Source organism: Nicotiana tabacum, chromosome 4 (assembly GCF_000715075.1).
Source record: "Nicotiana tabacum cultivar K326 chromosome 4, ASM71507v2, whole genome shotgun sequence".
Taxonomy (NCBI): domain Eukaryota; kingdom Viridiplantae; phylum Streptophyta; class Magnoliopsida; order Solanales; family Solanaceae; genus Nicotiana; species Nicotiana tabacum.
Window position 1 is genome coordinate 1,126,527 of NC_134083.1, and position 71,475 is coordinate 1,198,001.

General features: G+C 35.7%; 4 protein-coding genes across 7 annotated transcripts; 3 read left to right on the forward strand and 1 right to left on the reverse strand.

Moving 5' to 3' along the window:
• The first annotated feature begins 15,630 nt into the window (after window positions 1-15,630).
• On the forward strand, window positions 15,631-29,538 carry LOC107823482 (mannosyl-oligosaccharide 1,2-alpha-mannosidase MNS1). Of its 2 annotated transcripts, XR_012708423.1 has the most exons (15): window positions 15,631-16,106; window positions 16,261-16,308; window positions 17,617-17,811; window positions 19,883-19,995; window positions 20,392-20,457; window positions 20,572-20,743; window positions 21,231-21,320; window positions 21,458-21,582; window positions 21,836-21,901; window positions 23,570-23,678; window positions 23,768-23,866; window positions 24,762-24,842; window positions 24,942-25,112; window positions 26,100-26,420; window positions 28,392-29,538. XR_012708423.1 is itself a non-coding variant. In XM_075251210.1 (14 exons), exons 1-14 carry the CDS (start codon window positions 15,954-15,956, stop codon window positions 26,349-26,351), a joined length of 1,740 nt encoding a protein of 579 aa, XP_075107311.1. In that variant the 5' UTR covers window positions 15,631-15,953; the 3' UTR covers window positions 26,352-26,847. The 2 variants fall into 2 exon arrangements, 1 of the variants encoding a protein (XP_075107311.1); XM_075251210.1 differs by lacking the exon at window positions 28,392-29,538 and having other exon boundaries at window positions 26,100-26,847.
• Window positions 29,196-32,726, forward strand: LOC107823483 (metal tolerance protein C4). Its single transcript, XM_075252604.1, has 14 exons — window positions 29,196-29,287; window positions 29,638-29,798; window positions 29,891-29,942; window positions 30,334-30,466; window positions 30,550-30,605; window positions 31,018-31,132; window positions 31,229-31,286; window positions 31,384-31,502; window positions 31,609-31,728; window positions 31,812-31,913; window positions 32,017-32,089; window positions 32,169-32,236; window positions 32,326-32,386; window positions 32,512-32,726. The coding sequence occupies exons 1-14, from the start codon at window positions 29,196-29,198 to the stop codon at window positions 32,628-32,630; spliced, it is 1,329 nt and encodes a 442-aa protein (XP_075108705.1). The 3' UTR covers window positions 32,631-32,726.
• A 5,228-nt stretch (window positions 32,727-37,954) lies between these two features.
• Window positions 37,955-54,055, forward strand: LOC107823481 (calcium-transporting ATPase 9, plasma membrane-type). 3 transcript variants are annotated; one of them, XM_016650122.2, is made up of 34 exons: window positions 37,955-38,363; window positions 38,549-38,757; window positions 39,177-39,293; window positions 39,373-39,412; window positions 40,244-40,359; window positions 40,462-40,593; window positions 40,678-40,767; window positions 42,159-42,228; window positions 43,258-43,328; window positions 43,428-43,511; window positions 43,594-43,671; window positions 43,750-43,821; window positions 44,257-44,340; window positions 44,429-44,511; window positions 44,595-44,703; window positions 45,595-45,650; window positions 45,735-45,777; window positions 45,889-45,972; window positions 46,080-46,217; window positions 46,616-46,681; window positions 46,763-46,864; window positions 47,632-47,742; window positions 47,942-48,109; window positions 48,516-48,575; window positions 48,993-49,157; window positions 49,261-49,377; window positions 50,333-50,431; window positions 51,525-51,662; window positions 51,885-51,985; window positions 52,705-52,750; window positions 52,874-53,008; window positions 53,222-53,329; window positions 53,425-53,516; window positions 53,603-54,055. In XM_016650122.2, exons 2-34 carry the CDS (start codon window positions 38,599-38,601, stop codon window positions 53,706-53,708), a joined length of 3,240 nt encoding a protein of 1,079 aa, XP_016505608.2. In that variant the 5' UTR covers window positions 37,955-38,363; window positions 38,549-38,598; the 3' UTR covers window positions 53,709-54,055. The 3 variants fall into 3 exon arrangements, with proteins under 3 accessions (XP_016505608.2, XP_075107310.1, XP_016505609.2); XM_016650123.2 differs by having other exon boundaries at window positions 37,993-38,363; window positions 38,546-38,757; XM_075251209.1 differs by lacking the exons at window positions 53,425-53,516; window positions 53,603-54,055 and having other exon boundaries at window positions 37,957-38,363; window positions 53,175-53,314.
• A 624-nt stretch (window positions 54,056-54,679) lies between these two features.
• LOC107823480 (protein MANNAN SYNTHESIS-RELATED 1-like) lies at window positions 54,680-57,730 on the reverse strand. Its single transcript, XM_016650121.2, has 7 exons — window positions 57,588-57,730; window positions 56,949-57,243; window positions 56,460-56,559; window positions 56,279-56,349; window positions 56,089-56,174; window positions 55,361-55,931; window positions 54,680-55,251 (listed from the first exon to the last, which is right to left on the reverse strand). Exons 2-7 carry the CDS (start codon window positions 57,051-57,053, stop codon window positions 54,973-54,975), a joined length of 1,212 nt encoding a protein of 403 aa, XP_016505607.1. The 5' UTR covers window positions 57,054-57,243; window positions 57,588-57,730; the 3' UTR covers window positions 54,680-54,972.
• Window positions 57,731-71,475: the final 13,745 nt, after the last annotated feature.

Consider the following 71,475-nt stretch of genomic DNA (forward strand, 5'->3'; position numbering starts at 1 on the left):
GTTGCGTGCTTGCTCGTTTCGTTGCACCATATGGATCATGCCAAAAGGAAAGAAGGGATAGCCTTAACATACCTTAACTCCATTGAGTCCTTAATACCTTCAAAGCAACCCTTCAAACAACTCAACTCAATCTACCATAGCATAAGGAGATTCAAAATCAGTGTTGAGTACAGGCTAAGTCCGCAATATAAATTAGTAGCTTGTTTACGTAAATTTGGGAAGCATCTCCCCTGTAACAAGAGCCTACTCCAATACCATATACCAACAACAATGACCAGAGCAATCCATCAATACATGATTATCAATAACAAGACACCATATAACAAGAACAAGTCACAACTACTTCACGACGAGCGGCAAGCTCCAATTGGAATCTGTATACCCTATATCACCACTTATAGACTTCTTACTTTATATTAATAGTATCATTAACATGATAATGAAGTTATTCATCAATGATTACATCCTTATACCATATATTTATAACAAAGAAAATAATCCACAACTCCAATTATCCTCAATTAGCAACTTTATTCGCTAGTTCATGTATAGTCCATCCATTTAACTTAATCAATGTCAAGAAAAACTTAAACACACACAAGAACACAATATACATACCTTCTACAGTAGCTTCAAGTCGAAATCCAAGTTACATTTAGCTTATAACATCCCTCAATGTCAATACAACACCATAGAAGTCACTTAAGCTAATCTTCACTTGCAATCTCAAGTTTCATATGTTTCTTTCATCAATTCACTTGATCAACATATATACATGCATAACAACAGAAACCATATCATAATAAAGTTATTTTCACCATTTTACAGCCATAACAACATATATATATATATATATATATATATATATATATATATATATATATATATATATATATATATATATATATATAAAACAACCCAACAAAAGATAACAACATCTCTTCCCCTTTCAAGTGTTATCTTATAATCTTCATCCAAATAACTTAACCAACACATAGATGACATTAATCCCAAGAAATAGGGTGTTATACATACCTTAAATAATCTGAAAAACCTCGAACCAAAGCTTCCCTTAGCTTACAAGCACCCTTAATGACATCACAACACCATAAAGACTTTCTTCTTTACTTAGGCTAACTTTGATGTTTGATTATGGTGTATTTCTTTGGAATTTGTTTGGATCCTTTGGGGAACTGTTTGGGAGGGTTTGGAGAGTGTGAGGCTGGAAGGAGGACGAAAACTGAGCAAAGATCATCCCAAAAATGAGATAAGAATAAGTGAAGGCCGGGTCCCGACCATATGGGTCCCATAGGGGCTTCCTACGCAGTCTCGCAAAAACACAAATATCTCTCTACACTGATGTTGTATTGACGAAAGGGTTTCGGGGTTAGAAACTAGATACATGGGGATTTAATTCCATATAAAGCTACCTATAACTCTCAATATATTGGGAGAAAACTACCTCGCAACCTGACCTATAAACCTGCCAGTTTCTCCGAAGTGCGGTGACGTGACTTGGCGACCCTACTTTAAAAATCTATATTTCTCTACCCCGATATCGTATGAATAAATGGTTTAGACCGTTGGAAACTAGGTTCAAATACCTTCATTTTGGTATGATATATGTCCCAAAATGACATCATAAAGCTTACGAATTAATTTCTCAAAATGGCTCATTACAAGGCAAATCTTAGCTTGATTTTTTCCCGCAACTTAAATCCGATTTTTCCCAAAATTTATATTTCATATCCAAACATCATATATAGTCATATCATTACTTTAAAATTATTTAAATCATGATTAACAAGTCTCATATTCATCTTAACTTACTTAAAACTTCGATAAACCTTTCTTATCCTTGTAGAAGGATTTCGTCCTTTTTGAGCTTACATTAGATAATCCTATAATGATAGTGACGTCTGAAGTACGGGGTGTAACAACATGTCCCCTTAGAAATATTTGTCCCTGAATGATAGCTCTTAAAGGCTTGCGAAAATGGGATGTAACGTCATTAAATCACTTTATATATTTTCAAAGAGGATCTCATTTTCAAGCTTACATCAATTGACTTACGACGTACTTTCACGTACAAAAACATGGGGTGCAACATCATTCCACCCTTTGGAATATTCGTCCTCAAATGTTGACTGATGCGCATATCATTCTCATAACCTATGGCTCTTATGTTTACTTTAATATTGTCTTTTGCCATCTAGGCAACTGTTCTATGAATAAATCCAAAGGTCAGGGCATTCCCCCCTTTAGGCCTCTTTCTCACGCCACGACTCGTGGTCAGAATTCTTCCAATCTCGTAACTATTGCTACCTTCTATCATGTAGTTTGTACGACTTTGTCCTTGTATGTGCGCCTATGCGACTCTTCTCTCATTTCTTCCAGCTTTTAGCCAATCTCTAGATCTCACTTTCTGAAAATATACAGGACTACGACAAGCTGTCCCTCTGGGCATCTATAGGTATACTGAAGTTCTTCGCTTGGTACTTTGTTGAATGTACCACTATTGCTATATTTTGTTTCCTAGCCTTGGTTATCTGTCCTTATGGCATTAGTGCATCTAGGTAAGTCATACCGTACTATAACACTTACTTCGGTTTATTATTACCGATGTCTGCTACCTAACTCCCGGTTACTCTCTCACTTCTTATCCCATATGTATAAATCTAAGTCCTTTAATGCTTCCTTATTACTGTTCATCTAAAGAATGGCATCATATTTTATCAATCTATTGTTGATTTACCTTAATGTTAATCTATATCTACCACTGATAACTTGAGACCTCTTACGTAATACATTGTCACTAGGGCTCACGTCTCATCGGGGAACATCTGAAGTGATTTTACTGATCCACCTAGGGGTGATACTATACTTCAATAACAGCATTTCATAGCATCCCGGTGTGATTCATCTTATATAGGTATTCTAATCCCATGCATTTCATGAAAATCTTATATGGGTATTCTAATCCCATACAATTCATGAAATCCCTTTTCTTAAAATCATTACTCATTCAAAAGCCTAAACGTCATCCTCTTATCTATCACTATTACACCCTTATTCTACTACCAGGGCAATATTTCATCTCTTCTAATTGCTCTTAGTCTTAGACTCCTCCGAGTCAATTCAAGCTATACTGAGCTTTCTATAACTTACGGAAACCATCAGCTCTCTTATTTTGATGGGCTTAATCCCAGGCATTACCTATTCTTGTCACCTTCTCACTCATCTTTACTTATCCTTACTCCTATCTACCTAAACCCTTGTCGCTCTACGATACTTTAGACTCCGACCTACACATATCTATTCATACTACTCGCAGCTTTCATTTAACTTGCTAGCACCATAGATTTACTTTTGTGCCTTCTCAGTTACCTTTAAATATAAGCAATTACTTTTCCTGGTCGTTCTGTCACTTGTTGCATGAATACTTGGCTTTTCTTATTGCCCACGAATACTGGAAATTCCGTTAACTCATATGATCTCAAATATCACCTTTTGATTTTTTTTCTTCCCGTTCATTAGCCACGATAGGTGCCACTTTCTTATGGAGTACATAGAATGTTGCAGTGAGATCGTTATTACAAGACCATTTCTTCTTTATGTCATTATGCTTAAATTGAAGCCTTCTTCCTTATTTCCTCAGCTAGTCTTTCGTTGTAGTATTTAAGGGAGACCCTTTGACTCCTGTAAAGATGCGAGCTTATTACATCGTATACCCAAAAGAATTTTTTATGTTCTTACTCGCCTATAATTATCCTTAGTTACTTACCTCTGCACCCTTGTGCTTGTAGGGTTGCTTTTGAACTAAAATTTTTGATTGTCTTCTCAGTTGCACCATCTTTTATTTTCGTAACACTTATATGGTACCTTTAACAACCCCAACTCCTATCTGAATATTTCTTAAGGATCACAATGTCATTATATTTGCGAGATTGAATTCCCTATGTTGGGTTTTACTATGTTTATCTTGCACAATCTACTGATTTTTTTGTATCTTCTTATCTAGCCATAACTAGACTCTTCGTGAATCAACTACTAACTACTCGTTGGTCTATTCTCATTTCTATATTCTACGTAATCTCCCTTGGGATATGTCTTTTGTTTGAACTTATCTCTCACATTGGCTCCTTATGTATCAAGTGTTTATTCATACTTATTTATTAATAACATCGGGCGCGTAACCCTTACTGCTTCTCCCCGACGTCATGCTTGCATAATGTTCTGGAGTCATATCATATCTGCAGGGTCTGAACAAATGCAATCTCATTCTTTTCACCTTTTTACCGCATTCTTCCTTTACTATTCCATAATTACCTCTTCATCTTTGGCGTTTTTTTCCCCCACATCTTTACTGACATCTTACCCGCTTTGTGGTAACCCTTATGTACCAAGGATAACTAAAGTTCTTATGCACAAGGGTGACACCTAGTGTAACTGATACACTTAGTCCATTAAGCTTAACTTTGCTCACAGTGCTCGCTTTAAGAAGCGTCTTCCTGAATGACCTTTAAAGGTTATTCTTCTTTTGTCCATTCTATTATTACCGGAACGTGATCTCTAAAATTCTCATGATGCCGGCTATTGTCAAATCATTTGATCCCTAATTCATATTCATTTTATCTTGTTCACCAGCTCATACTAATTTCTATTACTCCGGGGTCTAACGTTTCCTTCTGGTAATCACGTTGGAGTCGCCAACTTATTTCTCGAAAGAAGGATATGGCTTTATGGCTTATACTCTTCTATTGTTTTAAGGCATGTCTCCTCTTGTCTTTTCCTTTACTTGACTATAGACTCTGTCATCGTGTCATATTTTGATTTACCGTTATCACCCATATATCACATCTTACTCATGATGCTTCATTTACTCTCTTCTTATTCTCCGGATAATATTTTTGTCTATCACTTTATTCTGAAAACTTCAACAAAACGTTCTTTCACTTTTAGCTCCCCTTGCTTCATCTCACTGGCTTTTCAGAATGCCTAACGTTCTCCCTTTTTTTTTGTTTACTCGGGGCTGGAGTCATACTAAGGTAAATATTTATCCCTTCTAGGATTTCACTGCCTATCTTCTGAAATTTCTGAACATTCTAGTATTCATATCTGACTGTACTATTCTAGAGTTCACCATCTGGGTGTCTCACAAGGAGATCTATTACCAAATTTGCACTATCTTCGAAAATGTTAGCTAATGATAACAATCCATCCACCATTTTTGGGTTATTCTAACCCCAACCGGATCATGATATCCTATCCTTCTCTTAAACTATATCTGCTGGCTCCCATATGGCATAATTAAGATGAGTGTGGCCAATTGTATATAACTTTATTATTGTTGAAAGTAACTCATAATGCTTGTATTTCTCTGTCTGAATTGCAAATACTGATAATCTTCATTAACTAGGTACCTCGTGCCCTTCTTCATCTTGCTTCTTTTACTTGCCGAAACTTGTATCTACCTTCTGATTCTCTTATTTCTTTTTACCATATGGGTGAATAGATATTCTTGCCTTAGGGCTCCTTATCAAGAAGCTTACACATCTTAGTACACACATGATCTGCTGAAAACCTCATATTTACTCATCATAAGCATGATGCAAAAGCAAGTTTCTCTGATTCAACTCTTCCACAACCACATTCAATCTCTTACCAATTGTCTTTCTAGATGTAGGTATCGTTGTATTGCCAATAAAATAAAATTTACGAGTTTGAATTCTTACAACTGAGCTCTACCACACGATCTAGAGTAAGAATAAAGAGTGACAGTCCTAAATGCCCTGTAGCCTCCTACTTATAAGTGTGGTGCACAACACACCCATAAACAAGACTCTACTAGACACGACTTGTAGACTCCCTAGGACAGAACTGCTCTGATACCACTTTTGTCACGACCCAAACTGTAGGGCCGTGATAGGCACCCAGTGCATAACTCAACCGAGTACCAACGTAATGTATCCTTCTTATCATACCATCATGGTTAAATAAACCGGAAAGGCCGTCATGAGATAACTAGAATTAAACATAAGAGAATACTAGACATGTGATGACCCAACATTATATAGAAGCTTATGCATGCGATATACGGGCCTATAAGGCCGACATAATCATTTGTATACTCAAAACATAGGCCGAGAAGGCCATACAAGTATCCATATACATGACATCTGTCTACAAGCCTCTACGAGTACATAAATGTCATAAAGTTCGAGATATGGCCCCGCCATACCAATCAATACATGTCCAAATCATACTGACCAGATGGCAACTACGGATCAAGTGGAGTGTACCAACACCTTCCGCAGAGCTGATAGCCTACTAGGAGGACTCTCAACCTGTCTATCGGGACATGCGGGCATGAAATGCAATGTCCCCAGGCAAAAGGGATGTAAGTACAAATAAAATATCGAGTATGTAAGGCATGATAGTAGTATATAAAATACATGAAAGAAACATGGAGTAAAGAACTCAACCTGTAATTCTGAATAGCTCTGTGAATCATGAAAAATTTATAATGTCATGCATGTGCGTATAAATGCCATAGCCATACCATGCATAGGTATATGCGTACATAACAGCATCAAGCCTCTGAGGGCATCCCATCATATCATCTCAGCCACTGTGGGCGAAATCATCAACGTATACCAGCTGATCATGTGGTGATGGGTATATAACGCCATAACCTTTTTCCAAATCCCATATACATATAATATACACGTATATAATGCCATATGGGCATGGGTCAATGTACATGTATAAATGAATGCAATGCACAATGAAGTAAGTTAGTAAGATCTCTCGGAATATCATAAGATCAATATGCCTTGGTTAATATCATGAAATAAACTTTATCAACTTACGTATTTTCTAAGATCCATGAACAAACGATGGAATAATAGGACACACGGGGAATCAAGAACATAGACACCCATATTACTTCTAAGAATAGAATCATTTGTGAAAGTTGCGTGGTTGCTCGTTTCGTTGCATCATATGGATCATGCCAAAAGAAAAGAAGGGATAGCCTTAACATACCTTAACTCCATTGAGTCCTTAATACCTTCAAAGCAATTCTTCAAATAACTTAACTCAATCTACCATAACATAAGGAGATTCAAAATCAGTGTTGAGTAAAGGCTAAGTCCGCAACTTTGGGCAGTATCTCCCCTGTAACAAGAGCTTCCTCCAATACCATATACCAACAACAATGACTAGAGCAATCCATCAATACATAATTATCAATAACAAGACACCATATAACAAGAACAAGTCACAACTACTTCACGACGAGCGGCAAGCTCCAATTAGAATTCGTATACCCCATATCACCCCTTGTAGACTTCTTACTTTAAATTAATAGTATCATTAACATGATAATGAAGTCATTCATCAATGATTCCAGCCTTATACCATATATTTATAACAAAGAAAATAATCCACAACTCCAATTATCCTCAATTAACAACTTTATTCACTAGTTCATGGCTAGTCCATCCATTTAACTTAATCAATGTCAAGATAACCTTAAACACATACAAGAACACAATATACATACCTCCTACAGTAGCTTCAAGTTGAAATCCAAGTTACATTTTGCTTATAACATCCCTCAATGTCACTACAACACCATAGAAGTGACTTAAGCTAATCTTCACTTGCAATCTCAAGTTTCATATGTTTCTTTCATCAATTCACTTGATCAACATATATACATGCATAACAACAGAAACCATATCATAATAAAGTTATTTTCACCATTTTACAGCCATAACAACATATATATAGCCTTAAAACAACCCAATAAAAGATAACAACATCTCTTCCCCTTTCAAGTGTTATCTTGTAATCTTCATCTAAATAACTTAATCAACACATAGATAAGATTAATCTCAAGAAATAGGGTGTTATACTTCCCTTAGCTTACAAGTACCCTTAATCATATCACAACACCATAGAGACTCTCTTCTTCACTTAGGCTAACTTTGATGTTTGATTATGATGTATTTCTTTGGAATTTGTTTAGAGTCTTTGGGGAACTGTTTGGGAGGGTTTGGAGAGTGTGAGGCTGTAAGGAGCATGAAAACTGAGCAAAGCTCATCCCAAAAATGAGATAAGAATAAGTGAAGGTCGCCCCCGACCAAGTGGGTCCCATAGGGGCTTCCTACGCAGTCTCGGGAAAACGCAAATATCTCTCTACACCGATGTCGTATTGACGAACGGTTTGCGGAGTTAGAAACAAGATACATGGGGATTTAATTCAATATAAAGATCTCCCTGTAACTCTCAATATATTGGGAGAAAACTGCCTCACAACCTAGCCTATAAACTTGCCAGTTTTTCCGAAGTGCGGCGACGTGACTTGGTGACTCTATTTAAAAATCCATATTTCTCTATCCCGATATCGTATGAATAAATGGTTTGGACCGTTGGAAACTAGGTTCAAATACCTTCATTTTGGTATGATATATGTCCCAAAATGACATCATAAAGCTTACGAATTAATTTCTTAAAACGGCTCGTTACAAGGCAAATCTTAGCTCGATTTTTTTCTGCAACTTAAATTCGATTTTTTCCAAACTTTATATTTCATATCCAAACATCATATATAGTCAAATAATAATTTTAAACTCATTTAAATCATGATTAACAAGTCTCATATTCATTTTAACTTACTTAAGACTTCGGTAAACCTTTCTTATCCTTGTAGAAGGATTTCGTCCTTTTTGAACTTATATTAGATAATCCTATAATGACAGTGACATATGAAGTACGGGATGTAACAATATGTCCCCTTAGAAATATTTATCCCCGAATGATAACTCTTAAAGGCTTGCGAAAATGGGACGCAACATCATTAAATCACTTTATATACTTTCAAAGAGGATCTCATTTTCAAGCTTACATCAATTGACTTACGATGTACTTTCACGTACAAAAATATGGGGTGTAACAAAATCACAACATTACATGAATCAAGTCTAGAAAATACGGTCTATAATAGTCTGAGACCAAATACAGTAAACATCGCAATCTTCTCATCTCTCTTTCTATGAAAAAATAAGATGAAGGGAATTTTCTCTCCCTCTTATCGTGATAAATAAGAAAGAGAAAATAAGATAGATTAGTTAAAACTAGAATGGTGACGAGCATAAAACACAACACAAAATTGATGTTTGCTAGTCAAAAATAGTATAGTTTAATTATCGTCTTCACAGGGATTGGATTTAAATAATGCTCAAGTAATTTCTAGCTTAACGCTATTCAGGATGATTAAATTTTTGGTTGGGATGACTTATAACTAAAATTAACTATGAAAACTAAACAGGTAACAATTGATCACAGAAAGACAAGAGTTGAGCAACACCGAAATAGTCAATGGGAGAAATAAGGGTCGTGACAGGATAGGTGCAAGATAGCTATTTGGGATCCAACTCTAGTTCAATTCACTCTAATGTTCTAATGATTCTCACGAATTCAATCGATGCTTAATTCAAATGTGTAGTCAAGACACCTCTCTCGATTAAATCTTATCTCTACAATGTGAACTAATATAAAGTACTGTGAAAATATGCAAGCACGCGTTAATGGATTAGTCTTTAGGAAAACGTCTCTCGAATATTCTCCTATCTTGATTTAATCAACAATTCAACAAGCTCTTTCGATTAGTTAAAAGAATCACTGAATTAAACCAAACAAAATAATACAAAGATAATCACCAAAATATTCCTCTTTCGATTAAATAAACTGGTGAACAAAGTTGCAAACAATTCAAAGCTCCATAAACGAATTCAAGCAAAGAACTAGAGTTAAAATTTATAAATATCAATCAAAATACCATAACCATCAAACCCTAAGGAAACTACTCCATATTCATGGAGAAAATCATCACAAATAAAGTTGAATAATAAGAAAACATGAATTCAATCCAAACTCGGGTGTTGAGTTGAGGAAAGAATGATGAATCCTTGTGCTTTGAGTCTCCAATGTTCTTCCATTCTTGTGCTTTGATGTATTTATACCATGTAGGAATGAGTCCGGACGAAACTATCCTTTTCAAGCCGAAGTGGGACAATACTCTAAGAAAATTACACATGCGTGGCGCGTCTCGCGTAGCCCCATGCGCCGCGCAAGTGAGAAAGTTCAGAGAGCAGGTTTGTTTTCACTCTGCAGGAATTTTGCACTAGCACCTTGTGCCCCGCGGCGCGTGTGATGACCCAAAATGTCATCTTTAAATTTAATGATTAATTCTGTGTTCTAAGACCTCGAAAAAAGTACTATTTATCATTACTCGACTTGCGTGTGCAGTCCGAAAAAATTTTTTGGAAAGTTTTTAGGTAAAAAATGAATTAAAATGTGAATTAGAGCTTTAAAACTCAACTGAGTTGACTTTGGTCAACATTTTGAGCAAATAGACTCGGATAAGTGTTTTGATAATTTTGGTAGGTCCGTATCGTGATTTGGGACTTAGGCGTATGCCAGGAATCAAATTCCGAGGTCCCTAGCCCGAGATATGGAATTTTGATAAAAAATTAAAAGTTTAAGTTCAAATAAGATATCAAATTATGTGCAAACGACCCCGGAATAGAATTTTGAAGATTATAACAGCTCCGTATGGTGATTTTGGACTTAGAAGCGTGATCAGAATTTTATTTGGAAGTCCGTAGTAGAATTAGGCTTGAAATGCCGAAAGTTGAATTTTTGGAAAGTTTGACCGAGAGGTTGACTTTTTGATATCGGGGTCGAAATCCGATTCTGAAAATTTTCATAGCTCAGTTATGTCATTTATGAATTGTGTGCAAAATTTGAAGTCATTCCGAATTGATTTGATGTGTTTCGATACAAGATATAGAATGTGAAAGTTCAAAGTTCATTGATTTTAAATTGAGGTGCGATTCGTCGTTTTGATGTTGTTTGATATAGTTTGAAGCCTCGACTAAGTTCGTATGGTATTTTGGGACATGTTGGAATAATTGGTTAAGGTCCCGAGGGTCTCGGGTGGATTTCGGAAGGTAAACGGAATGGATTTCGGACAAAGTGCTGGAAATTTCTGTTTGCAGAAATTTCTGTTGCAGAAATTCCGTGCGTGGAGCCAAGTTTGGAAGCTTATATCTCGCAATGCATAAGGAATCAGAAAATGCGCAAAACATGAAAGTTGTAGTCGGTGGATTCTAGTTTCCAAAAAGTTAAACCATTTATCATTTGGACATTTGTACATAAAGTTATGATCAATTGAAGTAAGACTGGTAGAGCTGTTTTTGGTGGACTTTTAGTGACGAAAAATGGAGTTTTAGTGACAGATTGGCAGAAACTTAAGGACCAAAAATGGTTATTTCATTCATTTCGTTTTGAATTTTTGGAGCACGGTTCTTGGGCGATTTTTGAGCGATTTTCAAGGAAAAATATTGGGGTAAGTGTTCCTTATCCTATATTGATTATATTTCATGATTCCATACTCATTTACATCATGAATCCGTGAATTTATGGAAGAAAAATCAAGATTTTTGTAAAATCTTCCAAAAACAAAAATTTAAGATTTGGAGGTCGAGTTGTTATCGGATTTTGGTAAAATTGGTATGGGTGGACTCGTAATTGAATGGGTTATCGGATTTTATAAGTTTCGCCGGATTCCGAGATGTGGGCCCCACGGGAAAATTTTGAGCTAATTTCGGCTTTTAATGAAAATGTAATATTTTCTTATGAAAGTGATTACTATAATTTTTGTTGACTATATCGAATTAATTATGACTAGATACGAGTCGATCGGAGTCGGAAATTCAAGAAAAAAGCATAATACTTGATTAAATTGGAGCAAGTCGAGGTAAGTGACTTGTCTAACCTTGTGTGGGGGAAATTTTCCCTAGGATTGGTATTGATGTGATTATTGAAATGTATTGAAAGTCGTGTGCACGAGGTGACGAGTGTGTACACGGGTTAAATTGAGAAAGATTATATTTTTAAATTGTGTAGATCACTGTTGCGCATTTATTAAATTATTTTATCTTGTTATATTCTCCATCATTGATGTGAGATATATACTTCAAATTTGTTTGATCTTTTCTTACTAATTGTTTTACCTGTTTAGTTGAAACTTGGTTTCTTTTATTCTGTGCATTATTTGAAGGTTGATTTTTTTTAAATTAAATATTATTAATATGAAGTATTTGATATTTTTAAACTTGATATTGAAGCAACGTAGTAAAGATTTTGAAATATTATTTTCCTAAATTATTTACTCCTGAATATTTTTATACTCGTTGTGAGGGAGCCGTGAGCTCTTTATTGTGAAAGAATATTATTGATGAATTATTTTGACATGAGCTGTGAGCTCTTTATTGTGGAAAATTATTATTGATGATTTATTTTGGCATGAGCCGTGAGCTCTTTATTGTGGCAAACTATTATTGATGATTTATTTTGGCATGAGCCGTGAGCTCTTTATTGTGGAAAAATATTGTTGTTGAATTATTTTGGCAAGTTAAATTATTTGAGCACTTGAGGTGTAAATTATGATATATTGTGATATTGATACGCATGCGGTGGTATAAGGTCTGGGTGTTGAAACGCATGCGGTGAGATAAGGGTGGCTTGATACGCGTGGCTAGTAGGGAAACTACTAGAAGTCATGCGGTGTGATAAGGGTGGCTAAAACGCGGGATGCTATTTTCGGAAAAATATTTTCTTTAAATAAATTGTGAAGGCTCCTGCGGTGATATAAGGAAATGAGATATTGTGAATGTATTTATGATTTGGGACTACGAGGCGGTACCTCGGGAGTGCCCTTGTTGATATTGATTTATTGCCGTAGTTGCCTTTGATTATTATTGTGATTTTCATAAAGTTGAAGGAAATTCTGTTTTTGATTTCCACGAGATATTATTTGCAATTATTTGGTGTCATTACATGTGACATACTATTTGATTCATTTTCAATGTCATTTTATTTTACTACATTGATAAACATTTTATCATGCCATTATTATATTCCAGTAGGGCCTCACCTGACCTCGTCACTACTCTACCGAGGTTAGGCTTGGCACTTACTGGGTACCGCTGCGGTGTACTCATACTACGCTTCTGCACATCTTTTTGTGCAGATCCAGGTACATTTTACCAGCCTAGACGTCAGTGAGTTACTTGCGCATGGAGACTTCGAGGTATATCTGCCAGCGTCCGCAGACTCCGGAGTCCCCTTCTATCATTTTATGTTGCTTCCTTATATTTTATTTAGACTTTGACATATAGAGACATTGAGAATAAATTCTTAAAAACTTGTGACTTATTTCTACCGGGTTTTGGAAGTTGAAATTGTTTGAATTGTAGTTTATTTATTTCAGATATTTATTATTATTCCGCATTGATAGGCTTACCTAGTCTTAGAGACTAGGTGCCATCACGACATCCTACGGAGGAAATTTGGGGTCGTGACAATAAATTAAAAATTTATTGGAATTGAAGTTCCCCCCCTCAATTTTTAACATTAAGACTTGGCCCTCGAGCCCCGAACACGATACCGACTTAATTTTTTTGGGTTTCTACTCAAACTTCAAAGCTCTAAATCATCCATTTTAGCTTCAAACTTGCTTCTTCACTCGAAATCACATCCTACACAACATAACATACGTAATAAGTACAAAGTATTAACAATTATGCTCAAATACAATCAAAGTGTAGTAATTAGAGTGCGAAATATAGTTAAAAACGTGAGATCCTAGCCTTCCATCAAATGGCAAAAGTGTGCAGATTTAACGCAAACCATGCTTAGGTCCACGAAAACTTGTTCCCCTCAAAACTACGTATTAAGCGTTTGAACACATACTCCCAATTTATTGTTTAAGAAAAAAATTGAGACTTATGATTTAAAACAAAAAATAAATATTTGTTATGCTATTATTCATGTGGACTCATTTATATTTTTCTGCTATTTGAATTTGTTGATTATGTTTAATTTGTTAGTTCGCCTAGCCAGCAGTTTCTTGAGTTGTCTTGAAGCATAAGCAACAACCTTGTCATGTTGCATTAGGATACGCCCAAGTCCAACTCTTGAAATATCACAATACACCATAAACTCATCCGCACCCTCTTATGATATCTTCAAAGCCTTTTTTCTTGGACTGTTATATCATGACGTGATTTCGATTTATGTTTAGTTACTGCTGATACGGGCAAACTCATGTTTTACTATGATTTTGTTAATACATGGAACTTTGAGGGACCTTTCAAAGGCAACACTCCAACTGGGGCAGAATCAATCAATTAATGGAGGGGTTGAGGTAATTCACTCATAACTGTTGTAAGACCAATTTTTTGCACTTTTTTGATATTTGTGTTATGCCAAAATGAAAATCTTGAGGCTCAAGAGATGGTTTCTGCTGGCGCAGAAAATAGTGATGTTTCATCATGATGAATTTGTGCTAGTCCAAAGAGAAAATTTTGTTTAGTAGTTTGATTTGGAACAACATAAGGACCATTCTTTCATTGAGGGTCTGCTTCAGCACTTCACTTAACCTGCCCTCGAGTTCTTATCCTTAGCATCTCGCAGTTTGAACTCTCAACCAGATGGGTTTGGTTTTGTTAGCAAAAGAGAAAGCTAATATACCTTTAGTTAACCACCATCCGTCAACAAAAATGGTCCATTCACAACAAATTTAAGAAAAATATGGCCTTTATGCTTTTCTCTTTTTCTCCGATGGAGTTGGGGGCGGGAGTGCTGAAAGCCGGTCATATATGAAATATCAGCTTATGTTTCAAGGTTTTTATATCAAACACAATGATATGGATGTAGAATAATCAACTTTCTTGTGGACTGACTATATCAATATAGACCATAAGTGGACTAAGATATTTTTTCTTTTTGCGTCATTTGGAAGTCTCAAATTATGGATAAACAATACAATTTTTGTATTTTGGACATTATGAAGTATGACATAACATACATCTGAGTATGAATCACCTTACTATTGAAAAGAAGTGCGTTAACTTGAGGATTAAATAATAATACATAGAACGTCGACTGGTTCAATGAGTATCTTTGTGCATGACGTAACAAACACATACTATATCAATATCAAATGCCTTACTTTTTAAATATTATTCCATCGATAAAAATAATTTGAGGATTAAGTAATACACATAGACGAGCTACTGGTCTTTGGGCGGTAATTTCCCGATCAATTTACTGATTTATTTATCCTTCAGCTTCTTCCAACGTCTTATTAAATGAAATTTAAGGTGCATTTGCAAAGCTACATTAATACTAGGCTTTAATTACATGAATTGGTCTGTTTTTCTAGTTAATTGATTAATTGGTCAATATTGAATTGATTGCAATTGAAGGATATCATTATTTTCTCCAACTCTTTAGGGGTACAAAAATTGCAGGTAATTATGTATAATAGTTAAATTCAAAATACGACTTTTAAATTTATGTTTATATTTGTTCTCTAATATAAATTCCTTCTTAAACTTACTCCCATTTTAATGCTCTCCTATTTCTATGTATCCATATAAATATTTGTCATAAGAAAATATTTTCTAAAAAAATGTATGATTAAAAGAATTTTTTTAGTAAAGGAAAAGATATTTACCGTGGATTGACCAAATATATTCGAAGAAAAAGATAGAAATGGATGGGAGAAGACAAAGCTTGGTATGTTAGTCCTAGGTAAGGTGGGATGCCTAATCTTAAATGGAAGACAAGTCAATGTTACACCGACCGCGCATGATTGATAAGAGTACTATTATTACCGCGTTTTCACTCTTTACCAAGGCTGAACGGGTCTTTACCTAATTAACGTCCTGTAGATTTAGGCGAGGTTTCCTTTTGGGAAGTCCAGTAGTCTTGGTCTTCTTGGTCGTTCCTCTTCCCCGATCTATTCAATCTGCATCGGAAGATCGATCTGCACTTCGATTTACTCTGTTTGGTATATTCATAAATTGGGTGGAATGGCGAGGAGTAGATCGTCTTCCACTACTTTCAGGTACATTAATCCGGCTTACTATCTGAAACGGCCAAAGCGTCTGGCTTTGCTCTTCATCGTTTTTGTTTTCGCCACCTTCTTCTTTTGGGATCGACAAACTTTAGTCCGTGATCATCAGGTTCTTCTTCTCTTTCATTTTCCAATTTTTTTCACCGTCCTTTTTCTCTGATTATTTTCTTTGTGGAATTCATGTTTAATTTTGGATTAAAGTTTTTAAGTTGCGTTCTTTAATTACAAAACAACTATATTCTTTATGTTTTTTTTTTTTGCAGGAAGAGATCTCTAAGTTGAATGATGAAGTGATGAAATTGCGAAATCTGGTTAGTGGTTATCTGAATTATCTATAGCTGTGGAATTTTTTATTTTAATAATCAGCCTACTGTCTTTAATTCTTTTGTGGCTGCCATTCCTCTTCTTGCTTTGTCGGGGGACTGTATGCTAGAGCGTCTTTTAATGTGTGCCAGACTGCCAGTACAAAGTTGTAATTACTCGAGCTACCTCCTGTTCTTCCTTCTTCAAATTAGATGAGGTTGAGAATCTGATTAACTACTTGTAGTGGGGGAAAAAGATAAACTTACTAATTCATGTTAGATTTAACATCTGTGTGTTAATATGGGAAAAATATTAATGTCTAGAGGGATTTATATGGCCAGCTTGGTTATGAAGCCTGAATTTGGTTCGCTTAGCGAAGAGCTACCATGTACCACCTTTACACCTACTTAATACCTCAATCTGCTTAAGTAAGGCTAGTACTGCCCAACACTGAATTCGGTTTGCCTAGTGAAGAGTTCTCTGTCTTTCACTGAGCTTAATACCTCAATCTGCTTCAGTTAGCTCAGGGCTAGTACTGCAGTGTTGGGCCCTATAAATGGGCTTGGAGTTTAAAAAATATTTGTGGCATTAAAGCTTAGGACCATCTTACCATGTTTAGATATTATAGGAAATGAAAAAGCAGAAAAAGTCGAGCTACGACCCGGCAAACAGAAAAGGAACCCAACTAAATTAGTCTTAAGAAGGTGATACATCTGGCTCAGCTCAAACCAGGATGTAAAGATTAGCCGATGGACTGACCAAACAAGAGATGGTGGATGGAGTAAGAGTCGAGATGTCGCAATTTACCTATAGTGCACCATAGGTCAGCACCTTTTGTGTTATTCCCTTAGCATTAAAGGGAGAGGTAACAGTAGGTAGCAAAAAGTCCTCGCTGAGGCATGTAGAATGCTTCCTCATTGGGGTTAAGGAGAACTGGAGGAGTGTTCAAGTAGACTTGAGAGTACCAACACCCAATGGCTTAAAATGATGGGACAGAATACTCTATACACACACACACACACACACACACACATATATATATATATCTATGTGTAATGAAACTTCATGAAAATATCTATGTGCTATGTACTTCTTTCTTTGTCCGTCTTGTTTGTCTAAAAGTTTGGTGGTTTGGTTTATATTTTCTGGAAAAAGAAGCACAAAGAATGGATATAGCTAGTTATGACTTATGCCAGTATTATTTTCATGTGTGCTTGCTTCGCAGTTTACCCATCTTCTGTTGTTTGCAGTATAGCATTCAAGCTTTTTATTTTAAATACTCAACTTGTTTGCATTTATTTTGGATACTGTTTTAGCTGGAAGATTTGAAGAATGGTCGAGTCATGCCAGGTGAAAAGATGAAATCTAGTGGCAAAGGTGGTCATGCAGCAAAAAATATGGATTCACCAGATAATATCCTTGATGCTCAGCGAAGGGAGAAAGTGAAAGATGCTATGCTTCATGCTTGGAGTTCTTATGAAAAATATGCATGGGGTCATGATGAATTACAGGTTTGGATGTTACTTTGAATAAGTTCTTTTTTGTGTTGTTAATGTTGCCTTTTTTGTTGTATCTTGTGATTTCGCATGTTTTGTTGCCTTTTTCCTTTTTGTGTGTTAAGGGGAAATGGGGTATAATAGATGATTAGTTAATTACTTAATTAAATGAGTTAGTTGTAAATTTAAAAAACTATTTAAAAATTAAATGAGTTAGTTGTCAATTGACGTTCTCCATTACCTTTTCTTTCTTTGTTATTTAATTTTCCTAAGTGCTATACCTTTTGTTGACTAGATAAGCATGTGACACTCTAGTTTTTCAGTTACAATATTCTGTAGGTTAGTTTGCAGCAGCAATGACAAAAACTACGCCTCAAAAATATAAATCATCTTGATATAGTTTGCTCTATTTGGGCCCATTTCATGTCAACCTTCAATAGTTTGGGGTTTTCTAACAGTAGAGATTCTCTACAATTCCTAGTAACATACACTTCTTCTTTTGAGAAAAGTAACACAAATTCAAACTTTTTGTTTATTATGTTTTTACTCATTCCATCCCATTTCATGTTCCAGTGGTTGACTGGGTATTAAAGTTAAGAAATAAGGAAGACTTTTTACACGTAATACAAATATATACAACATACCAAAATGACCTTTACTATTAACATCTAAATGAAAGGAGGTAACTTACCTTACCTTCCTGATAAAAAAAGGTTACCTTATCCTCCCAAAGAAAAGGTTGTAAGAGTTCCATATATCACTTACTATTTCTATCTCCTAATAAAAAAAGTTTTTATATTAAGTGGGTTCCTAAGAGGTTATGTCAGTAAGCGTAAAACGTTATTGCGAGGAGTAAATTGTTTGCAATTACAAAAATGTCTCACTCTTCTCTGGATAGACTAAAAAGGAAGTAATGCCACATAAAATGGGACAGGAGGAGTATATGTTCTTTTCTTCATATATCCTGACCAAGTATATTGATTTAGCATGTTTTGATGCTCTGGATATTGCAAATGACTATGAAATAGCAATTAAATGGCTAAGAATTGGCCTTTTAATTTGTTCTTTTCTAGGGTATGTTTTGACATGATTCCCTAGATATTTCTGAATTATTGTGAGTGTCCTGGTAGTGAGGATGACAATTTCATCTTGCAAAGTTAATGCGCTTGGGCTTTAAAATACCGACACCTTTATGCTACCTAAACGGAAGAACTTCAATGTTCTGATTTTGCTTAACATTTGGTTGATTTAAAATTAAAACAAAAGTACATCTGCGACAAGTTTCCAGAGAAGCTTTGATGTCAACTTAAAATTAGAGGAAGTTTGGGGTTTAGGCTGTGGAGTTGTATTTCTCAAAACTGGTCTGCTTTATGCTGAACAGTGTTATCGATAAAAGTCGTCTAGCTCAGAAGTTCATGAAAATATGGACTTGGACATGGATAAACATTTTTTTGTGCCCACCTTTGCTGCTACTTGTGTTAAGAACAATATGTATATGGAAAGACACTTTTCTTACTTTTCCTTGAAGATTAAGATGCAACTGTCTTTGTAATTTACATAATCAGCGCTTTCTTTGGTGATATGATGTAACAATTTTTTTTACCTATAGAAGGATATGTTTTTTGATAGGTAGCAGGATATAGTATCCCTTCATATGCAATCTTATTCTACTCTCTTTCTTCTTTTTCTGTCTAAACACACAATTCTAGAAAATATTGACACAAAAGTTCATACCTTGCAGCTTCAGTAATGTTCCTATCATACCCTTGAGGCCGACTTGAATGATTGTATTTATGGAAAATAAAAGGTATATGTAGGATAGGGTAACTAATTCTTGTTGATTTGTAGACATTGGCTTTTGATCATGTACTATAGTTTCTTGACAATCAGAAAGGAAATGACTTCATGAAATCTGTTGGACATATCCTTTTTATTTCGTTTAAAATTGAATATTTTTAGAAGTTGATATACTTGCCTTGATTCTGCAGTTGGTTTCTGCTTTGTGCTTGTCGTACGATTTACATTACTTCTTTACTGCACTTGTGCAAAATTATTTAATAATTATGCTGAAAATGTCCAATCTCAGCCGCAGTCAAAGAATGGTGTTGACAGTTTTGGTGGTCTTGGAGCAACCTTAATAGATTCTCTTGACACACTATATATCATGGGCCTGGATGAGCAGTTTCAGAGAGCTAGAGAGTGAGTTTATTCTCTTCCTCTTCTAGAATCATATGTATTACTTATGGTACTTGTTTTGTCCGCAGACAAGAGAAAAATGTTAAACTAAATATAGTGAAAATTATCAAAAGCAAGACACACTGTGTGTTTTCACTAATTTAAAGTTAAAATGCAACTGCAAGATTGCTGTTTCATTCATTTATGGATTTGATGCCTTGCATCTGACCGTTGCCAGACGTTGAAGTGTTAATTTTATCACTTCCAGCTTCCTTCTCGTTATTAAGCATATTTTCTCTAATCTATTGGATAGTTTTTGCAAATGATGCAGTATGTTAGGTATTCAAACTTTCCACATGTAATTGTTTTCAATGAATTATTCCACGTGGCTAATAGTGGCTAACACTTTACTGATGGCAGATGGGTTGTGAACTCCTTGGATTTCAACAAGAACTATGATGCAAGTGTTTTTGAGACAACCATAAGGTTGCTTTATAAGGTTTAATATGAGTTTTTTATGAGTTTTCGTTATCCTTTCTCAGCTTCAATGATATAGCACCATGATTCTTGTATGATTAATTATGTTTTTCAACAACTCAGGGTTGTAGGTGGGCTTCTTAGTACGTATGATCTATCTGGTGATAAGCTTTTCCTTGATAAGGCTCAAGACATTGCTGACAGATTGTTGCCCGCATGGAATACAGAATCTGGAATCCCTTACAACACTATCAACTTGGCTCATGGGAATCCACATAACCCTGGGTGGACAGGGGTAAGTTTGAACTCTAATAAATTGCAGTTAATCCCCCCCTGTTGATACTACTCCAATATCTTCTGGCAAAGAGGATGGAGGGATCAGTTATCCCAGAAGGGTGGATGTGATTAATACTGTATGTGACAAGTTATTAGATTTGGTTCCTGATTCGTTCCCTGAAGATTGTGGAGGGAGCCCGACATAGGAGAAAGTATATATCTATTGGGAGGTTTCTGAAGAAGAATCCTCTCTTTAAGTTTCCTTATAATATATTCAAAGAACATTTAGTTTGCTTCTCTTTGTTCTTTTGCTCTTTTCCCTGCATTCACCTCCCCCCTTTCTTTTCAAAGAACTTGTATTCTTACCCATTTAACAAACATATTGACTGATCTAATAGTGATCTTTCTCCTGGAACTTGTCAATAATGCTTATAGTTTCTATAGATTGTATTTTTCCAGAGGTGGTTTGTGCATTTTTTTGAAATTGTTGTGCTCTTTGCTCTCAGGGTGATAGTATCCTGGCAGATTCTGGTACTGAGCAGCTTGAGTTTATTGCTCTTTCGCAGAGGACAGGAGACCCAAAATATCAACAAAAGGTATGCCTGAGAAAATTTCTTAAAATACAAACTACGTTCATATTCTCATAAAACTACAACTTGAAACTATGATATGAAAATTGGTATTGTGTAAAATTGATTAAGCTACAGACTTGGGTCAATCTGTCTTATTTCAGGTGGAGAATGTTATCTTGGAACTTAACAAAACTTTTCCAGAGGATGGTTTGCTTCCAATATACATTAATCCACATAAAGGCACAACATCATACTCAACTATAACATTTGGGGCAATGGGCGACAGGTAAATGACCATCGTTTGTCCATTCTTGCTTCCCCGGACCCCGCGCATATCGGGAGCTTAGTGCACCGGGCTGCCCTTTTTTTTTTGTCCATTCTAGAATGATGCCTGTGAAAACCTGATTGAGTAGGAGTATTTATCCCCAAAAGAAAAAAAGAGGGGGAGAGCCTTTATCCTATGCATTTGTGAATTGGCATTTAGAGCTTCCATGTTTTCTTTTCATATGAAAAGTTAGTAAAAGATTTTTTTGTTTCAGCTTTTATGAATATTTACTCAAGGTCTGGATACAAGGAAACAGAACTGCTGCTGTGAGTCATTATAGGTAAGCAGCTTAAGTTCACTTCTGTCTGTTTCGCTTCAGATATTGTTGTCCTTTTAAAGCTTCAATTCAGTCCATCCGGTGTTTCACTTGATGGTTCATGTAGGTCTAAGTGCATATTTTAATGCTTAAACACTTCCTCAGCCTGAAATCAAATCTGATCATGTGTTGCGGGAATGCATAGAAATATTCGTTGACAATGTTTACATATTTGGAGCATTTTAGAATTTCAAGTAAGAAATCCTAGAACAAGGAAAAAAATTTTGCACTGAGGATAAAAAACTGATGGAAATGAGATATGGTGTCACTGTGAATACATAAAATCAGAGCTATATACTTACAACAACAGCAAATACGCCTCAATCGAAACTAGTTGAGAATTTTTGATGATATTTCAGTCAGGCCTGAATAAACTTAATTATGTTTTAACTCGCTCCTCACGTGCGGGCTTGATTCTTTTTGGTCTTTTTAGTGGTGAGCCAAACAGTTAGGAGATGTGAGAGGTTGGCCTTGGTGGGTACGAGGAGAGGTAGAGGCAGACAAAAGAAGTATTGGGGAGAGGCCTTGGTGGGTATAAGGAGAGGTAGAGGCAGGCCAAAGAAGTATTGGGGAGAGGTGATTAGGCAGGACATGACGCAACTTAAGCTTACCGAGGACATGACCCTTGATAGGAGGGTGTGGCGGTCGAGAATTAGGGTAGAAGGTTAGTAGGTAGTCGAGCATTTTCCTTTTTCTTTCCCATGCCGATATTATTAGTGTTAGTATGATATCTTTTTATTCTTAGATTGCTATTGCTACCTATTGTTTGATTGCTATCTTTCACTTCAATTTTCTTAATATCTTGATGTTGTTACTGTTTATTGCCACTGCTTCTTTTCATCGTTTCTTTAGCCAAGGGTTTATCGAAAAGAGTCCCTCTGCCCTCTCAGGGTAGAGGTAAGGTCTGCATACACACTACCCTACCCAAACCCCACTTGTGTAAATTCACTGGGTTTGTTATTGTTGCATTTATTCCATCACTTTACGAGGTTCTGTGGAAGCACATTGGATAATGCACATTGGATATACATTTTCTTTAAGGATGGTGTTGTCCAGGCCAGCTTGCATGGTTGCTGCTTTACATTTAATTTTTTGATAAATCTTTCTATGGCATATTTATACTATTCTCACATATATTTTTTACTTGTTCTAAGCTTCAAAAACTTTTTATTAATTGTCTCGCCAGACACATTAGGAGTAGTCAAAGTGGGGTAGCTGGAGTATTAAACTCATTTATGCTCCTAAGACTCTTTCTCTAATTAGAAGCTTTAACTAAATTTTACAGTGGTATTTGACGAGAGTTTGAACTTGAAATTTCAGATCTAAGAACTGTGAGTACTAGTGGAATTTGTTATAAGTGGTTGGTCTTTCCCTTGAATACTTTTCCTTTTCTGGTGCTAGAATGCAGGAAGATGAAATTGGTTATAGTGGAAAGGTTGTGGTATAAGTGCTTAGCTAGAACAAAAATGGATCTGTGATGTGGAAAAGAAAAAAATATGTTTGATGCATAAAGCCTTTCTGAGACTTGAAAAAATATGAAGTGATTTTGTTTAACCTTTTTATGTTTCTTTTACAAAATTTTGCATTCCTCTGTGTTCCTCAATATAATTCTTCCACTAATTTTGCAAGCAGGAAAATGTGGGAGACATCAATGAAAGGTCTTTTAAGCTTGGTTCGGAGAACGACTCCTTCGTCTTTTGCATATATTTGCGAGAAGATGGGAAGTTCTTTAAATGACAAGGTGATGTATAGGCATTTACACATATTTGGGGAGTCTGAGATGTGTTAATTCTTGACTTTGTTTTATTTACCCTTTTGGATTTTCTGCAGATGGATGAACTTGCATGCTTTGCTCCTGGGATGTTAGCTTTAGGATCATCTGGTTATAGCCCTAATGAGGCTCAGAAGTTCTTATCACTGGCTGAGGAGGTATTTTTAACTTGCAGAGCATCATTGCGGAATGTGATTTTAGGTTCCTATTTGCGAAATGATCTCCATATGCCCTAATTCGTATGTGTGCCACTATGTTGATTGAAAGTGATAATAAGAAAGAGGTATATCTACAGTCATATGGAGGAAAATTGCGTCAAAAGACCTATACTTCTCGGAGTTAAATGTGGATGTAGCTAAAAACAATACACAAGAAAGGATCCATATAAGCAATACCAACTAATTGGGATTAAAGATCCATAGAGTTCTCATGTTTGCTGTTACTCCTTTTTATTTTGGTTGAAGTTTTGTGTAATTGTTTAACTATAAGTGTGAGATTTAGAGAACATCTAGTTTTAGTGAACCCCTGATAGTATTACTGAACCCTTATTTATTATTGGAATGAAATGGTTTTAAGTAGAGCATAATGGATACAGAGAATTCATATAATCAACTCTTTACTAGTTTAGGTTTGATGTTTAGTTAATTGATTAATTGATTTGAGAAGTGGTCTCTGTCGAAAAAAGTTTTAGGTTTTATTTCAACTTTTGAGCATTAGCGATGGTGGGCTGTGGGCAATGCTCTCCTACCACCAGATGTTCGCTTTCGTTGGCTGTTATAGTTAGCTGGGGGTGCTGAAAGGTGAAGTGTGGGATAAGAAACAAGTGTTAGTGACTCATGAATGTGTTAGGGGGCTGAGTGTTGGTCTTTAGATTGTGCTTGCCTCTATGATTTGACTTGCCTTTCATCTATAGGTTTCCCTTTCACATGATGGGAAGGCCCAGAGGATCAGTGGTTCATTCCATAGGAGCTTTTAGTGACTGCAGTGCTGTTTCTTGTTGCCAGAAAGTTCTAGTATTGCTTTTTTGCTGAATATCTTAACCTTCTCTTGCAGCTTGCTTGGACTTGCTATAACTTTTACCAGTCAACACCTACAAAACTGGCAGGAGAGAACTATTTTTTTAATGCCGGCCAAGTCAGTTTTTTTCATTTTAGTTCATGGTGATGTTTGTTTTTGTTGTTTGCTTATGGTGATAACTTATTTGAATTGTTCATCCTATTTAATGCTCTTCAGGACATGAGTGTGGGCACATCATGGAATATATTAAGGCCAGAGACAGTTGAGTCGCTGTTTTACCTCTGGCGTTTAACAGGAAACAAGACATACCAAGAGTGGGGTTGGAACATATTTCAAGCATTTGAAAAGAATTCAAGGATAGAATCTGGATATGTTGGACTTAAAGATGTAAGGACAAACTCAATTCTTTCAACTTTGGATAGTACCTACACCTCCATTATCTTCTTTCTTTAAATGCCTTCAAATGCTGCATCTTTAATAATATTTCCCGTGTTCTTTGTTAAAAAACTCATGAAATACACTCTTTTTTGGATTTTGATATTGATAATTGGGATATACATACATGAATGTTATTTTTATGCTATTGTTTGATGGAAAACCTGGTGCTCCTACTTGGTGTTTTCTCTCTCCTTCACCTTGTAAACACCAGCTCGCTTCTAAACTTCAGTTTTCTTTTTTGGGTTTTACAGCACTCTAATTACAGGTAGGTTTCTCCAATTTGATTTATTGAGCAACCTTCTATAATTAGTGAAGTATGAAAGTATGTAACGTTTGAAAAGGTGTACCTCTGTCAGCCCATCCGTCCATTACATAATTGTACACAAAGAGCAACATTGGCTAGTGAGCCCCCCCTTTTTTTAATTGCTGCCCCTGATCTTTATCTTCTCCTACTAGAAGCTCAACTTCAGAGCTACCCTTTTTTGTTCTATGGATGCTCTCAATATTTCTATTGCATCTTCTCCTATTTGAAGCTAAATTTGTCCTGGGACAGCAAAAACTTGACTCCGTTCCTCGTAGCCCAATGTTTCTTTCCAGTTATAAAGCAAATTGTGAAGATAAAAATGAAGTGGAGGGATTTTGAAATACAAGGTGTCGAGTTTCAGAGAATGTATAATTAAGTTGTTGTGACTAACTTTAGCATACATAATTGCCAACTTTTATCACGTCGACTGGTCTTCATGGGCAGCTGTCAAAAGTTTGTCGGGAACCTCTAGAACTCAGGGTTTTGTGCTTGTAATTTGTCGGTATGACTGCTTTTTCGTGTTCAATAGGGACATATATCACTAAATTTGGTTGTGAAGGGAAGGTTTTAATTTCATATTCAGTATCATTGTTGACCTCTCTTTTAACGCTTTTTTTTTTGGGTTTTCCCAGGTCAACACTGGTGTCAAAGACAATATGATGCAAAGCTTCTTTCTTGCGGAGACTCTTAAATATCTCTATCTTCTTTTTTCACCCTCATCAGTAATATCCCTAGATGAGTGGGTTTTTAACACAGAAGCCCACCCCATAAAAATTGTTACCCGGAATGATCATGCTATGAGTTCTGGAGGTTCAGGTGGACGGCAAGAATCAGATAGGCAATCACGAACCAGGAAAGAAGGTCGATTTCGCATTAATCATTAATCAAGCTGTTGATAAACTATAATGGGATTCAATGACCAAGTGGAGTGCCTCATGAAACTTGCATCTGAGGTAAAAGAAGGATCTGCACTCTGTTAACTCCAGATTGGCTGGGTGTATTGCTATATTCTGTAGCTTATTAAATGCACCACATGGAGCAGTAGTTTTATGTAGCTTAGCTTAGCTACTTTAAGATTCGCTTCTTAAACTGGCGTGTATTATAGGAGATTGCAATTTTTGCCGGCAGCTCCACATTTTTGGGCTTGATGAGCAAATTGCTAGTCGCACCTAATTTTTCCCTTAGAAAGCAAAAACTCATTTCAATGGGCACAAAATATGACATTTGTGTTCCTGAGTTTTTTTCTTTGACGTTGGGGCTGGGTTTGTGTTGTACTACCCCTGAGAATTGACGTGTGTAAAGTTATATGTATCTGAATTTGTGAATTTGCGATCTCTGTGACACTATGTGTTTCAGTTATATCTGATACTCATTTTTATATACCTGTATTTGATTGGACACGGAGTTTGCGGCTTTAAACATGTTAAAAGCATGTCATTAAAAGTAAAATAAGAAGTTTCAGTTAATTGTTGAGTTTTTGGCAAAAATCATCGTTCAACTATGGCTCAAAACTAGGGTATATCCTTGTGTAATAATAGTGAACAAAAAATATCCCTGAACTATTCAAAAAATGGCAAGAATCATCCTTCTTAACAGCCGCAACCAAAACATGTGCCAAGCACGTGACTTCCCCCCCCCCCTCCAAATCCCCCTTCACTCCTGATTCTATCCCTCCCGAAGCTATCCCGCTCTTCCATATTCAGTGAAACAAAGGCTTCAAAAGCTATACTATTCTACGTTTAACTTCATAAAATAACTAGAGCAACAAGATAAGTTATTTTCTTGAACAAGAATTGAAGCTAGGGCTATTCTCCACCCACATGGTGGCTAGCGGGTTCAACTGAACCCGCTTCATCAAAAAATAATACTGTATATATGTATAAATTAGGATTAAAGTTGTGTAAATTTTGTATAAATATTTTATTTGAACCCACTTGACAATTACTATTTTACGACCAAAGTTATGTATCTTCCCACACATCACAAACAAGATAAAAGCAACAATAGCCATCGAAAAAGTTTTGGCTTTTCCCATTCTATGGAGTAATATTTTTTCTATTTCTCAAACTAAACATCTTCCTCATTCTTAAAAGCAACAGATCATGTGGGTTGAAGCATAAGAAACAATAGGAAAGTGTTGGCTCAAAGTTTAAACGGCCAATCATCCACACCAACTATGGTATTATTGATATTACACATCTTTAAGCATTCGATAATATCATATACAATAGCTTTCACATTAACTTATACTTATATTACTGAATTTACAAAATTCTAGAAAGTCTTTTGTTTAATATAGAAGTTGAATATTTTAATATTTATTACATTGAAAAAAAATAAGTTTTAGAAGCCTAAGCTTCGGTGAAGGATGAAGACGAGATGATCAGGAAGGATAAAATAGTGAGATTTTGTGGGGGCTGGGGGTTGAAGTCACGTGCTTGACACATGTTTTGGTTGCAGCTGTTAGTTTCTTAATGGAAATTAATGGAAGGATGATTCTTGCCTTTTTTTGGATAGCTAAGGGATGTTTTATATTCACTATTATTACAGAAGGATGTATTCTAGTTTTGAGCCATAGTTGAGGGATGATTTTAGCCAAAAACTCTTAATTGTCTTTGAAATATATAAATGTGCTATTCATGGACTAAAACGGAAAATGGAATAGAGGGAGTACGTCTTTTTCGTTACATAGAAGTACTGGAGATTTCACTGGTTAGGCTCAGCAAGTCGTTTAGAAAAAAATTATATACCATACTTTATTTGGTTAATTTATTTATGTTTAATGATTAGTCCTTTTAGAACAATTTCATTTCTCTTAATTTGACTTTGGTATCGGTTTGTTGTTGGTACAACTTTGCTTTTAACAAGAAAACATACGATTTTCAATTATCTTAGTATGTTAAAAGTTGTTGTCATGTGATCAGGAGGTTACAGGTTCGAGCCGTTTAAATAGCCTCTTACAGAAATGCAGGGTAAGACTGCGTACGATAAACTCTTGTGGTCCGGCCCTTCCCTAGACCGCATAGCGGGAGCTTAATGTACCAGGCTGCTTTTTTAGTATGTTTAAAGCATTTAAATTAGTAAGGTATTGCATCAAATATCATTTTTATTTTATACTCCTGCTTTTATATAGTATCATTTAATTTACTATTAAGTGAATGATATGAACATAAGATTGGTGGCACAAGTGGCAAGAAAGTCTCTGTTATTAGTATATGTTTCACGAGTGCTGGCTTCCAATTGCCTGCAACTACTTAAATGTTCGTTTGATATTAGTAGTTCATCTGTTATGGTACTATCAGTAACAGTGTTTTAGGAGCCACGGAGTTTCAAACATTTTGCAAATGTTGTTATGATAAAAATAAAATGTGATGTATAATATTGTCAAAATAATTTCTAAATGCATATATGACAAAAAATTGAGGAGTCAATGTTCCAATTGACTTTGAAAATTAGAGATTTTGATCTTTGTATCACATGAAAACAGAAACAAGAATTAACAAAGAAAAAAACCCAGCCATATTAGAGACGAAAAGATGAAGAAGCGAGAAAATGAAGGAAGAAAGAGAATTTGAGTGTTGTGTTGATACTGCAAGCTAAGGGTGTCAACACTTTAAAAACTGACTGAACCGAAACGAACATTATTAAACTGATGATCATATATATATATATATACTAGCAATCCAACAAATAGAGAGCCTTAATTAGGACAAGGCACCCGTCCGAAAATGGCGCATGCCATTATATGTGCGGCGATGGATCACACTGTATTTTGTAGTAAAAAGGCGGGCGAGAGAATAGTTCGCAGTGCGCTCACCGCGTGAATAGTACGTAATTGGCCTTGCTTATACTTGAGCTTCTACATGCCCTTTGATAATGGATAGTCTATCCGTACGTGTCCTTTTACCTCTTTTGATCAAATATTGGCTCTATCTCTGATACAGTAATTGCAGTAACACTTGTTCTGTCATGGCTACTCACCCTCGTTTTCTTTCTTTCCTTCGCCATCGTTATCGATGCTTTTCCGCGGGCTCCTTCTACACACTTCTCTCCCAACATTATTATTATTATTATTATTATTATTATCTACACACTTCTCTCCCACCATTATTATTATTCTGACATAAAGAACGAAGATCCTGAACCTCATTTTAATGCTTGTAAACACAGGCTATTTCACGGCAATGCACTTTCTTCCATTGGAGGCCGGGGACCAGCTTCCTCGTCTTCACGTGGTATATTCCAGCAGGTCAATTCTTCATCAAACATCAATATTCTTCTGTCGTCCGTTTCCAGAAAAAGTAGTAGCTGTCACCTCCTTTTCTGTCGTGGTGAGTTTCTTCCCGTCAATATAATGCTGTAATTCATCCCATTTATTGTATTGGCATCTTTACTAGCTAATATAAAGGACATTAATTTGCAGGTTTCTTCACTAGATCTAAGAAGATAAAGACCGTTGATTTTGATGATCATGGGTAAGTAACGCCTGTAGTTTATACTATAATTTCCTCTTCGTATCCTTTGCTTTTTGTATCGCTTATATTAGTCGTACATCCCCAATATTATTCCAATTTGTAAAGTTTGACCTCCATTTTCGTTAATTAATTCCAAAAAGTTAAGCATATATGCTCCATGCGAGTTAATATGGGCTAAGTTAGAAAGATCGAAAACTATTTGAATAGTTCCGGTAGTGTTCACTTCCTATGGTGTTTACCAGAATCGCATATCATATAAAATTTAATGGTTGAAAAGTTAGTTTGAAAGAAAAAACTATCATATTCACGAGAATGTTCTAGATAAGATCTAATGAAGTCCTAGTGTCTATATTTATATTCCTTCATTTGCATTCCTAATATTTGTTTGTAGTCAGCGAGCTGTCGCAACAGCTTTAAGGTGCAATTTTCTTGTTCTTTCCCTAAAGCTTGGGGTCTGGTTAGCCACCTCCAGTCACGTCATGCTGGCTGAAGCTCTGCATTCAGTTGCGGATATTGCAAATCAGGTATTAATTGTACACTTGGTATAATTCATTGATCAAACCAGGAACATTGAGTTTGTTAATTACTGTAATTTCTATGCCTGTAGGTGCTTCTTGCATATGGTTTAAATAGCTCTAAACGTGCGCCAGATTCAACCCATCCGTAAGTGTCACCACCTTGACATCGTATTATGCACCATCATTTCTACATTTCTCTTGTTGATTGATGTAGGCTATGTAGCACACTTAATTCTTCTTGTAACTGCAGTATATATCCATGCAATGGAAAAAGAAGTTCTATATATATCATCATTAATTGGTGAATATTCCAATGATCAATACCATGCATACTGCATTTCGCATCATCTTATTTTTTTGGTTACTAGGGCTTCATAACAACAATATTAACAGATTAGGAGAAATTTAATCATGTTTGTTACCTCCTAATGGATGAAGGTCCCTTTTCAAAGGTTTACACCATATATTTTATGGTGGAAAAACTTTGCAAGTTATCTCATTAATTTATCAAACATAGGAATTTGTGAACCTATTGATGAATCTTTTCTTTTCTTCAGATATGGTTACTTTAGGGAACGTTTTGTCTGGTCGTTGATATCTGCAGTTGGCATCTTTTGCCTTGGTTCTGGTACTACAATTGTTAACGGATTTCAAAACCTGTGGACTTCTCAAGTAATTTATCATTGAAATAAAGCAGTTCATTGTCTGTAGAACACTTTGTTGTCACTTCAACAAAAATTAACATTTTTCTCAATGTATTTGCTTCAGCCCCCTGAACATCTAGAATACGCAGCTGTGGTGATTGGTGGATCGTTAATTTTAGAGGGTACATTAATATAAATAGCGCATGCATGTAGCTGAATTAGATGTTCATTCTTTTCATAGTTGTTATTTGTCTCAATTTGAGTTTGCGGTCTATTTAGGTGTTTCGCTTGTAGTGGCAATACAATCTGTGAGAAACGGCGCTGCTGCAGAAGGAATGAAAGTGAGAGAGTATATTTGGCGTGGTCATGATCCTACAGCTGTGGCTGTTATGACTGAGGTAAAAGACATGTTTTTTATTGGACATAATTAATTCCTAGCTACTCGTATGTGTCAAGTTGTAGTTAGTGATGCGTGATTTGGTGTCTTCAGACTTCAATTTGTAGGATGGTGCTTCAGTTGCAGGCCTCGTCATTGTGGGTGCATCCTTGGTTGCAGTGAATGTCACAGGAAATCCAATTTATGATCCAATTGGTTCCATTGTTGTGGACAACCTTCTTGGAATGGTATGTGAGCCGGCGGCCTATACACTTATTTGGCACTTCTTTTGGGTATACTAAAGAAAAACTCTGGCTTATTTGAAATGCAGGTTGCTGTATTCTTGATTCAGAGAAATCGCCATGCTTTAATTGGTAGAGCAATTGATGACAAAGACATGAAAAAGGTTCTTCAGTTTTTGGAAAATGATCCAGTACGTCTGTCTTTTCTGGAAAATATCACTCTTCTTGATTTCCTAATTAATCTGGTTGCTTAATTAACTAAAGTATCTGAAATTAATATTCTTGCCACTGCAGGTTGTTGATTCTGTTTATGATTGCAAAAGTGAGGTGATTGGACCTGGGTTCTTTACGTTTAAGGCTGAGATAGGTGATTAATTGAATCTGGTGCTTCCTTAATTCATCAGCTTCTTTCTTAGAACATCAATCTCTATAAATTTATATTGCAGATTTCAATGGTGTGGTGCTGGTACAAAATTATCTCGACAGAGCCGGGCGCCACGAGTGGGCTAAACAGGTTATTAATTTATTAACCATGGATTAATGCAAGATATCCCCTTTGTAATGATAATATTAGTATCTTTACAGTTTGTGATATATGTATAGCTTCGAGAGGCTTCAAAGCAGAAGGATGATGCAGCGATATTGCAAGTCATGTCACATTATGGTATAAACATTTCCGAAGGCTTTATTGTGATTTCCAGAGTTCCTTTTCTTTTTCTTGTTGACTTTGGTAAGAATTTTAGACACCATATATATGTTAACAAACTCATGGAATTTATATGTTGGCAGGTGAAGAAGTTGTGACAGCACTAGGGAGTGAAGTTGATTGGCTAGAACAGGAAATCCAGGAAATAGTTCCCGGTATTAAGCATGTAGACATTGAGGCACATAGTTCACTTAACCCTTGAGCATGTTATCAAATGTGTGTAATGACCCAACCAGTCATTTTCACTTTTAGAACCCCGTTCCCTAAAATAAAACTTTTCGTATGTGCTTTTAATGATTTATGACTTGCGAGGATGGTTGGTTCGGGATTTGGAAGTGTTTGGGTTGAAATCGGAACACTTGGTTCCTTATGTTGGCTTTAAAATGCCAAGTTTAACTTCGGTCAACATTTTTGAGAAAACGACCTCGGAATAGAATTTTGACGATTCTAACAGCTCCGTAAGGTGATTTTGGACTTAGGTGCGTGATCAAAATTTTATTTGGAAGTCCGTAGTGAAATTAGGCTTGAAATGGCTAAAACAAGAATTTAAGTTTGGAAGTTTGACCGGGGAGTTGACTTTTTGATATCGGGGTCGGAATCCAGTTCCAAAAATTTACATAGCTCCGTTACGTCATTTGTGACTTGTGTGCAAAATTTGAGGTCAATCGGACTTGATTTGATAGGTTCCGGTACCGAATGTAGAAGTTGGAAATCTTAAGTTTTATTAAGCTTGAATTGGAGGATGATTCGTGATTTTAGCGTTGTTTGGTGTGATTTGAGGTTCTGATTAAGTTCGTATGATGTTTTAGGACTTGTTGGTATAATTGGTTGAGGTCCTGAGGGGCTCGGGTGAGTTTCGGACGGCTAACGAATCATTTTTGGCTTTTGGAACATTGCTGATAGCTGCTGGAAATTTTCTTCTGATTTCCTTATACGCGATCGCGTGAATGGGGTTGCGATCGCGTAGGCTTAATTTGGGCAGCTGGGAATTTGTTCTCTGCGATCGTGTGGACACGTCCGCGATCACGTAGGTTGGGCCAGTGTGTGCATCGCGATCGCGTGTCATTGTTTGCGATTGCGTAGGGGAAACTTGAGAGGAAGCTGGGCCACGCGTTTGTGCTACGCGATCGCGTGAAGAGGAATGCGATCGCGTAGAGTCGGAACCTTGTGCATCGCGATCGCGTGGGACTTGATGCGATCGCGTAGAGTTATTTTCTGGGCAGAAAAATTTGTGCTACGCGATCGCGTGAGGAAGTTCGCGATCGCGTAGAAGAAATTACTGGGCAGAGAGTTTAAGATTTTCCATTTTTAACGATTTGGAGCTCGAATTTATGCGATTTTTGAGAGATTTTCAGAGAAAACAACGAGGTAAGTGTTCTTAACTCAATATTGGTTAAATTACCCGAATCCATCACTATTTTTATCATTTAATTGGTGAATTGAGTTGGAAAGGTTTGAAAATCCTCTTGGATAGATTTGAGGATTTGAGGGCCGAATTGTTATCAGAATTTAGTGATTTTGGTATGGGTAGACTCATGGCTGAGTGGGCATTCATATTTCATAATTTTCGCCGGATTCCGAGATGTGGGCCCCACAGACAAAGTTTTAATTAATTTCGGAATTTTTATTAAAAATGTAGTATTTTCTTATAGAATTGATTCCTATAATTTTTAGTGATTGTATCGAATTATTTTGGCTAGATTCGAGCCAGACAGAGTTGGATAATCGTGGAAAAGGCCTTCTAGTGGATTAAATTGGAGCAAGACGAGGTAAGTCTCTTGTCTAATCTTGTGAGGGGAAAATTACCTCATAGGTGATTAAAATTAAATAATTATTGCTAATTGTAGGGGCTACGTACGCACGAGGTGACGAGAGTCCGTGCGTAGCTACTATTAATGCTAAAGTCCGGGTAGTTTAGGACTCAAAGCATGAATTACTTATGAATTGTTAGATAAAATTATTAAAGGATGGAAATCTCTTATATATATATATATATATATATATATATATATATATATATTATGGAATTGTTAGATAAAAAAATATTAAAGGATGGAAACCTCATATACTTGATTTTTCTGTTTAAATTAATTAATTTGTTAAGAGAAATTGTTCTTCCTCTTGAATTTATCTTATAATAAATATACTCTCATTCCGGAGGTACATAAGAAAATGTCCTCCTTTCTTGTGGAGCGGGCCGAACGCCTCGGCATGATAGATGCATCTATGGATCGTGCCGCACGTCCCTCGACAGTGTACACGAAACTCTGGATCGGGCCGTACGACCTCGGCAGAAATCGTGCTTAATAATAATAATTACATGATACTTGATAGTTATTCAGCTTGCGAAGCTAATTGATAAATTGGAGGATCTTTGGAATTTAAAGAATTATTATTTCTGCTTGCTAAGGAATTATTGGTTATTCGTGTAAATGAGATTAATTGATAAATTGAAAATTATTTGAATTGAAGGAATTTAGTTAATATATTGAGAATTGTTGCAATCGAAGGAATTTGATTATTTCTGTTGGTTAAATAGATTATTGTAAATTCTATGAATCATGCTGATTTAGATATTCTAGTTTTACTTTTATCATTATTATTGACCCATAGTGAGTGTCAAAGTCGGCCATCTCGTCTCTACCACTTCGAGATTAGACTTGATACTTACTGGGTACACGTTGTATACGTACTCATACTACACTTGCTGCACTTTTTGTGCATGACCTGAGGCAAGTACTAGTGGGGGGCTATCGTCTTACACCCACGTTATCCAGGGGCATAGTGGTGAGCTGCCTTTCTGTGCCGTTCTGCAGCTACTATTGTCTCTCCTTGTATTTTTCATTCTGTCTATTTTTATTTCAGACAGTATTAGAGGTTTTGTATAATCTACTAGATGCTCGTACACTTGTGACACCAGGTCTTGGCACACACATTGGTAGAATTTGGTGTCTTATATTTTTTTTTTGGATTTAAATTTTTATCGATATATGTTTAATTTATTAGTTGGCTTGCCTAGCTATAGTGTTGGGCGCCATCATGACCTATATGTGAAATTGGGTCGTGACATTCTCGGTGGTGTACTTATGTAGTAACTTTTGTTTATTTAAAAAGAATATCAAACTTTCTATTACGAGAAATGTCATGTAGTGTGTATATATATATATATATATATTGGGAAATTAAGATCTAACTGTAATGACTAATAAACTAAGCATGCTATTTTTACCAAGATGCTGTGAGATACACATGAATTGGTTCAGTACGCGCATAAAATTGTTGAATAATTAATAGACAAGTTCGATGATTAAATTATTTATAGACCAGGTTCCTTAAAAGGCACTTACATGTAACTGTATATTATAAGGATTGATTAACCTGAAAAAAATGAAAGTAACTTAAATTACACTGTAAAGTGATTTTTCATTGTCAATTAAGTGTGTATCAAAACTCAAAACATGTGTCTGAAATGTGTATTATTCAAATTGGGGTACCACAAAATTTCCTGTTAGGAAAGACCCAGAAATTACCATGTTTTGAGGTGCAGGGCAATGCATGAGACATTCATGGTGTAATATCTTACGCCATCGAATATGTACACATTTTGTAGTTAGAAAGAGAGTGAGTGACTCCGGAGATTTCGAGATGAATCTATTGTTTTAAGTCAGTGAGTGTAAAATTACACTATTTTAGTTGTTGTAAACATTCTTAATCTATGTTTATTCTAGTCCCCGTCACTTGCACATTTTATTATAGTCGTTATCTTGGATTTTATTCCATATACATCTGCCCTCGCGTGAGAAAAACAAATATAGGAGACATGCAGACAATATGACTTTCATCCAATTAGTAATTTTTATATCATTATTATATTGAGGACATTTTTAAGGAAGAGACAATACTTCAAATATCCATTGGATACATGAAGATTTATTATTTATTATAAGGAATAGATATTTATGAACGACCCGGAATATTATCCATAATTACGGAGAAAGAGGTCAAGAACAAAGTATATGTAAAGCATATGTTAACCACTGGAAATTAATCCCTAAGTTTATGATTTCCTATGTTTTTTTCCCTTTTGGGTTGTATATTAGCAAATGAAGTTATATCTTGGCAGGTGAAGAAGTTGTGATAGCACTAATGAGTGAAGTTGATGAGCTAGCACTACAGGAAATAAGGTTTTTAGTGACAACATTATGCGACGATCTCTTAAGTCGCCACAAAAGCTAATTTGTTTATTATTAGCTTTTGTGCCCACTAACCTCGCCACAAAAACTAAATAAAGTCACAAATAGATTTAGAGCCTGTTTGGAAAACCACCTATGAATTGGATTTGGGTGTAATTACACAGTTTGACATGTTTGTTTGGCCAAGTAATTAATTGGTGAGCATGAAATTGGGTATAATTGGAGGGGTGTAATTACACTCTCCAATTCTCAAGGGGAGGTGAGAATTGGTGATAATTACACTATGTAATTACAAGATTGCTTTTTAGTTTCTTTCCTTTTGTTTTTATTTTAATTTATTTTCTTTTCTTTCTATTTTTTTTAATTTTTTAATTTTATTTTTACCTTTTATTTTTTTTTGAAATTTTAAAATATATTTTTCTTTGTTCATTATTTATCTTTTATTTCTCTATCTTTACTTCTTGTGATTCCATGTAATTGCTTATGTTTTATTTATTATTTATTTTATTATTCTATTTTTTAAAACTACACTTCCTAATATTAGAAATAATGAGTCATTAACAAACTTGACATATAATGAGTGATGCAATTAAAGTGAAATTTCGTTGTTGAATGTGGTTATAAACTTATTATGTTTCCTAATTCTTAAGTTGCAATGGAACTTACTATTATTATGTTGGAATTTGACATACGTTAAACATTTTGTTTTTTTTGGATTTTAAAATTGTGTTATATTCATGGTTTCAATTTACTTGTTTTAATAGTATTGGCTCAAATTGCATGTTGTTCATTTTTTAGTTAGAATTGATAGATTAATTTTGTCAAATATTTGAATAATGTTATGACATTATATTTATAAGTATTAATTTATTTTATCAAACATGAATTCCATGATGTTCTTACAAAACGTATGTTTTTAGTTTTTGTAAGTATCTAAACTAAATATTATTAATTTGAAAAATATAGAAAAATTATTTTCACAATATTAGTTATAAATATATGATTACTAATTAATGTATATTCACGAAAAAATATACATCCTAAATACCAAATATAATATCATTTATACTTATAAAAATTTATAGGCATATATTAACTTTTAAGTATTGAAAATTAATTTATTTTAAAATTTAATATAACTGTGTAATTATATTTGTGCAATCAAATAATAAATTTTATAATTACACTATGACAAATTCAATTACCTTGTGGCTTTCCAAACAGACCCTTAAATAGGTCGCCACAACTAGCAAGACCTATATGACTTTTAGTGGCGACTATAGTGGTCGTCACTCCAACCAGCGACCAATAGGGATTTTAGTGGCGACACACTGCTACATATAGTTACCTGTAGTGGCGACACACTGCTACATATAGTTACCTGTAGTGGCGACTAAGGATCGCCCGTCAAAACAGCGACCAATACTTACTTTTAGTGGCGACAAAATAGTCGCAACAGAACATGGTATGATAGCCGAAAGAATGTAACTTAAAACGACATTTGAAACGGACGATATTTGTTCTACAGTGTGAGTCATGGGAGTTGTTGCATGGGTGGACACTGACCAATGAAGGTTGGAGAAAAACTCTATCAAATTTAGTGAAGTCCTAACGGTATTGCGCGTTTTTGAGCAGAACCCCAAATCAATATTGGTGGAGTAGAAGCGGTTTGCCGATATCATGAACAACCCACGGAAACCCATCAACGGCATATCGCGTTTTTGGGCAAAATCCGAATCAAGGTTCCGTTCCTGGTTTACCGATATAATTGCTCCACCTCTCCCTCGCTTCATCCAACATTATGTTACAGGATACCTACCCATTTTTGGCTTAGTATTTTTTGCTACCTGCCATTCCTTCGATTTACTAGTTTTATATATGCTGCTTTCTCTGCATTCCGATTCTCTTGTCAATTTGTTTATAGCAGGGAGTGGTGGCTTCGTTGAAGAGGCGCTGCCATCTCTCTAATTGTTGGTGATGACGACTGGTCCAAGTGATACTATGCAACTCAACAATCACACCGACCTGGAGGTTGGCTCCTCTCATCTCAATGCCGACGGAGCAGACGATTTCTCTGATCCTTTCGACATTGCCAACACCAAGAATGCGTCTTTTCAGGCTCTTAAACGCTGGAGGGTAGGTCTTTCTAGTGCCTATTCCCTTTTCACTAATATTTATATTCCTGCTATTTCCATGTCAATTATCTTCTTTGATCATCCTATTAAATGTTCAGCTGCTTGATTGACTATATTGAGGTTCTACTCTGTCTATGTTGGACTTCTGTAGGATGTGGTTTCTATTCTTAATGATTAAATTCTGAGTATACCTATGTTAGTGAACTCTTAGGAGCCTTACAAAACAGTATGTCTTAGCTTTTTGCTCAGTAATTTTCATGGTGACTAAGGTATTCTTTTGTTTCAGAATTAGCGACTTTTACGTTTTAAGGAAGTAATCTGTGCTCACACATTAGTATCTCATTCTTCCTGTCTAGAACTTAAGAAATAATATATCAACCTCGCCCTTTATCTTTCTGATTAACCTTTGATCACTGACAGGAAGCGGCACTTGTGCTTAATGCTTCACGGCGGTTTAGGTATACTCTCGACTTGAGAAAAGCTGAAGAGAAAGAACAAAGAAGAAGGATGATCAGAGCACATGCTCAAGTCATAAGAGTAATGATGAAATCCATTTCTACTGTGTCCTGTTGATTCCTTCAATGAATATCTGACTATCGTTTGTTTGCTTTTGTAGGCTGCACTACTTTTTAAGCTTGCTGGACAAAGAGCTATTGGTATTTACTCTGCAAATCCTTTCTACTAATGCTTTATCTTGAATGTCTATGAGAGTAGTGGCTTCCCTTGCATAACACTGGTAAAAATATGTATTCACTGGCATTTGGTTCATTGAAGGTTTTAAATGGAGATTGGAGTTTAGATTTCCAGAAATGCATGCATGACATGAGAAAATATGAACAAGAAGAATATTGATTGATTAATCTATCAGCAACCGTAGTTGTTTTATTTCTTAACTCATTGCTCGGGAACTCTCTGCTCCCTATATATAAATGAAGTGAAATGATCAATCTATTGAGATCATCTACTTGTAAAATTCTTTTTTTTTTCCTAGGTGAATATTCTGTCACATTTGACCTGCTTGGTGCACCGGTGAAGTTAGTGCTTTCATTTTGTCTCACGGTTACGAGATTTGTCTGTCAAGGGATCTATCTTATTGTCACAGAGTTTGCACTCTGTTTTCCCTACTCTTGACCGTTAATTATAAATTCTTGCGTGGCCACGTTCTATTGCAGCTATCATTCACTCTTCTCATGGTGAAGTAAAGAAGAAACAAATGAAAATTTTGCTCCTGTAGATTCTATTGTTTCTCACCTTTGTCCTTTGAAGCACATACAAGGTAGCCAAGCTGCCTAGGCTAGTTTTGAGGTAGACAGATGAAGTGCTTGCAAACGTTTCAAGATCTTAAACATCAAATGAATTTAAGGCCTATAGTTAACTGCAAGCCTCTGTCTTTAACTGTTGGTAGCTTAGATACTAACTTTCCGTATCAGCAACTAACCTTAAAATCTGCCGTTTGCTTTGTTTTTGGTATTTTTATTTTTTGCTAGTGTTGGGTACTGAAGTTTCTCCTCCAGCTCCCACTGGTGACTATGGAATTTCACTTGAACAGCTAGCTTCAGTGACTAGGGATCATAATCTTTCTGCATTACAACAATATGGAGGAGTAAGTTAACTTCAGTTAGTCATAGTGTATCTAATATAAAACCATGCTATTAGAAGGGGTTCATCTCTGTAGGCGTACTGATATTGATGTTGACATTTTCAGGCCAAAGGTTTATCAGAGAAGTTAAAAACAGATCTGGATTCAGGGATTGCGGATGATGATGTTGAATTGTCAAAAAGAAAAAATATGTTTGGGGCAAATACGTATCCCATGAAAAAGGGTCGTAGTTTCTTGGTATTAATTCTATCTGAATTAATCTTTATTGAATTGATTTCTGTAAGGAGAAGTGAGATGTAACCATTATCTTTTTTTCTCTAGCGGTTCGTTTGGGAGGCTTGGCAAGATCTGACCCTCATCATCTTAATTGTATCTGCTGTACTATCGCTGGCACTTGGAATACACACAAAGGTATTTTACTCTTTATATTGAAAGTTTCAGTCATTGCCAAAATAGGTTCATCTTTTTTTTTTTGAGATGGTAACATATTGTATAGTATTATAATAAAATCAGCACATAGGTTGTACTGAAACCATATTTCCAAGTGAGTAGCCAAAAGAAAAAAACTTGGTCCACAGGCCTAACAAGATTCTAGGACATCTAGGATTGAAACAGTATCTTCTGCGTAGATCTGTTTACACCAAAAGCAAAAAAGTAAAACACAATTAAGCTTGATCTTCTGCACATAGTTTCTTCTATCCTCAAAACATCTGGAATTCCTTTCTTTCCAGATTGTCCACCAAATACATGCTGAGATAGTTCTCCATCTATCTCTGTGTCTCTTGCTCCAGTTCCAGCTTCATCCCAACTGAAAAGAACTTCAGTAATCTTACTAGGCATTGTCCAAGCTATGTCCCTGAGATTAATAAAGATCTTCCATAACTGGTCAGTTATCTTGCAATGTAAAAATAAATGGCTAACTGTCTCAACATATGTAAACCTATGAATCTTTCCAATTGCTTGTAGAAGTCAGTCATTCTGGCCACCTCCCAATCATTCAAACTTCTTCTAAAAACAAGTGTCCACCCTTGGGGGACCACATTTCAGCTACTGTGTTGTGTTGATGTTGTGCCACAACATACATATCAGGGTAGAGGTCCTTTAAGCATCCATCTCCTAACCAGTTATCTTTCCAGAAGAAGGTTTTATTGCCAAAATAGGTTCATCTTTTGATGTTAAAAGCTCCACATTCTATTTGTTTTTGTTCTACCCTTTATCTGTTTTAGGGAAATTCCAAATCTCTGAAAATTTCATACTTGTCCACTTAATTTGTATGTTTATAGGCATTTTTCTACTGCATAACACTCCGGTAGTACTTCTCCATTTCAATCATCCAGTTTTAATCCTGTAAGAAACATCTTCATCTATCATTCCATACTCTTGAAAAGACGAGCCTAAATATCTAAAGTGTTTGCATTTTGGCACTGCAATCCCATCTAGTCTCACCCAACTTCGCTCTTCTCATGCTGACTAAACTTACCGTGCATATACTCGGTCTTACTTCTAGTTATTTGTAAAATCCTTTCTCTCTAAGGTGCTTCTCCATAGCTCAAGCTTTCGGTTGACACCTTCACCAGTTTCGTCAATTAGCACAATATCATTAGGAAATAACATACACCATGGGACCTCATCTTGTATTGCGTTGGTTAGCTCATCCATAACTAGGACAAATAAGTAGGGGCTCAATGCAAAACCCTGATATTAAACCTATTGTTAGGGGAATCAGAACACAAACAAGTTTAGAATAGAAAATTATCAGAAGATTTTGTTACTCATAATTTTATGCATGATTATTTATACAGGGCCTGAAAGAAGGATGGTATGATGGTGGAAGCATAGCTTTTGCTGTTCTTCTTGTTATTCTTGTAACAGGTAATTCTTTTCATTATTATTTATCTACTTCTTTTTATCCAAGTGAATGGATTTTATAAGTTATTAAATTCCACTTGTCATTTTTGTAATAGGTAATTCCTTTGCTTATTGTTTGTCTACTTCATTTTATCCAAGTTAATGGATTTTATAGAAGTCATTAAATTCTACAGTGGCTTGGCTGCTTTTTTTGTCAATCTCAGTTTACTGAGTTTATATTAACTATTGGCACAAATAGAAGAACAGCCATTACCATTCAAGAAAACCATGAAACTCTACAGAATCAGAAAAAAAGATATTAACCTCTCATAATTTTGCTTAAACTGATAAAAGTCCTAGATGCAGCTTAATTTTCTACTGTATAATTCGTCTTCTCTTTTATTCATGTGTTTAGCTTGGTCAAACCATACCATTCGTGTTGCAGATTTTGGATCATATTTAGTTGATATTTTGGTTGCTAAAAGAACAATTTCTTTCTTCTGATTAGCTACTGGTAGCTTTAACTCTCCACAGAACAAGTTGCATTCTTTAATGCATTTTCCTTCCTATCAAATAAATTGATTGTTCTCTCTCTTTATTATGAAAAAGGTGCTCTTGATGTTCATCAAGAGCTATATCAACTTCTTCGCTGATTTGTTTTAAGTTTAATTATGTTTACTAGTACTTCTTTTTCTTTGAAGCGGTCTTCTTCTTTTCTTTCCTGCTAAAACAAAGACGTTAGCTCTTGCTATTCTGAGTTTTAGTTTCTGGGATGAGATGTATTCCTGCGAGTATTGCAATGGAACAATTCAATGAGTTGGAATCTTGCTAGTGGGTCATCGTAATACAGCGTTCTTTCCTTTTTGCTTTGAAGGAGAGCTCAATTTCTATGGTTCTCCTCGATGCATGTTTCTTTCAACTGATTAACTTGTATAGACAATTAGAGTGGTTTCGCTTGTTCCTATCTTGTTTTTGTGATTTGTTTGTATATTTCGGGATTGTGGTGTAGTTCACTTATCGATTGATTGATTTGTTTTGTAAATTGTCATTTAGCAACAAGTGACTACAGACAGTCCCTGCGATTTCAGAACTTAAATGAAGAAAAGCGAAATATCCAAGTAGAGGTAATTGTAGTATTGGAATCAAAGACTCATTACAATTATAGTTATTACAATTCTTGTCTTCTAGATGATAAACAAACTACTTGAAAACGATTTATAAAGGTTATAAGAGACAGCAGGAGGGAGAAAATTTCGATATATGAAATTGTTGTTGGTGATGTTGTTCCTCTCAGCATAGGTGATCAGGTAAATGTGGAAGTATAGGTTTTTTCGATCTCTTCTCTGGTCAATTTATGATCAAAGAGCTAAAGCTTTTGTATTCTTCCAGGTTCCTGCAGATGGAGTCTTGATTTCTGGTCATTCGCTGGCAATTGACGAGTCTAGCATGACAGGCGAAAGCAAGATTGTAAGCTGGTTAGACCTTCTTGCATAGTATGTTAGCTCATCAATCCAAATAATCTTAAATATCATATCATTTTTAAAGGTAAACAAAAATCAAAAGGCTCCTTTCTTGATGGCTGGTTGCAAGGTAGCAGATGGTGCTGGAACCATGCTTGTAAGATCATCTTATTTCCTTCTTTGTTTTCTTTTTCTGGTCTCCCCCATCCATTTGACGATTTAGGAGCCAATAGAACCTTCATTAGACCATCAAAGATATTTCCTTTTGGAGCATTTAGACATTTTTCGCACTAACTGAAATCACATATTGCAGAAATTTCTATGAGGACAAGTAGTCCTTTTGGTATAACACCTGTTTTTATCATATTCTGTTCTGATAGTTTGCATCATGATATTGTCTACTTGATGATGACCTAGTAATTGAACTTAGCATATGCTGTATTGGAATTGTCATGGTTTTAAAATACTCTTTTTCAAATTCAACTTCAAATATTCTTTCTTTTTTCAACTTCAACTAAATATTGTCCAAACACCTACTAAATGTTTTGTCTACCCTTATCATCATCTCATTAAGCATAATTTTTTTATTTAGGTAACTGGTGTAGGAATCAATACTGAATGGGGATTGTTGATGGCGAGCATATCAGAGGATACCGGTGAAGAAACTCCGTTGCAGGTTATAGTCAAAATGTGCTTCTCATCATTATTAACTTCTTTACTTGTTTTATCCAGTCTATGTTTAGCTTCCAATGACAATATGGCAGGTGCGCTTGAATGGGGTTGCCACCTTTATTGGCATTGTTGGCCTTGCTGTTGCACTCTTTGTGCTCATTGTTCTTTTGTGCAGGTAAAGGTATTGCTTTCGTTCGAAGCCTTTCTGTATGGTTTGCATGCTAAATATTGCATATGACTTTAAATATTATGTCCCAGGTTCTTCACTGGAAATACCAAAAATCCAGATGGGACTACGCAGTTTGTCCATGGAAAGACCAGTGTTAGTAAATCAATTGATGGAGTTGTACATATCATCACTGCAGCTGTAAGCTCTTGCCCTTTAGGCTTTGTTTTGGTCATGAACTGTAACGTTGTGGAAACCTTTTGTTTCACTGCTCCTAGGTACTGTCATTCAGAAACCTTTTGTTAATATAGCACAAATGTGGACAAGTGTCATGTCCAATGAGGATTACTGACATGGGAGAATTTGAATCTAATAAGATGCTGTCTATGTTAGATTGAACAGATAGTGCTCTACTTTTCATCAACTCTATTATACAATCTAAATCTTACTTAAAACATGTTTATAACCTATCAATGAATGTAGAAGTGGCGTACTGTGTGTCACATATCAATCAACCAACTATGCCTGAATCCTGAATGACCCGAAGTAATTGGGGTCGGCTATATGAGTTCTCTATATCCACTTTTTGTGTATGACATATTGTTAGAAATTAACAGTGCATATAAATTGTATTCTTATCATTCGATAGACTTTTGTCCTTTCTCCTACCTTCTCTAAATGAGGGCCACGGTTTAAAGTTTTGAGATTCTCCAGTAAACTTGCCCTGGATGGACTTGCATTGCACCAAAAAGAGAGTAAGGGAAAGACATGTTCTTAGATTCTCTTTCAAATGGTCTCCCCTTTTTGGACAATATCCTCTTGTACTACATTGTTTGATGGTCAAAAAGTGTGTGGGGAAAAATGATTTAGAGATGATAAAAAATGCTCCAAATTGTGTTCAGCAATCTCTTAGAAGAGCCCACATCTTATTATTATTCGATTTTGTCTTTGCCTCCAATAATGAACGGTTTGATCCTTTGTATAAAATTATTTGTCCATGTTTTGTTGTTTTTGGAAGACAATTAAGTTTCTCACAGATTCAGAACCTACTAATTCTAATTTTGTCTAACTAATGCAACAAGTTCTTCTCAGGTCACAATTGTGGTTGTTGCTGTCCCTGAAGGTCTTCCTTTAGCTGTTACATTGACGTAAGTATCAAATAAAGGTTTCTTACTCAACAGGTTTTACTTAATCTTCTGGTGCCTTATAATTCTCTCTAAATCTTGTGACAGTTTAGCATACTCAATGAAGAAAATGATGGCTGACAAGGCTTTGGTACATACATTGTTACTCCTTTTGCATATCTGTTGATTGTTTAGTTAAATATATCAGAATGTTGATATTATTGTAATCGTGCTTGAAATAGTTACTGTAATTAATGTGCAGGTGCGCAGACTTTCAGCATGTGAAACTATGGGCTCTGCTACAACTATTTGCAGTGATAAAACTGGAACACTAACTCTGAATCAGGTGGCTTTGCAGTTTCATGCTTTTGATCTTCAGACTGACATCTTCAACTACATCTCTACTCTCATTCACAGATTTTTTGACGACTAATATGCTTTCTCTTAGTGCAGATGACAGTGGTTGAAGCCTATATTGGGGAAAAGAAGCTCGATCCACCTGAAGATGGTTCACAGTTACACTCAGCTGTTTCTTCTCTTCTGGACGAGGGCATAACTCAGAATACTTCCGGCAGTGTCTTTGCTTCCAAGGTACTCTGTCTGATTTTCCTTGTCTCTCTAAATTATCTCTTACATATGTACCATGTATTTTGATGGCTCTAGGGTGGCAGGCATTCATGAAAAAGTTTGAGATGAGAAGTCTTAACAGTTTTCTTAGATGACATTTACTCAAAATGCTCTTGAATGTTAGTCCTCATAGATCAACTGTCCTGAAAAAAAGAGCATGCATTGTCTTTCTCATTGCATATTTACAGTAGTATTTGGATCAGCTGTTTTACACCACTTCATCTTTCCACCTTCACCGCAGCCAATTTATCTAATTTTAATTCGTTATCTGATCTGCAGAAATGATTTCTTGTTTACTTTGGCATGCATGTCTAACTACCCTTGTCTCATTCTGTTTTTGACTCAGTTTCCCCTCTTTGTAGGATGGAAAGGGAATAGAGGTTTCAGGATCTCCTACTGAAAAGGCCATTCTTTCATGGGGCGTTAAGGTAATATTAGCAGATTGTCCTTCTATTTAATTCTGTAAATCAACATAATCTGCTTGTTCAACTAATGCACATCTTATGCAGATGGGAATGAAGTTCAAAGTTGTCAGATCACAATCCATAATTCTTCATGTCTCTCCTTTTAATTCTACAAAGAAGAGAGGAGGTGTTGCAGTTAGAGAGCGGGTAATCAACTTATCTGATATTCAAGTGCTTGCAGCTTCATAATCCTGTTAGCTTTGTTAAGGTTTGTTTAATTTTAAATAGATGGAGATAACTTATGTCCATTTAGTGAGGCTTTATTTCTCTACATAATGTAATGGGAGAACTTAGCTTTTCGGTGATACTTTTTCATATACAAGTTAATAATTGAAACCTAAAGACCTTGTGAGGCTCCATGTGTTATGTTAAAATCAACAATCAAGGTCATTGTCTGGAAATAAATGTTTGAGTGATGATCCACAATAACAAGTTATCTCTTCTGAGTCATCATAGGCTAAGTTAATTTATTTACGTCTTAAATCAAAGGATTGTGTTGAAAGTTCCTCAGGCATTGAGAACCGAAAGATCCCTAGAAATGATATATATATGCTCGTGCTAGTGATTTTTTGGGACTAACCTTAGTGATTCCACTGAAAATATCGTCTCTTGTTATTTGTATGATTATCCTGTGAAAAATAAGCAATGTTAGTTTTTGGACTATGACATTGGTACATAAGCGTACATTAAGGGCTTCATAGGATGAGAGCTGGAAGATAGGCTGTGGCCTCTTTGCAAGATCATGCATTCTTTCTTGTTTTTTTTATTGGCTTGCATGATAGTTTCTTATGTTAATGCACACTTTGTGATTTCTTCCAAATCATATATATGGTGTGGATGAACTATTTAAATTATCTGCTCATTTATGAGGTTTTGAATTGTATATTTAACTTCTTCTGTTTCTTCCTTTGCAGAGTGGCTCTCAAGTTCATATGCATTGGAAGGGTGCAGCTGAAATTATACTGGCATCATGTACCCAATACCTTGACTCAAATGGCTGCTTGCAATCCATTGAGAAAGAGAAGGTTAGAAGAAGTTAAGATTAGTTACTAAGAGATAACATTACTAGCTTTGACAAAATGGAGTCTTGTGAACACTTCTGCTGACTTTATGCTCTCCCAAATTTTGGTATTGAAAAACATAAGCAAAATTAGGAATCAAGAAAGGATGCTTTAGTGCAGGCTTCCTCCTTTCATCACTTTTTAGTAAATATGTTGGCTGCAGGATTTTTTCAAAGAAGCGATTGAAGATATGGCAGCAAAGAGTTTGAGGTGTGTTGCCATGGCATACCGAACTTGTAACGTAGATGAGGTTCCAACTGATGAAGAACAGCTGGCACGTTGGGTTCTACCAGAAGATGGCCTTATTTTGCTTGCTATACTTGGTATAAAGGTACATGTTCCGTAAAGTAGTGTAGTTGGGATGTATGTAGTTTCTTGAATATTGTTCTACTCATGTCCTCCTTTCTTGGTAATCTGTAACAAATCCAATACCATATCCTTCAGTTACTTTGTTAATCTTATGTCTACGGCACTACATGTACTCCATCCATCCTACTTTTCTCTGACCTGGCTCGACTGTCGTGGGGTTTGAGAGAAAATGGTTTGAATTTAGTTATTCTGTTTGACAGGTATATGTTAATAATAATTGGAAGTTATCATAAGATTCAATGATGTCACATCCTATTTAAAATAATATAAGTTTGTGCAGTATACGACATGGTACATATTTGTGTAGTATCTAATTTTAAGAGTTGTATTGCAAATTCTCATTTATCTTTCTTTGCCTTTCTACATAGGATCCTTGTCGGCCAGGTGTCAAAGATGCAGTAACACAGTGCAGAGATTCTGGTATTAAGGTAATCTTTTTGTATCTCAAATTTTGGCTGCATATTGATGTAATAATAGCCATGGACCGTATAATCATATGCTAGAACTTTGTCAGAATGAAAACTTTTACTTTGGTCCAAGGTGGTTTCTTTTAATTAATTGAACCTATTTTCAAACATGTTGGACCAGTCAATTATACTAATTTTCGATGTTTATTCTATCAAAGTCTATCTTCCTCTTTACAGGAATTCTTTTGTGAAATAAAGGTCTTGAATGGAATTAAATATTTCAATTATTAGTCACCTTGTATGATGCTATTAGCTCAGTATTTAAATTGTCATGGTCCTGTACGCACAGTTAGCCACATGATTGTAATTTACAATTTGAGGATATCTGGAATGCATTTGTTCTTATAAGAAACAATTTTACAATTTGAGAACCTTTAGGTGCGCATGGTAACTGGAGATAATATTCAAACAGCTAGAGCAATTGCCTTGGAGTGTGGAATTTTAACTTCAAATGCAGAAGTCACTGAATTTGAAGTTATTGAGGGGAAGACCTTCCGTGAGTTCTCTGAAAAGGAGCGAGAACAAGTTGCTAAAAGAATGTCGGTATGTTATCCATGAACTGGGATAATAACTGACTTTTTTCTAATCTATTTGTATCTCCAGTTTTATGTTGGCACATTGATAAAAGTAGAAAGCTGGTTTTTAGGTTATGGGAAGGTCATCTCCAAGTGACAAGCTTTTGCTTGTGCAAACACTACGTAAACTAGGGGAGGTTGTTGCTGTTACTGGAGATGGAACTAACGATGCTCCTGCACTGCATGAGGTCCGATGACTTTCTTATTGCTTTCTGTTTGTTCAATTGTTTAGTTATTTTTTCCTTTTTTGTGTCGTCAGTAGCTGATCCTATATGTACATTTACAAAAAGTGGGTTGATCCTTGATAAAATCTTATAAAGACGCAATCTTTTCTCTTTATAGGTATTATCAAGGGATAATCATATGATGAAGATGATCTTTTCTCTTTCCTCTTCCCTTTTCTCTCTTCCTAATTTCTTCTCTTGCTTATCTCTCAAAGACGTGATATCCCTTCAAAATGTTTCCTTTTTTATTCCTTTTAACATTAGAGAGCAAAAATCCTTTCTGATTTGTAAGTGGTTATTAGTTTTAGCAATCGGCACCTAGGTATTGGTGGGGGCCTAGGCAATGAGAACGGGCACATAAGGGCCCTTGCATTGTTTTGTGCACCTCCAGTAAAATGATTTGGTATTTTCTAGGCATTGGTTTGTCTTTCTCGATTCGGTGGATCTTAGCCTAAATATCATGTTTGACTTGCACAATGACTAAGTTAAGAGTTGTAAACCTAGTTTTTAATTTCACGAATATATTATAAAAGTAGTTTGACGAAATGTGTCAAACCATGTAACTATTTGGGGTTAAGTATATGAGTTACAGTTTCCTATGACAATATTTTGGGTCTGACTAGAAAATATGGATATTCAATCACAGTGGATGTAGTACAATTTGTTTGTAGCTGGTAATGTCTCCAATGAGAGACCACTGTGTTGTGTGCTTCAATAGCCATTTGATAGACCTCAAATAAAATGATTCTCCTGGGTAAGTAAATGTATCATGACTTGATGCTTAGGGCTTAAGGATATGCCGAGGCTCAGGTGCTGTATTTAGTCTGGAATAAGCAGCTTTTTGTGCCTAATTACATTATTCTCTTAGATATATCAGAATTTCTGTGTTTAGCTAATTTCATTGTGTTTCAATATTTAGGCCGACATAGGCCTTTCCATGGGCATCCAAGGAACAGAAGTCGCAAAAGAAAGTTCTGACATCATTATCTTGGATGATAATTTTGCTTCAGTGGTGAAGGTGAGTTGGAGAATCTCTTTCGGTGTTTGTAGAAAATGTTAGATTGCTTTCTAGTGATTAATTGTCTGTGATTATAAGACTCGACTATGTACAATGTCAGGAATGCTTATTAAGTCTTTTCACCGTTAAATACAACACATTTATATGAACTTCAGAATTCTGATGAGAACATCTGTTGGCCTATGGAGGTGGGTTTTGAGGTCAAAAACTCATTAAAGCTCATAGATATGTATTCATGTTCTGTGTTTTATTCAATCTTGGACGGTAATTTTGCTAAACTGTGAAAGTGAATTGGACTAACTTCTAATGCCATAGAAATGTAAAATCTCATTCTGCATCTGTTATGTAGATGTTGGATCCTTAGCCAGTAAGTATTAGAATAGAGTCTGAACTTTCATTAAGCCTCAATCACATAGGATGTGCTTATTAAGCCTTTTCACTGTTAAATCATATTTATCGGAACTTCAGAATTCTGATGAGAACATTTATTTGGACCATGAAGGTGAGGTCGAAAGCACATGAAAACTCAGATGTGTATTCATATTCTATATTTTTTATTTTGATCTTGGAAGGTAATTTTGCTGAATTTGTGAAGGTGACTTTGACTAACTTTATAATGTGGCTACTCAATCTGAGATCATAAATTATTCTGCATCAACCATGTAATGTGGGAATTCTTAACCAGTAGGTATTAGAATATGGTCTGACTTTCATTAATTTTGCAAAATTGTGTAACATGGGCTCATCGAAGTTTTAAAGTCAACATGAAAATCGAAGTTCCACAGAGATTTTGTTAGGAAAGAGGAGTCAGAAAATAAAAACAAGCAGTTCAAGCTTCTTTTTATCTTGTTATTGCATCCCTTTGCCTTTGCGTCGTCAAATTTCCTAGTGGATATTCTTCTTCTTTAACTGACATGTCATCCCTTGAGCCATGTTTATTTGAGAAACATGGAGAAAGCAGCCAAACGCTGAGGAAGAAGATGATGTGTCGTGTTAAGTCTGTGTTGTATCAGCTGGTTTTAGTTTGTCAGAGGCTTAGTGTACTAGCATAGATGAAAAGCTATGGTCCTTGACTTAATTTATCTCAATGTAGGTTGTACGCTGGGGCCGTTCTGTTTATGCAAATATTCAGAAATTCATTCAATTCCAGCTCACTGTTAATGTCGCAGCTCTTGTAATCAATGTTGTGGCAGCAGTTTCTTCTGGTGATGTTCCTCTAAACACAGTGCAGGTCCTCTCTCTCTCTCTCTCTCTCTCTCTCTCTCTCTCTCTCTCTCTCTCTTTCTCTCTCTCTCTCCTGACCTACACAGATGCAGGAACACGCGTCGAAATTATAATTACTGATTACATAGGTATAAATATGTATATGTATGGTGTATATGTGCTGTGTTTTCACTCAGCGAGTAATTAGGTATCTTTCTGCGTTTGCTCAAGGATACTTTTTTGTTTGCAGCTTCTTTGGGTCAATCTAATTATGGATACTCTGGGAGCACTGGCTTTGGCTACTGAACCACCAACTGACCATCTTATGCATAGACCTCCTGTTGGTCGAAGGTCAGTGGGAACTCCATTGGAATTTAATATATTATCTCCTTACATTCATAATATTTTTTATAATTTCGAGTTGTCGCAAAATGAATTATACCAGAGCCTGCTAGATTGAGTTTTTAAATGGTGCATGATAATGATCAGTACATCTATTAATATTTCTGGGAATGTAAGCTTGAAGCATGTTTTTTTCTTCTCCTTTTTCCATTAACTTTTTATGTGTAGTAGATAATGACTCACTGTATTCTATAGTATTGAGAAGAAATTACTGTAATGCTAGATGCATCTTTTTCCATTTCTCATGATGTGTTCTTCGAAGTCTTTCATTGGCGTCTTCCATTGTACGATGGTTCAACTAATTTTGAGGGACATTCCTGGTGTTCTTATGCATCAACATTTTATCTACTTATTTTCCAAAAGGGAATCAAGATGTTGATTTTACTACTAATTGGTTTTTTAGCTTCTCTGTTTGTTTAATGGCAGAACTCCTCACTTGTAGGAGTAAGATTCATCACGGGACAGATATTCTTTATCTAAATGAAACTCACTTGCACCTTCTGTATGTCTCCCAATAGTTCTGATTGTTTTCTAGTTCACGGCTGTGTATATGATTCTTATGGGGGAAAAAAAAGCCAGACGCAGAGTGTTGTTTTGCTTTATTACTGTGTTGCAATAATTTATTCAGGCTATTTACATGTTCTGATACTATCATTTGTGAAACTTAGGGAACCTCTGGTAACAAATATCCTGTGGAGGAACTTGTTTATTCAGGTCTGGCCTTACTAATATAAGACATCATTGTTTCATTTTATCTTGTTATTTTCACCTTAAAGAGGAAACTTTAATAGCACGTCTTTTTTTATTAAAAAATATCATTATTTTTCTTTTCTGCAGGCTCTCTACCAAGTCGGAATCCTTCTTGTTCTCAATTTCCAGGGCAAGAGTATTCTCAGCTTAGAGCATGATGACCCAAAACATGCTAATATGGTGAAGAATACCTTAATTTTCAACACATTTGTTTTCTGCCAAGTAAGTTTTTCCATCTAAATGCAAAGCAGAAGAAGGGTGTGTCTGAGATGTCATTAAAATTTTATTCTCTTATCTGATGAAAAAGGAAAAGTGTGTATGCTGTGTATTTTTTTAAATGGTTATCCCCTCTGTCGATAATCTTCTTTCTTCACTTGTCTTATTCAAGGCTAGATTACACATCAAGCCTCAGACATCTAACTAGTTCAAATACAGATATTCAATGAGTTTAATGCTCGAAAGCCAGATGAAATTAATGTCTTTACTGGCGTGACCAAAAACCCCCTCTTTACTGGGGTTGTGGGAACCACTTTCATTCTTCAGGTGAGAGATCATCAACTATACGCAGATAAAGGTTTCTGATTAGAATTCTTTCATTTTTTTGTTGTCACTGACTATCATATTCCTCCATACAACAGATCATTATCATTGAGTTCCTTGGAAAATTTACATCAACAGTTAGACTCAGTTGGAAACTATGGTTGGTTTCACTTGCCATTGGTATTATCAGGTAGCGTACAACAGGGTTTTGTGGGTTTTTGTTGGTTTGACTAGACATTATCTCACACATCTCAACATCTTTGTTTATTTTCACAGCTGGCCTCTTGCAGCTGCGGGAAAATTGATCCCAGTTCCGAAGACCCCCTTGGCTAAGGTCTTCATCAAGTCGTATCAGCGATGCATTGCAGCTCGTAATGCATAAACAAATTCTTTTGGCTCAGTTGTTGCATGCAGATCTACTGTCCTACTAGATTGTATATATGTATAGTACATACGAGTAGTAATTGATAGTTGCTGAATAGGAAGAAAAAAGAACCCGAAAAACATTGAGATAGACATTATAAACCAATCCTAGAGTATGTTGTTTATAGTACATGACAGATATGTATACTGTCCACTAGGTTGTAGAATAGTTATACAATGTAGGATTTTAATATTTGATAATTCTGAAAAGGAAGAAAAGAGAACCCAAAACAAAGATTGAGATAAATATGTATTTTTTTTTTTATACAGAAGAGTAAGTATAAGTATAAATCTTGTTAATAGCAATTTGTATGGCAGATGTGTCCATAAAAAGCAACCTGAAGGTATGTTGCTTATAGTACATGGTAAATGTGTATAGTAATTTGTGTGTGTATGTATGGCAGATATATATATTTTTTCACAGAACAGGTGTATAATTTGTAAGTCGTGGTCTATGTGTTGCATTGTGCTTTTGCCTGCGTCTGCTTTATGGATCTGAGCCTTCCGCTAAAGCATTTCAATTCGTCAACATTCCTAGTTACAGTGTTGTCTTTGTTCTTACTAGTTGGAGGTGTAAAAGAGTCTTGGTTTTTTCTTTTTCTCCCTTCCCTTGGTAATTTGGTTGGTGTAGCAGTTGTGTTTGCGTTCGCAAATGCTATCAGGAATAGCATTAATCTAGTGCCAACGTGCCCTGGTTAAATCCAGTGCACGTTGTATTACAGGTGTGCTGCGCTACTGGTTTCATGTTTTATACTTTGCTTTAACATTATAAACAAAAGATTTTCATAGAAACGCATAGCATTTATGGATTCGTTTTCCTCAGGAAGAGGAGCTAAATCCATCGGTGACCAAATTTGAAATACGTGCCTCATCTCTGTTCTTCTCTTCATCAAACGTGCAAATTGTTAGTTAAAGTTGACAGCAGCATAATGAAACTAGAAATGCCCAAGATTTTCCATTCAAAATCACTATACTCGTATGAAAATAGCATATGTCCAACAAATCATAAACTTAAACACAATTTGGTTGAGGGTGAAAGGGGGGAGGTGCTTGATCTCTTCCACCAAGACCTCTACAAATGAACCCCAAAAAGGTCTATCTAAATATTGATCACTACAAACTTTTGAAGCAAACCTGTGTCTTCTGTAAACAAAACTCGAAAGAACTGCAGGACAAGAGAGCCCATCTTAATAGTAGTATCATATAAGTGTTTTCACAACGAGCTAGCAGAAGCATGAGTAGGCAAAGTGGTTCCTTTTTGAGACGTAATGAGATATGTAGTCTGTTAAAGAAGCAGAGGAACCAGAAATATCAGCAGGAACAAGTATCTGAGTCTTCCCAGAGGCGATTCTCTTGCCAGCCACATTGGCATAAAAGAGCCCTGAGATGGCTGGTACAAATACATCACTCTGTGAACACATGTGAAAGTCTATAACTTTCTCCAGTTCTGAATTCTCTGTGTCAAGAAATCTTGCCTTTTTGTCTATGGGCATTATGCTTTCCTGCAGGTGCATTTTGAAGCAAATCAAGAGTCGAAACAAAGACTAAACAACAAACATACGTATATAGACTAAACATAAATCTGGCTCACATGAACTGAAGAAACTGTACCTTGGTGTATGTTCTAGGAAAGAGATCCTTTAATGCATCAAGGCTGCTATCCCATCTTGATTGAGTCAGATATATAGTTGTATCTTTGTTGAAACCAAGTTTTCTCAAAAACATAGCTATTTCCTGTGGACCAAAGCAACTCTTTGATCTAGAAGCACTGTTCCCTTGGCAGCTCTTTTTCTCCAATATATCAACCCTTAGATCCACGGCAATAAACTGTCCATTTGACTTCCTACTCAAAGTTCTTAAGCGCTCCACCATAGATTCAACTACTCCATTAACTTGAGGCTGAAGCTCTAAAGTTCCAAACATTCCCAAACATGCAATTGCGTCAATGTTGCTATTGTCTTTCAATTTTTTCATGTTTACTGAAGGAAAATAAGTGGCTAGCCTTATGTTCCCCTTTGATCTGAAAATCGGCTCAATGTTATCAACAATGTATTCTTCAGAAACCCTACTAGGGACCTTCACAACTGCTAGGTTCCTTTTAGATGGCTGGGATTTTGTTACTTTTACCACCCCATTTAGGCTTTTCACAAAGTGCTCAACATCATAGACCTCTTCAAAGTTCCTGAAAGTCACAAAATTATGAGAACTACTACAAAAAAGTTCTTTTGCAGTTAGAACTGTACATTACATGAATCTGTAAAAACATAGCAACTGTACATTATGTGTATATTACATGAACTACACAAGAAGATGGTGTAGATACCAAATTAAATACTGACCTTTTATCACCAGGTTCACTTCCCCTGATGTCTGGGAGAACAAGATTTGCTCGCAGATATCTTGCTATTACCACTGCATCAGCAATCTACAAAATTGCCAGAGAGAGAATACGCAACTAAATTCAGTCTCACTCATCCTGTAAAGATACCTTGTGCTCGATTATTTTTGAAGGGGTGAGGGGTAAGATACCTGAGAGACGTGATATTCAGGACCATTAGTGAGCGAGAAGGTAACAAATCCTTGTGATTCGTCAGCTTCCTCTGTTAGAACACAATCATTTAAGAAAAATATGCTCATCTAAAGTAATAAGATAAGTACTACTTAGTATAGTAGTAGTAAATAAGAGAGAGTGACGTATTAAATCTCTCACCAATAAGTGGTATAGGCAAACAAGGTTTTAGAGAAGGCCCATCTCCATCGATAACCAGGGTTTGCTTTCTGGTACTATGAATTGATGTGTCAGAATCGACCTTGGTAAAGATAAATTACAAAATTAAATCAGAATTGATCAAATTTGTAAATTCTATTAGTAAAGTGAAAAAAGAATGAATTAACTACTAGTGGTAGCATCTATCCACCTTTGTGGAGTGCTCTAAATACAAAGTGATAACCAAGATGCAAGATTTGAAAAAAATAAACAAGAAACAGGGAAGAGTATTGTAGGTAATGACATACACATTTGAAGCAGCTGAATCTTTCAAAATTGGAATCATAAAGCAAGAGAAGTAGGTAGCATGTGCAGGGTGTTTGAGGGAAAACAGGACAGGAGAGGAAGCAAGTGTCAAAATGAAAAGATGGAGCATATTAAAGTGAAAAAGGATGAAGATATATTAAGGAAGGAAATGAAGATAGTTCTTACAGGAAGCTGGGAATCAAAGTGGTCGCGCTTGATCATGTCGCCAAGCATAACGAACATAGTGATAGTAAGAACTCCAGCCAAAACCTGTCTCGGATCCACTCCCATCTTTGATCTTTGATCTGCACCACCAACTCTACTCAACTCTAGTGTGCTGAGTGCCGGACTATACTATTTATTATTACTCCCAATAATAAATGATGGGATTATTATATATATATATATATATATATATATAGAGATGGGAACAAGCAAAGAGCAGAAGCTGGACTGACTAGTAGTAAGTAATATACACACACTACAATGGTACCAATTAGTTGTTATTCTTATTTCTAAATTTGAAAATAATTCAACTTTAAACTCTTTATTTTTATACTTAATAAAAAATTTTATAATCACAAAAATTTTATGGCCCCACAAAACTTTTAATACCACACGTTTCAATTTTTTTTTTTAAAACTCCATACTGAGTCAAACTACCTCATCTAAATTGAAATGGAGGGAGTACTACAGTCAGACCTCTCTATAACAACATCCTTATATAACAACACTTTACTATAAAATCCAAGCTTTTTTATATTATGTTATAATATATGTTCTCTATAACATCACTTCGGTATAACATCTAAAAATATTCGGAACAAACGAGGCTATTATAAAAAAATATTATATTTTTCTTGGTACATGGGGGGTTAGGGCCCAGGGGGAGTTAGGGGGAGAAGTGTGTGTGTGTTGGAGTAAGTTAAAAGTGTGTCAGAGAGGGCGACTGGGTCTCCTCCTATCCCACCGACACTTCTCCTCAATATCGTCGAATGCGTATTGGATTCTCCAAAAGTAGTGTATTTTTGAAGAATCCGTTATAGGTGCGATAATATTTTGGGAAATTCACGCAATATAAATTGTGACAACTTTTAATGCCCCCAAAATTTTAATATAGTGTTTTCTTTACATTTTAACCTTGGATAAGCATAAAAAGCATTTAGATTGATAATAGTAACAACGTCTTCTGTCAAAACCATACTAATTGCTTCAAAATTGTTCTTAAGAGTCAAAGTCGGATTGATTGTATATCACTGAATTTAATATTTTCAATATAAATATAAATAATATGTTAAAAATCCTTTTAAATATGAGGTGGGTGAATGTGTCACATATGATTGGGTTTATGAGTGAATCACAAGAAAAGAGGGATGCTGAAAGCCAGGTTGTATTAGACAAGTGACCCACTGCCCTTCACTTCACCCTCGTGACTTACCTGACTCAACTTGGCACGTGCCTTTCTTTCCTTTGTAATCTCCAATTTTATAGTACTACTACTCCATATGGTTAGTATCGAAAAGATTAATAAGTATGACAAACTATTAAACCTATGATGATGGGAAAAGGATGATTCTTTTGGATCTAATAATTAGTTCAATCGACTCTCCATCAATTATTGCTTTGATTCAGTGCCCTATTCTCTTTTACTCCTTAACACACTTTCTTCTACTCCTAAACTTTCTCTTCCTTATTTTTTTCCTTTTTGTTTCTTCACCACTTGGCATGTTTAGAAATTCTTAAAATTTTACGCCTTCTATTGTATCACTAGATTATAATCTTTGTGTATACGGGTGAAATCGGGGTTAGCGCACACCCCGATTTCTCGATGGATCAAACGAAATAATAGTATGAATATATGAGATCGAAATCGAAGCTGACAACTCTTTGTATCAAGGCTCAAAAGTAGTTCTCGCCATCGGGCCTGATAAGACAACACTTCCGAACTTAGAACGAGCTCCAAGACTTTGTAAAACATGACAAACGGTTGCACACGACTAACAGAGGGTCGTGATATCTGCACTCAACCGGATATCACGGTGCAGATCTCGCCCGATGTCCGTAGCGGATCAGTAATTAACGAAAAAGGAGGATTTTTACCTTTTTAGAATTGTATTAGGGATGAAACTCTCCTACTATATAAAGGAGAAGCTTTTTATTCAATAGGACACATTGTAACACGCGAACCAAAGCAATATAAATTCATTTCTCTGTTCTTTAGCTATTGCAGAGTTCTTATTTTACTTTTTATTCTTCGTTCATAAATGGCTTCGAACCAAGGGTCCGATCGAAGGCAAACCACTGTCCAATCTAAGTTCAAGCCAGGCTGTAATATTACAATTAGTTTGATTATTTATTTTGTCTTTAACTCATTTATCTTCTTGATTATTTGTGTTGAATCAATCCGTATATCCTTAAAACTGCTTACAAATTTAATTGCTATCCGTTTTAAGGTAACAATATCAATAAAATTTTGATGGTTCGAACAAAACTTTAATGAAGCGGATAGAAAAGTTTCCGGTTTAAATAAAAATTGAGTAATTAAAGGCACAAGTAATTGCAGCCAATAAAAAGAGAGTCAAACAATTTGCCAATTTTCTGGTATTAATTACATATACTACATAAGAAAGGAGACCAGAGCGGGGATGCTGCCGTAATTAAAGGCAAGATAGCAAAGTAAATTGGAAAACCCACCCACTAATGACGACTGAAGTGGATCCGCTGCCCCATTCTTTATTCAAATCAACAACGCCAATATTATTTTAGTATTAAACACTCTCCTAAATCTGGTGATATTTTATAGGTACATAAAGTAATCATATATATATCGGTGATGTGTTAGTATATACTCCATCCCTTTCAATTTATATAAATTCATTTGATTATGTACAGAGTTTAAGAAAAGAGAGTAGACTTTTAAATTTGTGGTGTAAAATGAGCCACATATATTTTGTGTGACTATAAATTATTGCATAAAGGTAAATTGTTTCCAAATAAGAAAAGAGATTATTCTTTTTGGCACATACTAAAAAGGAAATAAGTACACATAAATTGAAATGGAGGGAATATATTTTATTTTTGCATATGTAAGTAACTTACATTTTTTTTTTCATTTACACAGAAAAAAGTTATTCACTTCCCAAAGATTTTCACTAGGTCCGCCGTCCGCCCGCGAATTGGAGGTTCTTTGCTATTGATCTTAATTGTATATCTGAATTTTGAACTTTTCTTGAAATGGAAATTATTTGGTTAATTTGAGATAAAGTAGAATGAAAAATAGCACGATAGATTTCGGAGGAAGTGAAGTGAAATACTTACTATAAATAGAAGGAACTTATCATTCTTAACGCTTCCATAGTTAGACATGTCCTAATACTAATTGTCGACAAATGATTCAGTGCCTAATAAATAGGAGTAAGATGATGATTTGGTCGTTCAAATTTATAACTTAATCTTGATTATATTTTTATCCCCCAAAACAATGAGTCGGAGGTTGTGGCAAAATCATCACGATGTTCAAGATTTAATATTTGAATATATATATATATATATATATATATCGTGATTTTCAAAAATAATTGTCTCAAATTATTTGTCATTTTAAAAGTTCATGATAAAATTAATTATTTCTGTCCGTTTACTCGTAATAGTAATTATTCTTGAAGATGAAAATAACATATAAATAGAGTAAATATTCAATGAAGAGAGATTATATCTTAAGACATAAATAAGGGTAAAATAGTTCAAAACCTCTTCTTAAGATCCGTGTAAAAAAGAAGCGGGACAGATAATTTGAGACAGAGGGAGTATACATATACATAAGTAATAATAATATTTAATTTATATACTCAATATAAGTTTTTCACCGAAGATGTGTAACTAACCATTCTTGCAATTTGGGTTTTTGTATTTTTTTCATTCTAGGAATTTGTTATGCTATTCTCTGGATATAATATTTAATTAATCAAATCTATTTTGGAGAAGAAGACATGGATTGTTGTAACAGGTTAAACCTTTCTCGATGTATAGTTTTGTAAATTGTTCTCAACTACCTCTTTATTTTCTGGGAATAGAAAAATCATTTTGGTCATTTAACATGAGCACGACAAGTTGAATTGTTTTAACTTTTGCATCCCTATAGAATTTAAACCCCACAAGTATGGAGTGCCCAAGAAAATTTCAACTTTTGTGCTTACTCTTTATGTTTAACGTTAATTCTGATTTTAGCTTCGGACTTGCCATAATTTAAGGAAATTTTTGGAGTATAAACAAGTGTGGAAATGTTCAGTTTTCTAATTAGTTTGGCTTGGTTAGCATAAAAGGACATAGCACGTTTTAAAAATTATAATTATAATAAGAGTGGAAAAGATAAAGTTGAAGGTACAATATGCCGACAACAATAACATAGGCACTAAAATAAAGGTGTACTTGTAGTTAGAAAAATGTATATTTCCCCGTTATTCTTGTGGGGGAACAGCTTTCACGTAACTGATAAAATTGTTGTCATATAACTAGAAGGTCACGGGTTCGAACCGTGAAAATAACCTCTTGTAAAAATATAAAGTAAGATTGCGTATAATAAACTTTTGTGATTCGACTCTTCTCCGGGCGACCCTTTTTTCCCATTATTCTTCTTCTCTATCATTGTTTACCCAAAAAACAGATAGAGTTGAATTTATACATAGTTCTAAAGATACATGGTATAACTTGATACAAATCGGAAAAATAAGTAGAAATATATCGAATATTGACTGTAAAAAAGGAATGAAATACAAACCAAATTGAGTAGAGAATAATTTATAAACAAGCAAGATGAATCAATGTCCAAAGCCCCAAAAAGGATAATCTCTACTATATTTCTATGTAAATATCAATAATCTTTGAAATGTGAGAGTGTATTGATGTCTCAATGTTGAAATCGGATCCCTTACAGAAATGATAGTCACTTTTCATATAGTGGAGGAATCCTACTTTGAATATAATTAAAAATACATAGTGAGAATCCCATGATAGATTAGTTAATTAGCTTTTTCTTAATTCCCGCCGAGATTCTCTCTCCTGGTACGGCTACAACGGCTCTTTGTCTCTTAGCTCGATCTTGGTCGATTTTGGTATTGGTCGATCTCTGGATCTCGAGCTCGATATTGACTCGAGCTTGATATTGGATCGAACTCGGTATTGACTCGAGCTCGATATTAACTTCGAGCTCGGTATTGATCAGTCCCTGAATCTTGAGCTCGATAATCTGGCTTCAGATCTCATCTCGATATTATGATGAAAACTCTCGGTCCATCATGTTCCAATCTCGACTAAATACATGAAGGGCAAACGTATACAAATAAGATTATTTTCCTATCTTCTACAAGTGCTATAATCGAGAATTTGACAAATTTATGAGCCCGTCCTTGATAGTGTTTTCTTTGTGTATTCTTCTGCGCATGGGGATGGTTCATGTAACACAATTTTTTTAATTGAAAATTTAAAAGTCGAAATAACATGCCACATTATATAAGTAGTATTTGATTTCAAAAGAAGAATGAAGGTTACAATTTCTAAAAATTAAATTAAGCTGGATTTTAATCAAGGATTTGATAGCTTGGCCTAGATAATTTTGTGTTATCCTTCAGCAACACTCTAGTGTTTCCACAAACAATAATAAGGATTCACCATCACAAAGAAATAATTGGGGTTTGCACAAGATGAATTTGGATCTGCATTTGATTCTTGAACTTAGCTTGAACTTGGATGCATAGAATTCTCTCTTGCTTCTACTTGGACGTCGTTGATTGACTTTCATTTTGACTTGTTAACATGTAATTTCACAGATCAGATGACATAGTTTCATTGATCTTTTGATTTGAATTAACAAGCCATAACATTTGACACTGTTATGATCCTATTTGCATTTTTCATTTTATTTGACACTCCGCATTAACTGACACACAATGCATGAGTTTGGAACATAGAGTAAAATTTACAATATAATGCACCTCGACTAATACGTTCGTTTATGTGAACCCTAATTAGATGGTTTGACTAGAATGAAGTTACTTAAACGTGAAATCCATGTCTTGAACATAACTAATTAATCTTGATTCTGGTCCTACATGTCTAATTAGACGGTTACCCAATTTTACATGTATAGCGGAATTGAAGGAAGGTTGTTCCAATTGAAACTGGTATGAGTCGTTGAGCTACTACTCTATGGATTTTAGCGAAGATCACGAAAATGATAAACTGTTAAAGCTTTTTCTTCTTTTATAGAAAAAGTGAGTGTGGCCAGGAAAATCACCAGGTACAACAAGATAACCGGAAAGAACAACTAGCTAAATTCATAGTTATTTATGTTGGCCCAAGTGAAGTTTGTTTTGAAGATTGACAAAGGAATTCAGGCATGAACAAGGTCCATCCCCTGTATACACAGACACTGGCAGATTCGAGCATGAGGGATGCACGTGAAGGAGATAAGCTTAACTTGGTATATCTGATATCTCCTGATCGAAAAGGTTGCATAATTGATAAGGAGAAGAACTCCTTACTCAAAGAGAACACTATCCAAGATAAGGACGGAGTTAGAAGTTGAAGTTAACTAGAACTCTTCCACCAAGGAAGAGTAGCATTAGAACTCTAGTTATTTCTTATTCTACTAACTCTATATATTGCAGGATGTTCTCATTCTACAAGTACGCACAAACGCCGAAGTTAAACGTGAATTGAGAGCAAAATAGCAAGGCATTTTGCAAGCAATTCTTGTGTGATTAAAGTGTGCCAATCTGAAGCTACATGAAGCGGATAAAAGAATCAGTTCCAAGTTGTCTTTCTTTTATTCTAGTTTCATTGTAGTAGGTGGATTTCAAATTGTACCTTTCAGCTTTAACTAGAAGCAATTGTATTAGGTATTCTGAGTATTCAAGTTAGAGTTAACTTGAAGTTGTCGCAACAGTTAGAGGCTGGCTGCCACAACGGGATTAGAGTTAATCCTTAGGTTTACAAAGAGTTTTGTAAATGCTGTTTTGGCTCATTGATTTAGCGAAGTGTTGGGGAAAATCTTACTGAGTAGTAGGTCGTGATTTTTTGACCTTTTGAGCCGGGTGTTTTCCACATAAAAATACTTGTATTCTTTACTTTCCGTATTTACTATTTCCGCAACAGTAGTATAAGGAACACTTAGAAGAACCAGGCCCTTCTATAATCAGTACACCTGAAAATTGGACACCATATAAATCACCCCCCTCTTGTGTGGCATTGACATATAAAATATCAATTGGTATCAGAGCGGGTTATCCTTGAAGAGGCTAACACCTTAGGAGAAGATCAAGATGAGTGTACCACTTGGAAACTGGGAAGGGCAATCCACCGCTAGGCCACCACTCTTCAACGACTTTTGGTGGAAAACCAGGATGAGAGATCACATCATAGGAGAGGACTATGAGCTATGGGACATTATCACCGATGGTCCACTGGCTACTTTGAAGAAAAATACTGAAGGAGAAGATGTGCCAAAGACAAGAGCTGATTGTACTGCTGAGGACTTGAAGAAATAGGAGAAGAATGCTAAAATCAAGAAATGGCTTATTTGTGGACTTGGTCCAGATGAGTATAGCAGAATCCAAAGTTGTACCACTGCCAAGGAAATCTGGGACACTCTGCAAGTGGCTCGCGAAGGAGCACCTCAGGTGAAAAGCTCCAGAGGAACTCTACTGTATTCTTAATATGAGAACTTTACTATGAAGGAAGGAGAAATCATTCAAGAGATGTACACAAGGTTCACTACATTGAAAAATAAACTAAAGTCTCTTGGAAGGATTATTTATGAAGAAGATAGAGTCGAGAAAATATTGACAATGGTTCTGCCTGTTACTTGGGAGAGCAAAATCACTGCTATTCAGGAATCAAAGAACATTGCCACCCTCCCACTGGATGAATTAATTAGAAATCTTACTGTTTATGAACTTAGGAGACAAACCATAAAATGGATATACCTAAGAAGGAAAGGAGCCTGGCACTCAGAATCACTGAAGGTTTTGATCTAGAAGATGATGAAATGGCTATGATCACCAAGGATTTCAAGAAGTCCTTGAGGGGAGGAAAGGGTCCTTCAAGAAGTGGAAGCTATAGTAAATCAAAAGTTCTTGAGAAGCAAACCAATGATGGATGCTACAAGTGTGGAAAGACTGATCACCACATCAAAAACTGTCCCCAATGGGAAATTGAATTGAAGAAGGAAAGAGCTAAACGAAGGAACATGAAGAAAAAATAGGTTCAACCCAAGAAAAGCAAAGGATCAACCAAGGCTATGGTCGCTGCTTGGGGAGAAAGCTCAGATGGTGATGACGGGGATGAACAAGCACTTATGGCCATTAGAGAATCTGATGAAGAAACTGAGGTAAGTGTAATTCATCTCAAAGACAAGATTAAATTGATGTCTAAAGAAAGGTTATCTGAGTTACTTCTAGAACTAATTGATGAATCTGAGGATGTAAACAATGAAAAGGAATAGTTGTCTAAAGAATGTGTGATTTTGAAGGCTAAGTATAAAAATCTGGAACTTAGGGTTAGTGAAACTGTAAGTGAAAATACTGTTTTGAAGAACCAGGTTCATGCACTTGACTCAATTGTTCTAGAGCTTAGATCTGAAAATCTAAAACTGAAATTAGGAACAGGTAAAAAGAGAGCTAATTACACACAACTCACTCTCGAAGAAAATATAGGAAAAATGAAAGATGAGTTGTATAAAAGGGATGAGCAGGTAAGAATCCTAAAGGAGGATTTAAGTAAGGTCAAGCATGAGCTAGACAGAACTTGTAAATAGAACAGGTCTTTCGATGCACTTTCATGGCTACAGGAACATCATAGTAGCAACAGAAGAGGACTTGGCTTTGAGAACCTGGCACCTAAATGGGATCCCAAAAGCAAGTACCTCACACTTCCTGAGAACAAGGTTTGCACACATTGTGGTAAAATAGATCACTATAAAAGTGAATGCACTGCAAAAGAAAAGGCAAGTCAAAAGAACAAAGAATTTGTTCAAGAAAAAAATAGGCCACCAAGTTGGGCTAAAAAGAATTTAATTTATCCTTTTGCCTATAGAAAGGGACCCAAACTAGTTTGGGTTCCTAAGACTAACCTCTGATTTCTTTTTGCAGGTCTAAGTGGAAGAGAGAAGTCAAATATGGTACATGGATAGTGGCTACTCAAAGCACATGACAGGAAACAAGAACCAGTTCCTTTCACTTGAAGACCTTAAAAGAGGTAATGTCTCCTTTGAAAATGGGAAGAAAGGTGAGATCATTGGGGTCAGAAAGGTAGGTAAGAATGATTCCCATTTTATTGAGAACGTCTACTTGATAAATGGACTAAAGTACACTCTAATAAGTGTAGCATAATTGTGTGATAGAGATAACATGGTAGCATTCACATCTACCAAATGCTTTGTGATTAATCTTATCACTGACAAGATAGTTTTGCAGAGAAAAAGAGTGAACAACATATATGTTGTAGATCTGTCCACACCTTCAGAAAATGAACTCACTTGATTGAGTGTGTTGGATAATGATCCCCTCCTTTGGCACAAGAGACTTGGACATGCCAGTCTAAGTCAACTCAACAAACTTGTCTCCAAGGACTTGGTGATAGGACTGCCTAACATTAAGTTCAAGGAAGATAAGGTTTGTGAGGCTTGTTCAAGGGGGAAGCAGGTAAGATCCTCTTTTAAAAGCAATAAAGGGTAAGCACCACCAGGACGATGGAACTGGTCCATATGGATCTTTGTGGACCAATGAGAACATTAAGCAGAGGTGGTAAGAGATATGTGATGATGCTTGTTGATGATTACTCTAGGTTTACTTGGACATTGTTTTTAACATCTAAAGATGAAGCATTTGACATGTTCACTTCGTTTGTTAGAAAAACTCAGAAACAACTAGGTAATCAACTTGCATCAATTAGGTCTGATCATGGTACTGAATTTGAGAATGCTAAATTTGCTGAATTTTGTGATGAACGTGGCATAGATCACTTTTCTGCTCCTAGGACTCCACAACAAAATGGAGTAGTTGAAAGAAAGAATAGGACACTTGAAGATATGTCTAGGACTATGCTTCTTTCTAGTAAACTGCCTCATAGTTTCTGGGCAGAATCTGTGAACACTACATGTTACATGATAAATAGGTGCATGACTAGACCTCTTGTAAAGAAGACTCTCTATGAGTTACTTAAAGGGAGAAAGCCAAATATATCCCATCTTAGGGCATTTGGATGCAAGTGCTTTATGCACAATAATGGTAAAGACTCTCTAGGTAAGTTTGATCCCAGAAGTGATGAGAGAGTATTCTTGGGATATTCTTCACATAGTAAAGATTACAAGATTTATAACAAAAGAACTATGTGTATAGAAGAAAGTGTACATGTAGTTTTTGATAAAACTAATATTCTTTCTGAGAGACAGGAACATGAAGATGAAGCAATTGGGCTGGTTAGAAACTCAAATGACACCACAGCCCAAACTGAAGCTTCACCAAAGGAAGGAACAGGTGATGGAACGGGTCCTTCTACCTAGGGCAACCTGACATGAGGTCCTGAACAAAGAAGAACTGATCCTCAAACCCTGAGGGAACTTGTCCATGAACCTGTTCCTCAGCAACAAAACACTGAAGGAACATCTAAGGGAAACCAGCTGGTTGTGAAACCTTATAAGTACCAAATCTCTCTTCCCATTGAGAACATAATTACTAATCCAACCTCTAGAATCAAAACTGAATCTTCTTTGAAGAATCTTTGTGCTTTTCTATCTTTTATTGAACCTAAAAATGTTGATGAGGCTTTGCAGGTTACAGATTGGGTGAATGCAATGCAAGATGAACTCAACCAATTTGAGAGAAGTCAAGTTTGGCATTTGTACCAAGACCCAAGGACAGATCAGTAATTGGCACTAAATGGGTCTTCAGAAACAAACTTGATGAAGATAGAACAGTTACAAGGAACAAGGCACGATTGGTGGTTCAAGGATATAGTCAAGAGGAGGGCATAGACTATGATGAGACTTTTTCTCCAGTTGCAAGATTGGAAGCAATTAGACTCCTTATAGCCTTTGCTGCTTACATGGAATTCACTCTCCATCAGATGGATGTCAAGAGTGCCTTCCTCAATGGCTATCTAAAGGAAAAAGTGTTTGTCAAGCAACCTCCAGGCTTTGAAAGCAAGGAATGTCCTGATCATGTGTACAAGCTTGACAAAGCACTTTATGGGCTCAAGCAGGCTCCAAGTGCATGGTATGAAATATTATCAAAATTTTTGCTTGAGCATGGCTACAAGAGAGGTAAAATTGACTATACTTTATTCTTGAAAGAAAAAGGTAAAGATCTCTTGGTAGTTCAGATATACGTTGATGATATAATCTTTGGAGCAACTACTGATAAGTTAAGTAAAGAATTTGCTAAACTAATGGGGAGTGAATTTGAAATGAGTATGATGGGTGAGCTTAATTTCTTTTTAGGCTTACAAATTAAATAGAACTCAAATGGAACTATGATCCTTCAGTAGAAGTATGTGAAAGAGTTGCTTAAAAGGTTTAAAATGGAAGATTCCAAAGAAATTGATACTCCTGTAGCAACAACCACAAAATTGGATATAGATGAACCTGGTTCATCTGTTGATCAGAAGTTGTATAGGGGAATGATTGGCTCTTTATTGTATCTCACTGCTAGCAGACCTGACATTTTTTTCAGTGTAGGCCTTTGTGCTAAATTCCAGGCAAATCCAAAGGAGTCTCACTTGACTGCTGTCAAGAGGTTCTTGAGATACCATACCTAAAAGGCACCACTGACCTGTGTCTATGGTATCCGAAAGGTAGTAATTTCAATCTAGTAGGATATACTGATATTGATTATGCAGGTTTTTCTGTGGATAGAAAGAGCACCTCAGGTATGGCACACTTTCTTGGCTCATGTCTTGTGTCTTGGGCCACCAAAAAGCAAAATTATGTGGCCTTATCTACTGCTGAAGCTGAGTATGTTGCTGCTGCTTCATGCTGTGCTCAATTGCTGGGGATCAAACAAAAATTAATGGACTTTGGGATTGATGTAGGTTGTATCCCCATCTTTTGTGATAACATTAGTGCAATTAGTATGACCAAGAACCCAGTTCATCACAAAAGGACTAAGCACATAGATGTGAGGCATCACTTTTTGAGGGATAACTATGAAAATGGTTTAATTTCTGTGGAGTTTTGGGCTACTAACAAGCAAATAACTGACATCTTCACAAAAACTCTAAGTAGATATCACTTTGAAAGGAACATGTTAGAATTATAGATGATTAAGATCACCTAAAAGGACCAGTTCAAATTCATAATCGGAAAAAAATGAAAAAAAAATTGGTTTAGAAAATCTGTAAATTTTCTACATAATTAGATTAGATTTTGCTCAGTCTCATACTTTCATCAGTATACTCTTGTGCCATGTGCTAAAATGACTCATTAATCTCTAATGATATTATCTCTATTTTGTTACCCCTTTTGAGCCTTATTTTATTTTCTTTCATACCCCTCTTTTGGAATCAGAAGTAGAGTTAGAAAATAGAAAAGAAAAGAAAAAAGAAAGAAAAGAATAAGAAGAAGAAGAAGAAGAAGAAGAAGAAGAAGAAGAAAAAGAAAAAGAAAGAAAGAAAGAAAAAAGGAACAAAACAAAATGAATCGTGGTTGGAACTACGTTCGACCTGATTCCTTTTAAGGATACGTAGGCAGCCTTACTTTGAGGTTCGGTCCCATCAAAATAAAAATCTAAAATTCTCCAGACTCAAAGAAACTGGGGTAGAAGTTTTAGTTTCGGCAAAAGATCGGATTCTAAAAGTTGTAATTCTAAATCCTTTTATCTTAAATTATTTTAAGCCTTCATGTTATCCTTTCTTCCTAACCTTGACCAAAAGCCCATATTATGGTCCAAAGAAAGACCTTCCGATTAATCTTTGAGGATGCCAAGTCAAGCGTGAAATAGAGGTATGATTTCTTACATCATGGGTGGCACTTTGTTCATGAGAACATAAATGAATAAAATGAGAGAGTCCTATTGGTGAAAATCCTCACGGGCACCGTAAGGTGATGGTGAGTTGAGAGATAAACATATGAGAGAGGCTTGTTGGTGAAAACCCTTCGGGACACTACAAGTCGAGTAAGAACTGTGGGTTTTACAAAAAATTGAGTCATTAAAGCCCAGTTTCGAAGTGTAAAGGAATGACGTAAATTGAAGGTGTGATTGGTTTGGAGGATCAAGTTGTCCAATCCAAAATGCATGTCTTGATCATTGGAGCCAGCTGCTTCACTCAGATAAGTCTCTTTTCCTCTTTTCTCCAAATAGACATCTTTGTTCAAACCTTCTATTTCTATTCTTTTGCCAAAAATCACTTCACTTTGTTCTTTTGATTCTATTTATTTGAGTCTCTTTCAAGTTAGTTTTTGTTAAAACAAGAAAGAAAGGACTTCAAACTCTACTACTAGCTTTTTCATTGAACAAGGCAATGTTTGGCCAAGCACATCACAAGTGACATGATTCAGAAGATGCAATGTGGCAATAATTTGAGTTCAGATGATCAAGTGATTCTTGAATTTTGAGAAAACATAAAGTTTAACAGTTGTCAAATTCAAAGTGCAATGCAAAAAATGAGTGGTAAGAGATCCAATCACTCAAAGGATTCTACAGTTAAGGTGTGGTCAAAAGGCAGACAAGTCCTTGCCAGCTCGAAGCAGCTAATCAAATAAAGCATGACAGCGGCAGAAGTGGACACCTTCAGCAACGATGCTACAAACTAACCACTATCTTTTCAAACTAACAAGATTTTCTTTGTCTGAAACAGGGGCAAGAAATTTTGTTTGCTCTGCAGGGATCCTCCATGAGGAAAGCATGTTTCAATTAAGTTCAGTTTTAAATTTTAAGGACCCTCATGGATAATGGGATTTAGTTTTTAGTTTTCAAGACCCTCCTAGATAATGGGATTTAGTCTTTAAGTATTCAGAACCCTCCTGGATAATGGAATTTAGTTTTAAATTTTCAGGACCCTCCTGGATAATGGGATTTAATTTTAAATTTTCAGGACCCTCCTGGATAATTGGATCTAGTTTTAAGTTTTCAGGACCCTCCTGGATAATGGGATTTAGTTTTAAGCTTGCAGGACTCTCCTGGATAATGAGATTTAGTTTTAGGCTTTTAGGACCCTCCTGGATAATGGGATTTAGTTTTAAGCTTTCAGGACCCTCCTGGATAATGGGATTTAGTTTTAGGCTTTCAGGACCCTCCTGGAGAATGTGATTTAGTTTTAGGCTTTCAGGACCCTCCTGGATAATGGGATTTAGTTTTAAGCTTTCAGGACCCTCCTGGATAATGTGATTTAGTTTTAAGCTTTCAGGACCCTCCTGGATAATGGGATTTAGTTTTAACTTTTCAGGACACGCCTGGATATTGGGATTTAGTTGTAAGTTTTCAAGACCCTCATGTATAATGGGATTTAATATTTAAATTTTCAGGACCCTCCTGGATAATGAGATTTAGTTTTAAGTTTTCAGGACCCTCATAGATAATGGGATTTAGTTTTAGGTTTTCAGGACCCTCCTGGATAATGGGATTTAGTTTTAAGTTTTCAGGACCCTCCTGGATATTGGGATTTAGTTGTAAGTTTTCAAGATTCCCCTGTATAATGGGATTTAGTTTTAAGTTTTCAAGAC

What these genes read in the sequence shown, in the direction of transcription:
- LOC107823482 (XM_075251210.1), top strand. Translation starts at nt 15,954, where the DNA reads ATGGCGAGGAGTAGATCGTCTTCCACTACTTTCAGGTACATTAATCCG. An exon ending in TTTGGGGCAATGGGCGACAG is followed by an intron (nt 21,583 to 21,835) that starts GTAAATGACCAT and finishes TTTTTGTTTCAG; the next exon opens with CTTTTATGAATATTTACTCA. An exon ending in ATTTTTTTAATGCCGGCCAA is followed by an intron (nt 24,843 to 24,941) that starts GTCAGTTTTTTT and finishes AATGCTCTTCAG; the next exon opens with GACATGAGTGTGGGCACATC.
- LOC107823483 (XM_075252604.1), top strand. Translation starts at nt 29,196, where the DNA reads ATGGCGCATGCCATTATATGTGCGGCGATGGATCACACTGTATTTTGT. An exon ending in TTGCGGATATTGCAAATCAG is followed by an intron (nt 30,467 to 30,549) that starts GTATTAATTGTA and finishes CTATGCCTGTAG; the next exon opens with GTGCTTCTTGCATATGGTTT. An exon ending in GCAAGTCATGTCACATTATG is followed by an intron (nt 32,387 to 32,511) that starts GTATAAACATTT and finishes ATATGTTGGCAG; the next exon opens with GTGAAGAAGTTGTGACAGCA.
- LOC107823481 (XM_016650122.2), top strand. Translation starts at nt 38,599, where the DNA reads ATGACGACTGGTCCAAGTGATACTATGCAACTCAACAATCACACCGAC. An exon ending in TTCTTTCATGGGGCGTTAAG is followed by an intron (nt 46,682 to 46,762) that starts GTAATATTAGCA and finishes CATCTTATGCAG; the next exon opens with ATGGGAATGAAGTTCAAAGT. An exon ending in TTCCTCTAAACACAGTGCAG is followed by an intron (nt 51,663 to 51,884) that starts GTCCTCTCTCTC and finishes TTTTGTTTGCAG; the next exon opens with CTTCTTTGGGTCAATCTAAT.
- LOC107823480 (XM_016650121.2), bottom strand. Translation starts at nt 57,053, where the DNA reads ATGGGAGTGGATCCGAGACAGGTTTTGGCTGGAGTTCTTACTATCACT. An exon ending in TTTGCCTATACCACTTATTG is followed by an intron (nt 56,350 to 56,459) that starts GTGAGAGATTTA and finishes GTGTTCTAACAG; the next exon opens with AGGAAGCTGACGAATCACAA. An exon ending in CTGAATATCACGTCTCTCAG is followed by an intron (nt 56,175 to 56,278) that starts GTATCTTACCCC and finishes GCAATTTTGTAG; the next exon opens with ATTGCTGATGCAGTGGTAAT.